At 40.2% G+C, this 72,089-nt stretch overlaps 2 protein-coding genes across 3 annotated transcripts; both read right to left on the reverse strand.

Moving 5' to 3' along the window:
* Window positions 1-3,587: 3,587 nt before the first annotated feature.
* On the reverse strand, window positions 3,588-5,443 carry LOC107822214 (elongation factor TuB, chloroplastic-like). Its single transcript, XM_016648731.2, has one exon. The coding sequence runs from the start codon at window positions 5,297-5,299 to the stop codon at window positions 3,842-3,844; it is 1,458 nt and encodes a 485-aa protein (XP_016504217.2). The 5' UTR covers window positions 5,300-5,443; the 3' UTR covers window positions 3,588-3,841.
* Window positions 5,444-6,087: 644 nt separating this feature from the next.
* On the reverse strand, window positions 6,088-20,337 carry LOC107817470 (putative serine/threonine-protein kinase WNK3). Of its 2 annotated transcripts, none has more exons than XM_075245057.1 (8): window positions 19,871-20,337; window positions 19,101-19,138; window positions 18,251-18,478; window positions 17,932-18,155; window positions 17,665-17,822; window positions 7,670-7,853; window positions 7,464-7,601; window positions 6,088-7,374 (listed from the first exon to the last, which is right to left on the reverse strand). In XM_075245057.1, exons 1-8 carry the CDS (start codon window positions 19,961-19,963, stop codon window positions 6,566-6,568), a joined length of 1,872 nt encoding a protein of 623 aa, XP_075101158.1. In that variant the 5' UTR covers window positions 19,964-20,337; the 3' UTR covers window positions 6,088-6,565. The 2 variants fall into 2 exon arrangements, with proteins under 2 accessions (XP_075101158.1, XP_075101159.1); XM_075245058.1 differs by having other exon boundaries at window positions 18,320-18,478; window positions 19,871-20,318.
* Between the last annotated feature and the right edge of the window lie 51,752 nt (window positions 20,338-72,089).

Below are 72,089 nucleotides of genomic sequence, written 5' to 3' on the forward strand. Positions count from 1 at the left end.
TCTGAAATTTTGCATCAAAGGAATCTCATTTGAATGAAACTTTCTTTATCGTATTCATTTTTGCATTTAAATTTTAATTTGCCTAGAAAAAAACTGAAATTATTAGCACTTTAAAGAAACCCTCCTCCATTTATTAGGATATTTAAAACATCCCTTAAATCATACAATAGAAAAATTTAAGGGATGGTTCAGTTGTAACATTGAAAGTGAATACATGCATGCTTAGATGACAAGAAATTTTTCAACTGCGCCAAAATAAGAATAAGTAGCACAATTTTCACTTCCTTTCCATTCACTTCCATCAGATATATTTCTGATACTGTAAATATATATAAAGTTTCATCAAATTTAATTTAACAAACAAGCACACATCTCTCATTCCCAGCAATGAACATTATAGGGTGAATTAATGATTTTATCGAACAAGTCATGTTGGATATCTTCATTTCAATTTGTTTGTCTGCCATAAATTTATTGGAGTAAGATTTAGTATTTGGAATGGTTATAAATGAGATTGAGAAATTTGTATGAAGAGAAAACAATTGGCGTATTCTATTCTTTCGGAACGAAAGAATAATGGAGAACAATGGAATGAAGATTCCATCAATTTAACATTGAACGTTAACATTAAATATTTTATACATTATAACATATAGTTCAATTTTACTTCTTTGGTTATCTTAGAATGTTTTACGACCACAAAAGATTCTAGTATCATATTTTCATTCTTTCACAAGAACTTGAATTTATTTTGTATTCTACTTATTGCAATAAGGAAATCATAAAATTCCCCTCTCAAGAATATTATAACATTCATATTTCCAATTCTTTTATTGATCATAGTTTCAATTTAGAGACAATAATGGGATAGTTGTACTACAAATTTATACTGCAACATCACTTTGAGAATAAACACTATTTTGCACCAACTTGAGATCATGATAGTAAACAATCGTTATATTTAGATATTGGTTAAGGGTTAATGTTCTTTGTGATTAGATATTTCATCCCACAATTTAAAAATGAACTTCACATGATTTTATGCATGCAAGTATGCAACATATATATTTTTGCCATCTAAATACTATTTGGCAACGAAATAACAATTATAAATATATCAAAAATGTAAATTTAGCATACATTTCAAGATCATCATTATAAGTATGTCATTTATCCTAATATTTGCAAAACATAAATTTCACAAAATCCACAAAAGGTAGAAACTTATAAGTAAATAATAAAGTAAAGTTAAGAAAACAGAACCTATTTTTTTTATCGAGTCTCACCCAAGAGATTTGCATATTGTCAAAGATTGTTGCCTTTCGTTTTTTTTCCTTTTGCATGCGGTCAACTCTTTAGACGATTTTCCATCTGCCTTATCAATGAATTTTTATCTTCTAAACGCGTTATGTAGACTCCTTTGTATGAGAAGAAGATCCACAAAGGCAACAGTCACCAATTAACACACCTTTTGACAGAAATATAACCCACATGGAAAGAGTTTGCCACTATATAATTTTTGTCACATACAGGAAAAAATATAAGTTAAACAATCGTGTCTTCCCTCCTTTGACACATTAATAACTGATACTACTATGAAAAGTTACACCTCTTCAAATAAATTTAGTATTTTTATTTAATATTTTTATAAGTAGAATATTTAAATTAATTAGAAAGGCAATTATATAATTTAACTTTTCAGTTAAAGTGTTCCTACTCTTAATATAATATAGATATAGATACTCGTTAAAGCACATTCTAAAGAATTTCTAATCACATTCATTAGTATCAATGAATCAGTAGGGATCCCATTTCACCCAGCCAGCTACAATGAATAGACAGATATACGCTTGAAAGAAAGCACAACTTACTAGTGAAAAGAAAGGCCGTTAGACTTGCTGCGCCTTTTCCTTTTGTTGATAACTGTTTGACCCAAAATCGGATTTTATATATTTTAAGGCATCTACCAATCGTTTCCATCCAAACTTGAAACAAGGAAATCAATGATAGTAACTAATGAATAAAATAAATAAAAGCAGGAATAATGAAAATCTTATCAGATGAGAGCCTCGTCGGGTTGAATAGGCAATATCATTAACAATCTTCAAGATAGTTGAACAAAGTTTGACAGCGAAATAAAGTAAACAAGATCACTGAAAAATGATTATAGTATGCTTTTTTTTTCTTTTTTTCTTTTTTTTTTTTACGATGCCCCTCTCTCGAAATGCAGAGGTGGTATTTATATGAGACACTGTCGTTCCGAGCTTCAAGCCAGGACGTCAGGGAGTTGGGTAGTGGAGAGCGAGATTCTCGATAATTGGAACAGCCTTAGCATAACATCCGATGGCCAAGATCTCAGGGTGCGGTTGACTGAGTCTGCTCTTTTCAGATACTCGACCCTTCGATAACCATAGCTTCCAATCGCTGAGCCCGGTAGCAGATCCCATCGTATATCTGCATTTCTGATTCTTACTTGCCACGTGGAATTTTCCTAGCACGCCACGTGAAAAAGGTAAATTTTACCGATGCAGAGTCTAGACCAGCTTTTGCGGACCTCGACTAATTCTACGGGGTACTTGCTATCTTCCACCAGCACATGAATCGGGTAACTCTGTTCACCAAGAGTTGGACAGCTGAAAAGAAATCACCTTTTTCAGAAGGCTCCTTGTCTAGGATAGTAAAAGCAGATTTAACGACACTTGCTAGCATCAGCTTTTTTAAGTAAACTTGCTCTATCACTAGTAGCAATGCATTTATCCTTTGCTTGAATCAACACAAGGGGATTATAAAGTATTCAGTGTAAAGCGAACTGATTGCACATGACTTGTACTTGTCAAAATAGTAACTTCTTTTCATTTTTCATGTGAAGATACAAGCAATTAAAACCACATTGGAGGATAAAACCAAGTACCAACAATTGGGAAGAAAGGTCATACCAGAGTATCAAATCCAGAAAGATCAAACACATTCTAAACAATGTTAGCTCTGGAACACATGCTTCTTAACCATAAAAGTCAGAATTGACCAGTTGGCTAAATATGCCACTCACCTAAGAAGAAATAAACCACTGGATTCAAAGAGTGCATCAGTAATGCATGATAAGAGGAACAAACTCGAAAGATGAGAAAATGGACCTTTTCATTCTGAAGATACAAAAGCAAAGTGTATGTGACAATCGTAATGTATCTAAGATGTTCGCGTTAGTCAATGAAGACCAACATTTCTCATCATGTCAACATCACACATGACATTATTCACTGCTTCTGTATTCAAGGTCAGTGAGTCCTCCAATCCAAGATGAACCAACTCTGAATGTTCTGCTCAAATATTGTAAACCAAGCAATACAGAACAACAATTTTAAGCAGTGCAGATAAATACATATCTGTTTCGAGTACCATAGTTTTTAGTTACATAGACATACAGAAATTCAGTCATTCGCCAGCTGACAAATTATTATCCATAGTTTACAAAAAAATTATTTATTCTTTTGTGCTTTTCTATCAGCATCATTTTGCTGAAACAAAAAGCCGAAGCAGTGAATCTCAAATTAGCAAATCTGCACTTAAGTTTCAAACAGAGTTGAACATTTGTTTTAAATTAAAAAAAGTGCATGAAATCAAATGTTCTCATTCCTTTCAAGCAAAGGAAAAGTGAAAGAGGAGACTGAGGAAAAATCCCAAAAGTTCAGTAGAATTTGGTGTTTAAAACAGGATACTTCTACTAAAGTAAGATTCTAAGACATAATAAAAGTAACCAAGAAGTTGCATATATGACAATGGATTAAGTAACTTCAATGGAAAGTGCCGATCATGCGAAAAGAGAAGCTCAGCTGCAAGTTCATCATTCTAAGATTTTCTGAATAACACCAGCTCCAACAGTCTTTCCTCCTTCCCTGATAGCAAACCGCATCCCTTGCTCACAGGCAACAGGCATAATAAGCTCAACCACCATGTTTACACGATCGCCAGGCATGACCATCTTAGATTCCTCTCCTTTGTCACTCATAATCGCGGTAACCTTTCCAGTCACATCAGTTGTCCTCATGTAAAACTGAGGCCTATAACCCGCGAAAAACGGAGAATGCCTGCCCCCCTCTTCCTTCTTCAACACATACACCAAAGCTTCAAACTTTGTGTGCGGAGTAATCGTTCCGGGTTTCGCCAACACCATCCCTCTCTGAATATCAATCTTCTGAATACCTCTCAACAACAACCCCACATTATCTCCTGCCATTGCTTCATCCAAAATCTTCTGAAACATCTCAACCCCTGTCACTGTAGTATTCCTAGTATCCTTCAATCCAACTATATCAACAATTTCCCCAACCTTAACAGTCCCTCTCTCTACTCTCCCCGTCGCCACAGTACCTCTACCGGTGATCGAGAAAACATCCTCAATAGCCATCAAGAAAGGCAATTCAGTTTGTCTTTGTGGGATAGGGATATATTCATCAACATTATCCATCAATTGATAAATCTTATCAACCCATTGATTTTCACCCCTTTTAATACTAGGATTAGCCATCAAAGCCTCTAAAGCTAAAAGTGCAGAACCAGAAATAATAGGAATTTCATCACCAGGGAACTCATAACTTGACAATAATTCTCTTACCTCCAACTCAACAAGCTCAAGTAACTCCTCATCATCAACTTGGTCTTGTTTGTTCAAGAAAACAACCATGTTAGGGACACCCACTTGCTTAGCTAACAAAATATGCTCTTTAGTCTGTGGCATTGGGCCATCAGCACCTGACACAACAAGAATTGCCCCATCCATTTGGGCAGCACCAGTAATCATGTTCTTGACATAATCAGCATGCCCCGGGCAGTCCACGTGGGCATAATGTCTGTTTTCCGTTTCATACTCCACCGTGGCAGTGTTGATAGTAATACCACGCGCCCTTTCTTCAGGGGCAGCATCAATTTCGTCATATTTCTTGGGGGCGGAGTTGCCCATAGAGGCAAGCGCCATGGTCAAAGCAGCTGTGAGTGTGGTCTTTCCATGGTCAACGTGGCCAATTGTACCAATGTTGACGTGGGGTTTTTTACGCTCGAATTTGCCACGTGCAGCGCGGACAGTGAACCGACGGGGGTGGGTGGTGGAAGGAGTAGTTGTTGGTGAGTGGAGGAAAAGGGTTGAAGGGGTGGGTGTAAAAGAAGAGGAAAGGACAAGCTTTGAGGAATTTGAAGGGAATACAGCAGCAGTGTTGCTGCTACTGCTTGAGAAAGAAGGGGAAAAAGGGTAAGCAAGCTTTGTAGAAGCTGTAGCTGTTGCAGAAGCTGCTGAAATTGAAGCCATGGCAGCTTTTTGCCTGAAAATGGGATTGAAGTTTTGGAGAAGAGGGTCGAAAGAGAATTGTGGTTGAAAAAAGGAAGAAGAGGAGAGGAAAGGAGAAGGATAATGATGTTATTTATCCTTGGTAGGAATAAAGAGGGCCTCTCATATATGTGGGGTTTTATCCAATCACTTACTTCTCAACTTGCAACTGTGGGGATTAGGGGGTATGGGATTTCTGTGAATTCTGTTCCCAAAATGTGACACGTAAGAAAATGGTCTAAATTTTTTACCCTGCCTTCTTCTTTTAACTTCACATAAAAAAATAAAAAAAAAATCTGTATGTTCCAAAGCCTTCTTTTTCTCCCTTTCAGCTTTCGGTAGTGTTTAATTTAATGATTGTACATGCCAAATCTACAACAATGGCTATATATTTGCTATAAAGATTGGTAGAAATTAACAGGGAGTGGGATGTATACAATAGAGTGCCAAGAAAAATCTGGTAACGTGTGCTTTAGAAAAAAGTTCCATATCAAATACTAGTATGTAATACTTAAGTACGAAGGATTGACTAAAAGTGCGAGAACAATAGGGTATATACAAAAGTTTAAACCGTGAGTTTACACCAATGATCTGTATCGAGGTTATAAAGAGCTTTAGGATAGGTAAAAGTAGTGTTTTAAAAGTAGCGGGGGTGCTGAGGGGGCGTTTATAAGCACATGAAAAAATATACTTTGTGAAGAAAAATCGGACAACAGTAGAATCATTCAGATAATATTACTTACTTTTTTCTAGTGAACACCAAGATAAAATTAAAGAAAACAGCAAACAGTAGAATCATTCACATAATATTACTTACTTGTTTACAGAAGTTATATATTAACTGGCATTATTTCAACCAATTAACATTTCCAATAGTTAAATACTCATGTAAATATGTACAAGTATACATGCCATGACTCATTTTTAGCAGCAACATGAACGCACAATATGCGTGTAATGAGAAACCTGTAGTACTGTAATTCCTGACCCTGAAATGATGGTAACTTTGACAGAAGTGAATCTGTATCTAACGATAGGTCCATGCTTTTCCCTCTAGCTTTTGATCTGCATGTGACCAATGTCAGCAACATTAATCTTTCAGCATTCTGGAATATCTTGAAACAGGGTAGTCGCATAATTGGTGCAATCCAAGAACTATCTGCAGTTGAGTGGCAAAAGGCCGCACAGTAACATCTTCACAGAGAAACTTCAGTCTTCAGGATCCATAGAATAGCAGCCTCATCCGCACTACAAATTATGGGAAGATATTTTGCAACCATAAATGCCACGGATCTCAGGAGGAAGCTTGCTTAGAATATCTGATATAGCCGAGTCATGTTTCTTCCTGAGATCATTTAGCTCCTTTTGCTGCTGACCTAGCAGCTCCTCGAGTTTATTGACAATTTGTCTGACATCAGCTGGGTAGTTGTTGCTGATCATGTTATTTCTTTCCTCGGATGAATTAGGCCCGCTTGCATAACTAAAATCCGCAGAATGATCATTATCATCAAGGTAAGAATCATGTAGAACACCGGCCTCATCATCCATGTAAGTCTCCGTTTCATAATCTTCGAGTAAGGCAGCAGCAAAATGTGAACTACCTCCGTCTCTCAGGACAACAGGTGATTGTTCATTTTCTTCGGTCCAGCTACCTTCACGAATTGGTGAATCGGTCTGTGACATGTTTGAAGGCCCCTGTCTGAGCGGAGAGCTTGCACTACTGGCTGTTTTCGGTGAATCAGACCAGTACTTCCGACCTGAAGGAAGTCTTTCCAACACAAGACTGCCCGAATGAGCAGAATCAATAGTTAAGGGGGGAACATCATCTCGGGCTCCAGAAGTACAGCTATCGGGAGCAACTTCATCAGTTATGTCATTGTTAGAGCATTCTCTCGGTGCCCAATCTGGGATATATGACCGAATTTCAGAATCAATCATTGCTGCTATTGCTGAAACATCCTGATCTGTCAGGTCCAGCTCTTCGACCATTTCACTAGCAACGGCATTTGCCGTATCAACTTGAATATCAAAGGGGAAGTGAATGTTCCTAATATGACCTGATACCACAGTTCAACTGTTATACAACCTAATTAAGGGAAGCATCTTAAGCTTGATAAAGAAACAATGAGCATGAGCAAATGGTAACCTGTTGAATCAGTTATTCGCAGTTTAAGAAATATTGTATTTAGGTCCTTCCTTTGGCCCTGCACCGTGAAATCTCTACCTCCCTCAGGTAATGGGTCCTTAGTACTTTTTCCATTATCAGACTGATCATCCCTCATTTCTGTAAAAATCTCACAGAAGTCAATAATATTAGCGGACATTTCAGGAAGTGTGCGATCCGATAATTACCTGCATGTCTGGAATTGGAGCTCAAAGATCGACCTACGTTTCCAGAATCCTCATCTGAAAGGAGAAAGGGGTCCATCAATAGTTCCTTAGCAGGCAACCGATCAGAAGCTTTCGCGATACATTTATCTATAAAGGCTTTAACTCCTGGATCCTTCACTTTTGCCAATGAGGCAGGCTTAATTCCCTTCATAGATGCAATTGGTAAAATCAGAATCTTAGCGATGTAGTATTGTAGGATGAAATTAAAAGTACCAAGAAATGCAGAGTCACCTATCTCATTATAATGATCTGCTAAAATAAAAATAGAGTTGCCGAAAAATTAAAATTACCAACCAAATTAACAAGCTCCCACTTCCCTCTTTCCGCTCAAAAGAACCCCCACCACCACCCCATAAAAAAAAAAGTTCACGCCTGTTTTGTAATTTCTAGCAATCAAACACTGAAAATTGATCATATAAACTCATGGATTTGTTGAGTAATGATCTAATATAGTAAAATAAGGTGCTCCCTAGATCCAGTCTAAACAGTTTCATCTTGCCCTGGCACAAAGTTAAAACAGGAGTTTAAATTAAACAGTACTTCAAATAATACTACGCCCCAGAATTAGAGATATAGGTTTGATAGTGATAAGCTTGAGATTTGACAAGGATCAAAGTGGATCTCATATTACTTTGATATAGTATAGTCTTCAATATGCAATAGGTACTCAGAAGGAAAGCCATTTCCCTTTATTAAAGCAAGTGACAACATTTAGTCATGATGCAAAAAGAACACAATCCTTTTGGGATGGAGGTAACTAGTGTGCTAAGTGCTAAGCACTTTTGAGGACCCCATGTTTGCCCGGAGGAGAAGACAACTGTACGTTACAAAAACCTAGCCATTTGATATGCTTCTTTTCTTTTCTTGTAAATTATTCTCCATCACTAGTATCCTTTAAATCCGAGCACAGATGTTGGAAGTTATTTTAACACCTTCAACACTAAAGAGCTCCTTTCCCTGTCACAGTAAAATCCTTACTACTCCCTCATAATCTTACTTGAGCATCTATGTTGCTATTCGTTCAGCCAAACCACTACTCTCATTACCACTTAACATACTGTGTATTATTGCAACTCATTTTAACACCTTCAACACCATGTCAGTTGCTGGATCCAGATCAAGATCTCCATTATATTGTTGGAGAAATTGATCCAGAAAAATTTAATCCAGAAAATTATCTTTCAGTTTAAGTTGTCTGTTCTGCTTCAACCTAAAGTGATGCTAGGCTGCTTCATAGAGGTTCGCTTGACCACATCATGAGCATATTTAAGTTAAGTGCAAGTCAAGCAATTAAGCCCCCATTTCTTTAACTATGAGTCATTCATATCTATTCCTTGTCAATGACACATAATTCCGATAAATGAAACAAACAATAGGCACCACGTACTTAATAACTAACAATGGATTTTTACACTAGTACACAGTATTAATTGAACTCAATAATCTTATTCATCTTCACTAAAATAACCTAACAATACAATGATTTATGTGATACATCAAGATACATACCACATTATTCAGAACAGAAGACCGGATTAGCTAATAGATACTGTTGAGTTAGCACTCATAGGAGAAAAAGATAACTCACTTATTAAACATGGAGAGAGAAAGAGAGAGTATGACAATGATTTCAGTTGGAGTAAGGTCTAAATGAAGTGGTTGATATTGCTAGCTGGAGCAATGCTAAAGAATAAAATTGACATCCAGATAGAAATTCCCAAGGTGAGGGTGGTATTTGGAGGTAAACTGATAACCAGGAAGTACTGAAAGTCCTTTTGAAAATTGTCCCCTGTGAAAAGGATCTTTACTTGAGCCGGGGGTCTATCGGAAACAACCTCTCTACCTTCAAGGTAGTAAGATCTGCGTGCACTACCCTCCCCAGAACCCACTTGTGGGATTATACTGGGTTTGGAGTTGTTGTTGTTGTCCCAGTTGAAAAGGAGGGGGCAGTGCTTCTTATTCAATGTTGACAAAACACTATTGACATATAAACCAAGTTGGGGATTGGCATTTATGTAATCTTCTGAATTTATATTGCTGAAATGGAATGTATTCCATCTAGGATAGAATCGTCCACTTATGCAAGCAGGTCATGACAATGTTGTTTAGGTAGTTTGCTAGATCAAACGAATATCAAAAAACAAACAAATGTAGGCAATTGGGCATCCAATAGGCCCCATAGCTTCAAGATATTAGCTATTAATAACACAGGTAGTTATTCAAGGAACGAATAAGTGCACAGGAGCCCTTTTGAGATAGAGCTTAATGAAATTATCTAAAATGAACTGCCAATCCAACATTTTCAGTAGGCTCATTTGAATAAGAAAATTTAAGACCAAAAGAATATTTTTCATCATCAAAAGCAGGTAGGAGTTGAACTAATGTGGATACAAGACTAAGAAATTAAAACCTGAAGTTCCTTCAATCAGCAGCTGATTCTGATTATGCATAGCCAAACTGCTTTTAAGTGGTCAACAAAATATCATTCCTATGGTAAAACCACCATTAGCTACTGAGCCCACCAAGTCAAGGACATTCATTCGACAGAGGGCTACTATCTTTCCTAAAAAGATCATGTTTGTTCACTACCTTTGCAAATTGAACATCCTGCTTTACAAAGAATGGTTATTGAAGTGAGATCGAACACCCTTTTTAACAAAAGAAAAGGTATCGGACTAAACTTACTTTTACATTCAAGGAGAGAGAGAGAGAGAGAATTTAGTTTTAAGAACTCTGGTACGGGGTATACCCTATCAATTCTTATTGTATTCAAAGACTCAAGAAAAATGAATACTAAGAACTCCAAGCACAAAAATGTTTATCTTTGACAAACTAAAATAGAAACAAGCGGAATCATTATGGTACAAATGGAGTATTCCTTTTTCTTTTGCGAACAGTAGATTCTTAGGTTGGTGAAATAAAGAGGAAAAAATGCTTCATGCAGTTTTCTTCCGAGAAACAGCTTCCAATTGCAGCATAATTGGTCCCTAAGAAATGCCTGTCAATATGCAGAAAATAGTAATGAATTCTCATTCTTTCCAATTCCAATGGGTAATATTATATCTGAGTCTTTTTGCACAACTTGCGGATTTGCCCTCTTCGTTTAAAGCTATAAGCATCCTTTGGAGATCTTCCAAGGAAGCCAATTCCAAGTAGATCCTCCCTTTCCCTCGCTCCACTTTGTTTCGCTCGACCTTGGAGTAGTGCCACTATCATCAGGTCGATGAACTTGATACTGCCATAAAACCACGAGTCCACGACAACGCACAGAAACCTGACTTCTTTGTATTTGTTCTGATAACCGGGTTAGTGTATTAAAATGTCTAAATGTAAACGCAGCATAAGTGTTTATTTTACTAATTTGCTATTATAATAATGCGCCTCTAAAGACACAGACTTAAGCCGGAGTTTCCATCCTCCCCACCCAAAGGGAAAAGGAGAAAGAGACAAAGGTCATCAACCCCCAGGAATGAACAACTTTTTTTTCTTTGATGACCGAGAAATCGGTCTGCATCGAAACTCAAGGATTCTGGGCCCGCCCTCTATCCTGCTCACTTGAATACCATGCTTAGTTCGCATGGCGCAGGGCTCGAACCCGTGACCTTAGTCACAAGTCCCTCAACCTTTGCCACTTGAACTAAGCCCTAGGGCCCAGAAAAGAACATACTTCGAAGCAATTGTGTGACTACCAACAGATAATTACCTAGAGCTTAGTAAACGAACAATCATGTAAAACTATAAATGTCATAGTTCCTTAAGAGGGGCACTAATTATAACTCTCTCTTACTGGTTCTCGTATTAGTTACATGTGTAACAAGCTCGGTACATATGATGTGTATGCACCGGCTTGAGGGGGAGTGTTAGTTTATAGATATGTATAGTGTAGTCTTGTCCCACATTGGAAGAGGAGTAATATCTCCTTGTAGTGTATAGCTATAAATAGGGACCTCTTGTATTGTATTTATCATCCAATATCAATAACATATTTTCTCCCGTGCCTTCTCACATGGTATCAGAGCATTAGTGAGAAAAGATCGTTGTGCGTCATTCCAGCGTTAACCGGGAAGAAAGAACTTAGTCATCATGTAATTTTTCCGGTGACCTAAGGCTTGTCTAAGTGAAAGTCACTTTCTGTCGGTGTTGTGCTAAAACCAACACCACCACGAGGTAGACCACCCTCCGACTACCTACCCCTGAAATTTTATCCGGCAGTAAAGCCGCCACGCTCCTCCACGCGCCGGCAACAACTTTTCCGGCGAGGGTTCCGGCCATTTTTTCGCGAAGCTTCTTCAGGACAGTGTGCTCTCCTCAAAATTCCGAGCCTACCCATCTAATTCAAATCAAATTGCGGCCACTTTTATATTTTTCCGGAGTGAACAGTGACCTTTCTGGCCATTTTTTGAAAATATTTCTTCAGGACAGCTTGCTCGCAAAGGAATTCCGAGTTTATCCATCCTGGTTACAACAAATTCCGACAACTTTGGAATTTTTCGGCGAGCTACAGTGTTTCCGGCACAGAACAGTGTTCTGTTTTCCTACTGTAAACAGTGTTTTTTAAGCTATTTCTTCAGTTTTCTCACAGGAGTTACTTATTTTCACTATTTCAAGTTAACCCTACTACTACAAATTGTAACGACATGGGAACCGATGCTTTGAATAGTCGGATGGTTTCTTTAGCAGAGTATATTGAGTTCCTTCAGTATAAAGCATGTAAGCAAACATCTTCTAAGATAGCTTCTGTTGTTCAAACAGGTAATAGCGTGACTTGTTTCTCCCAATCTTCATCCTCTGAGTCTTGGGTCATTGATTCAGGTGCATCAGATCACATTTCTGGTAACAAATCTCTTTTCACTACTATTTCGTATTCTCAATCTCTTCCAAAAGTCACAATGGCCAATGGGTCTCAAACCATGGCAACTGCAATAGGTCAAGCAAGCCCACTACCTTCCTTACCTTTAGATTCAGTCCTTTATGTTCCCAATAGTCCTTTTAATCTCATAACTGTTAGTCGCTTAGCCAAATCACTTAAATGCGCTGTTTTATTTCTTGATGACCATGTTTTTATACAGGAACGCAGTACGGGGCGGATCATTGGTACCGGGCGTGAATCAAACGGACTTTATTACCTTATCCTTGCTAAATCACATGGACTCACATCTTGTCTTCCTTCTACAACTTGTCCTGTTACTGATTCACCAGATTTATTACATAAACGGTTGGGACATCCCAGTTTGTCAAAACTTCAGAAAATGGTATCTGGTTTATCTCACTTGTCAGCTCTAGAGTGTGAGTCATGTCAGCTCGGTAAGCATACCCGCTCCCATTTCCCTCGGCGTCTTGATAATCGAGCAGAGTCACCTTTTACTTTAGTCCATTCAGATGTTTGGGGTCCTAGTCGGGTCAGTTCCACCTTAGGATTCCGCTACTTTGTCAGTTTCATTGATGATTATTCTAGGTGCACTTGGATATTTTTGATAAAAAATCGATCTGAGCTGTTTTCTATTTTCCAAACCTTCCACGCTGAAATTCAAAATCAATTTGGGGTTTCTATTCGCACATTTCGTAGTGATAATGCCCGAGAGTATTTGTCTTCCCCATTTCAACAGTTTATGAAATCTCAATTCATCAAACATCTTGTCCGTATACATCTCAACAAAATGGGGTAGCTGAAAGAAAGAATAGACATCTTATTGAAACTGCTCGTACCCTACTCATACAATCTCATGCTCTGTTGCGTTTTTGGGGGATGCCGTTCTTACATCTTGCTATCTTATTAATCGTATGCCATCTTCAGCTATCCAGAACTAAGTTCCATTCTCTGTCATGTTTCCCTACTTACCTTTGTTCTCTCTTCTACCCCGTATCTTTGGAAGCACTTATTTTGTCCATAACCTTACTCCAGGAACAGCTAAGTTAGCTCCTCGTGCTATTAAGTGCGTATTTCTGGGTTTCTCGAGAACACAAAAGGGGTATCGATACTACTCTCCTGACCTTCAGCGGTACCTTATGTCTGCTGATGTTACCTTCTTTGAAACCCAATCATACTTCACAGGTTCAGGTCATCACTTAGATATTTCTGAGGTACTACCAGTTTCATCTTTTGGAGATTCAGTCACTCCAGCTCCACCACCTACAGCTCCAGTTGTAGCTCCACCACCTATAGCTCCAGTTCCACCACCTACAGCTCCGGTTGTAGCTCCACCACCTATAGCTCCAGTTCCTCCACATAATCCAGTTCAACCTTTTGCAGCTCCACTACTCTTGACTTATCATCGTCGTCCACATCCAGCATCAAGCCCAGGTGATTCACGCCCCGCATCAGATTCTGCACCTACTGCGGACTTGTCTCCTCTTAGTCAACCAATTGCACTCTGCAAAGGTGTACAATCCACACTTAATCCTAATCCCCACTATGTCGGTTTAAGTTATCATCGTCTGTCGTCACCACATTATGCTTTTATATCTTCTTTGTCCACTGTTTCTATCCCTAAGTCTACAGGTGAGGCACTATCTCATCCAGGTTGGCGACATGCTATGATTGACGAGATGTCTGCTTTACATGCGAGTGACACTTGGGAGCTTGTTCCTCTTCCTGCAGGTAAGTCTACTGTTGGTTGTCGTTGGGTTTATGCAGTCAAAGTCGGCCCGGATGGCCAGGTTGATCGGCTTAAGGCTCGTCTTGTTGCAAAAGGATATACTCAGATTTTTGGGCTTGATTATAGTGATACTTTCTCTCCCGTGGCTAAAGTAGCATCTGTTCGTCTCTTTTTGTCCATGGCTGTTGTACGTCATTGGCCTCTTTATCAGTTAGACATTAAGAATGCTTTTCTCCACGGTGATCTTGAGGAAGAAGTTTATATGGAGCAACCACCTGGTTTTGTTGCTCAGTTTAATGGTTGTGTGTGCAGATTGCGCAAGTCATTATATGGTTTGAAACAGTCCCCTCGAGCTTGGTTTGGTAAGTTCAGCACAATTATTTAGGAGTTCGGCATGACTCGTAGTGAGGCTGATCACTCTGTGTTTTATCGGCATTCTGCTCCTAATCTGTGTATTTATCTAGTGGTTTATGTTGATGATATTGTTATTACTGGTAATGATCAGGATGGTATTACTAATCTGAAGGAACATCTCTTTCAGCACTTCCAGACTAAGGATCTGGGCAGATTGAAGTATTTTCTAGGTATTGAGGTCGCTCAGTCTAGCTCAGGTATTGTTATTTCACAGCGGAAGTATGCCTTAGACATTCTTGAGGAGACTGGAATGATGGGTTGCAGACCTATTGACTCTCCTATGGATCCGAATGCTAAGCTTCTGCCTGGACAGGGGAGCCTCTTAGAGACCCTACGAGATATAGGAGGTTGGTTGGCAAATTGAATTACTCACAGTGACTAGACCTGACATTTCTTTTCCGGTGAGTGTTGTAAGTCAGTTTATGGATTCTTCCTGTGATAGTCACTGGGATGCAGTTGTTCGCATTCTTCGGTATATAAAGTCAGCTCCAGGCAAAGGATTACTATTCGAGGATCGAGGCCACGAGCAGATTGTTGGGTACACAGATGCTGATTGGGCAGGATCACCTTTTGATAGACGTTCTACGTCTGGATATTGCGTTCTAGTAGGAGGTAATTTGGTCTCGTGGAAGAGCAAGAAACAGAATGTAGTTGCTCGATCTAGCACCGAAGCCGAATATCGGGCCATGGCTATGGCGACGTGTGAGTTAGTTTGGGTCAAGCAGTTGCTCAAGGAGTTAAAGTTCGGAGAAATCAGCAAGATGGAACTAGTGTGTGATAACCAAGCTGCTCTTCATATTGCGTCAAATCCGGTGTTCCATGAGAGGACTAAACACATTGAGATCGACTGTCACTTTGTCAGAGAAAAAATACTTTCAGGAGATATTGTTACAAAGTTTGTAAAGTCGAATGATCAACTAGCAGATATTTTCACTAAGTCTCTTACTGGTTCTCGTATTAGTTACATGTGTAACAAGCTCGGTACATATGATGTGTATGCACCGGCTTGAGGGGGAGTGTTAGTTTATAGATATGTATAGTGTAGTCTTGTCCCACATTAAAAGAGGAGTAATATTTCCTTGTAGTGTATAGCTATAAATAGGAACCTCTTGTATTGTATTTATCATCCAATATCAATAATATATTTTCTTCCGTGCCTTCTCACAAACACAAAATAACATGTACGAAGCTTGATGAACAAGAAACAACAACAACAACAACAACAACAACAACAACCCAGTGTAATCCCACAAGTGGGGTCTGGGGAGGGTAATATGTACGCAGACCTTACCTCTACCCCGAGGGGCAGAGAGGCTGTTTCCAGGAGACCCTCGGCTCAAAGAGGCAACAAGAGACACTATATTAGTACTATCAATAGACTCATAATAAAACAACATAAAGTACCATAAAATCCATAACATAACATAAATACCATAAAAACAAAGTAACAACAATATAAGAGATATAGGAAATACGAGAAAGATGTAAGGTATTAATACACAGGAGATAAAGCCCATCATCAGTAGTTGATCAATAGCATCCTAAGACTACTTCCTAACTGGCTAGTCTCACTCTAGTGCGCTGTAACAAAGACATCACAATTTCCCTAACCTACCACCTTAATGCTCGATCTCCACAATTCCCTGTTTAGGGCCGTGTCCTCAGTAACCCTAAGTCGCGTCATATCCTGCCTGATCACCTCTCCCCAATACTTCTTAGGTCTCCCCCTACCTCTCCTCGTACCCACCACTGCCAGTCGTTCACACCTTCTCACCGGTGCATCAGTGTTCCTCCTCTGAATGTGCCCGAACCATCTGAGTCTTGCTTCCCGCATCTTGTCCTCCATGGGGGCCACACCCACCTTCTCTCGAATATCTTCATTTCTAATCTTATCCTTCCTTGTATGCCCGCACATCCACCTCAACATCCTCATCTCTGCAACTTTCATCCTCTGGATGTGTGAGATCTTCACCGGCCAACACTCGGTCCCATACAACATAGCAGGCCTAACCACTGCCCTATAAAATTTACCTTTCAGTAACAGTGGCACTTTCTTGTCACACAGGACTCCCGTCGCTAACCTCCATTTCATCCACCCCACCCCTATACGGTGTGTGACATCCTCGTCGATCTCCCCGGACCCCTGAATAAACGACCCCAGGTACTTGAAACTACCCCTCTTAGGGATGACTTGAGAATCAAGCCTCACTTCCACTCCCGCTTCCGTCGGCTCTGCCCCAAATTTGCACTCAAGGTATTCCGTCTTCGTCCTGCTCAACCTGAAACCTTTGGACTCAAGGGTGTGTCTCCAAACCTCTAACCTCTCGCTGACGCCGCGTCGTGTCTCGTCGATTAGAACTATGTCATCAGCAAATAGCATGCACCATGGCACCTCCCCCTGAATATGATGTGTTATAGCATCCATCACCAGGGCAAATAGGAAAGGGCTGAACGCAGACCCTTGATGCAATCCTGTAATAATCGGAAAATAATCTGAATCGCCTCCTGCTGTCCTAACCCGAGTCTTAGCTCCATCATACATGTCCTTAATCGCCCTAATGTAGGCAATCGGGACCCCTTTAGCCTCTAAGCATCTCCATAAGACCTCCCTAGGAACCTTGTCGTACGCTTTCTCTAGATCGATAAACACCATGTGGAGATCCTTCTTCTTATCCCTGTATTGTTCCATCGTCCTCCTAATAAGGTGGATAGCTTCTGTGGTAGATCGCCCCGGCATGAACCCGAACTGGTTGTCTGAAATAGACACCGTCCTTCGCACTCTCATTTCTACCACTCTCTCCCAGACTTTCATGGTATGACTTAGTAATTTAATACCCCTATAGTTGTTACAGATCTGGATATCGCCTTTGTTCTTATACAACGGGACTTGATGAACAAGAAAGAAAGATAGAAAGAGAGCATGGGAAGAAAGATGCAAATTCTTACTGCTGTCACTTTCTTATATATTTGAGCAGCATTGGAACACTCAACATAAGGATACTCAAAAGTCACGAGCTCCAGCAGGCACATACCAAAGGCATAGATATCTACTAGCTCATTGTATTCCTCCTCATAAAGTTCTGGTGCCATGAATTCTGGTGTACCTGAGATCAAATATAGAATTGCATTTTTCAGCAACCATCTAAACCACCAATGAACAGCCAATTGAAACCTAGAGGACAGTTGCAAAATTAGAAAAACTGAGGACCTCACCAATGACACTATGAGCAGCGCGAGCCTTACAAAGAATTGCAGCAAGTCCCAAGTCACCAATCTTAACCTCCCCTTGGTTACCATTGATAAAAATGTTATCACACTTAAGGTCACGATGAATAATTGGAGGGTCATGACCATGTAGATATGAGAGACCCTCCAATATCTGCCTAGACCAATTCTTGAGTGCTCTAACATCAACCTTCTTATGTTTCTTACGGTACCTACACGAGCATACAAAAAGACCAGTCCACAATTCAATGTTTCAAAAAATATGGGTATTGGGTTGAGAAAAGGAAGAAAAACCACATAGCCATACTGTCTTAAAGTCCCGGAAGTGAAAATTTCAGTAATGATATTGATATTCTCATTTTTTGAGTCAACCCACGAGTTATAGAATTTGATGATATTCTTGTGCTTGAGGGTTTTAAGCAAATGAACTTCAGAATATAGACGCTCCAAGTCCACAGAATTCCTCAAGAGATCAGCCACTTTAACTTGATTCCAAGCAACTTCAATCCCCTCTAATTCATCAAATGCTCGATAACTAGATTTCCAATAGTAAGTCAAGAATGGACAAAAAATCGCACTTGACAAAATTCATTAATGGGGAAAAAAGCAGTAAAACAATACTCCCTTCATCTCAATTTATATGACAAAATTTCCAGAATATCTGTAACAATATTATTATACAATTTTCACAAATATTAAGAATTCAAAGTCATTTAACTATTCAAAGTCAATACCTTTATGTAATGTTTTCTCTATCAATCTAACTTTTAAACTATTACTTTATTTTTCTTCCGTTATTACTAGTATAATATACTCCCTCTGTTCCATTTTATGTGGCACTATTTCCTTATTAGTTTGTTCCAAAAAGAATAACATCTTCCTATATTTTCGAAACAATTTAACTTTAACCTTCTTATTTCACCCTTAATGACATGCTTTTATGGCCACAAAACTCCATGGCATGTTTAAGACCACAAGTTCCAAAAGTCTTTTTTTTTCTTCTTAAACTCCATGCTCAATCAAACGCTACCACATAAATTGAAACGGAGGGAGTACTAGTCAAATTAACATCTTATATTCCTTATCTTGCCAAACACCATCAATCAAAATGAAACAGCGGCAGAGCATCACACACGTAAAGACGTTATAAAGGATACACTTTCTTGAAAGCTCCTTTTCCCAAAACCTCTTTGTACTGCAAATAACAAGACAATCAACTTCAAAGTCACAATGTGGCAACAGTAATAGCAAAGCAACAATAACAACTCAGTATAATTCCACTAGTAGGATCTGGGGAGGGTGGTTTGTATGCAGACCTTACCCCCTACCCTGGGGTAGAGAGGCTGTTTCCGATAGACCCTCGGCTCCCTCCCTCCAAGAACTCCCCACCTTGCTCTTGGGGTGACTTGAACTCACAGACTCTTGGTTGGAAGTGGAGGGTGTTCACCACTAGAGCAACCCACTCTTGTCAACAGCAATAGCAAAGCAGTAACAAAGAATAGAACAGCGGGAAATACAAAAAGAAATACTCCCCGTCCCAATTTATTTGATTCTCTTTCCATTTGGGACGTTAAAAGAAACGTTCCACGCTATTCTATTTATGTACAATTTTAACTAACTTCAAGCTTTCTAATTTATTAAATTTTATCTATAATATGATAAATTCTTTCCTTATCAAACAAACATTTTTTTTTATAACGGTTTGTATCTGGACCAGCTTGTCACTAGCTCAACTATTTCCTTACCAAACTAACTTTTCGATCATTATGTTATATTTTTCACACTATCACTCGTATATTATTTCAGTCAAATCATATAAGATGAGCAGAATATGGTCACTGAGCAGTTTGAAAAATGTACTCCAAACACAGCATAATGTACAATGAAGCCAAGAGTTAATAAATTAATGTAAAAATGAGAAACTGACCCGGCCGTAACGAGCAGAAGGATCGAGCTCGACAAACTCCGGTTCAGATTCAGAATCGTCCGGTTCCTGTTCGGACGCAGAATCCTGCTGCATTCTCTTCGTTCAATGAATTCAATTATGAGAAGAAAAAATAATTCAAAAACCTAGCTCTTCGCGAACAACAACAATTGGATTCAGATCAAGATCAATTTGAAATTGCGAAATAACAATCTAATCGTACACTTTTGTCTCAGAATTGAGATATAAGCAGCTTAAGGGGATGTGTAAATTGACAGAAGACTCTGTTACACCAAACTAGTAGTTACATAATACATCATATGTAAACAGCAGAAACGTATAAAAGAAATGAAGCGTGCCAACTGCCAAGGGAAAAAAGCAGAGTTCGAGTTGAAGGCGTCTGGGTGGGGTCATGGGCAGATAGATGTGTGTATTCTTTACTTTACGCTGTGCATGCGAACGAACCAGACTCAAACCCGGACGCATCTTATCTTGGATCCTAGGACCCGAATACGAGAGATCACTTCATTTTAATTATAAATTATAAATTCTTTTAACTTTTTTTTTAAAAAAATCAATAAAATTTGTATATTTAAGAGTTATATAAAAAGCCATATCTTATCTAATCGTTTAGTATCTAAGTATCTAACAAAAGTTTGAAAAATACAAAGTTGTCAACTAAAAAATATTGGCTTTCTACATATATAACATAATGCCGCATAAAATAGAGTTAGGAAACGTATTATTTCAAGAGATGAAACGTACTTTGTGTAGGGATTTAAATATTTTTTTTTTAAAATTGGGATAACATTACATATTTGTGTAAGATTACATAATATAGAAAATGTATAAACAATTGACATATTAAATGGATGCTTTGCGTAATTGATCCTTTAATTTAGTGGGATTGAATAGTCAACTCTAGAGAAAATCGAAAGTCAACGGTTTTGGCACATGGCGACACCTAGTTAGCTGGGAATCCTTTTTATTGTTCCTTTTGTTTTATAGTTCCGCTCAACTATATCTCTTTTTTCTTTTTTATTATCAGTTTGCTTCTAACCTACGTGGCAATCCTAGATATATAACTATAATATACAAGGCTAACTAGTTAAAAAATTTCTTATTAGCTTTTCTTTTTGCCTTTTCCTTCTATTTTGAGTGAAGAAGATGATGAGAATAGAAACAAACATGCCCCGAGAACACCTTTTGGAAACAAAGTAAATTCAAAGGTAGAGTTAGAAATCTTTTTCCTTTTTCTTTCTCTATTCACTTAAAACATGCACCAATGATGGTGTGTCTGATAATTCACACATAAAAGGCCGAGCTTGAACACACTTCGTCCAAGAATTATATATGTAATGTGTAATGACCCGGCCAGTCGTTTTGAGAGTTGTAGTCTCATTCCCCCATTCACTGTTCAATTTATGCTTCACAGTTTGTTATGTGACTTGCCCGGGTGATTAGTTTGGGTCAGGTGAGGTTTTAGGAATGAATTGGAATACTTAGTTCCAAGGTTTAAAGTTTAAGTTGAAATAGTGATCGGATGTCGACTTATATGTAAACGACCCCGGAATAGAGTTTTGATGATTCCAATAGCTCTATATGGTGATTTTGGACTTAGGAGCGTGTCTGAAATTTTTTTTTTTGAAGTCCGTAGTAGAATTTGGCTTGAAATGACGAAAGTTGAATTTTTGGGAAGTTTAACCGGGGAGTTGACTTTTTGATATCGAAGTCGGAATCCAGTTCTGAAAATTTTTATAGCTTCGTTATATCATTTATGACTTGTGTGCAATATTTGAGGTTAATCGGACTTGATTTGATAGGTTTCGTCATCGAATGTAGAAGTTAGAAATTCTTAAGTTCCTTAAGCTTGAATTGGGGTATGATTCGTGATTTTTAGCGTTGTTTTATGTGATTTGAGGTTTCAACTAAGTTTGTATGATGTTTTAGGACTTGTTGGTGTATTTGGTTGAGGTCCCGAGGGCCTCGGGTGAGTTTCAGATGGTTAAAGGATCAAAATTTAGACTTAAACAGCTGCTGGAATTTTTCTGCTGGAAAAATCGAGGCTGAAAAAAATCGAGGTTGGAAATCGAAGGCTGGAAATCAAAGTCAGGAAATCAAGGTTAGGAAATCGAGGGAAGAAAATTGAGGACAGAAAATGGAGGTCTGGAAATCGAGGGCAGGAAATCGAGGGTAGGAACTGGACAGAAACTTTAAGTTATAAAACAGGAGCTTCGTCCCATTTTTTATTTTTAACAAATTGGAGCTTTGGGAGAGGCGATATTTGAGAGATTTTCAAGGAAAAATATTGGGGTAAGTGATTCTAAATCGGATTTGGTCAATATACACGAATATATCATTGTTTTCATCATTTAATAAGTGTTTTGAGATGGAAACTTGGGGAAGATTGTAGAAATTTCATAAAACAAATTTTTGACATTTCGACGTCGATTCGGAGTTGGATTTGAGTGAAACTAGTATGGTTGGACTCGTAACTGAATGGGTTTTCGAATTTTGTGAGTTTATCGGATTCCGAGACGTGGGCCCCATGGACGATTTGTTTTGGGTTAAATTTTGGATTTTTGTTAGTAAATTTGTATTTTCTTATGGAATATATTGCTATAATTTGTATTGATTGAATCAAATTAATTATGATTAAATTCGAACCGATCGGAGTCAGAAAATCGAGGAAAAGACATACTACTTGACTGATTGAGCATGGTTTGAAGTAAGTAACTTATCTAACCTTGTGTGGGGAAATTCTCCTTAGGATTAGTATTGATATGAAAATGTTGAGGTCTTGAAAGTCGTGTACACGAGGTACCGAGTGTGTACACTGGCTAAATATGGAAGATTATGTCTTTAAATTGTGTAGAGCATTGTTGCATATTAATTAAATTATTTTATTGTGTTATATTCATCATCATTAATATATTTTCGTATTTTAAATTTGTCTGACATGTTCTTCCTAAGTGTTTTATTTGTTTAGTTGAAACTCTGTTTCTTTTGTTCCATGCATTACTTGAAGGTTGGATTTCTTAATTTAAATATTATTAAAAATGAATTGTTTTACATTACAAAAATTTGATGTTAAGCCAAGATGTTAAATTTATGAAATATTATTTTTGCTGAATATTTTGTGAGACTTTGCACTCATTGTGATTGAGCCGTGAGTTCCTTATTGTGGAAATTATTCTTGTTCTTGATTTATTTTGGCAAGTTGAAATATTTGGGCACTGAAGGTGCAAATTATGATATATTGTGATATTGATATGCATGCGGTGGTATAAGGTCTAGGTGTTGAAATGCATGCGGTGAGATAAGGGTGGCTTGATACGCGTGGCTAGCAGGGAAACTACTAGAAGTCATGCGGTGTGAAAAGGGTGGCTAAAACGCGAGATGCTATTTCGGAAAAAATATTTTCTTTAAAATTTAACGTGAAGGCTCCCGTGGTGATATAAGGAAATGAGATATTGTGAATTTATTTATGATTTGAGACTACGAGACGGTACCTCGGGAGTGCCCTTGTTGATATTTCTTTATGGCTGCATTGCCTTTTGTTATTTTGGTGAATTTCCTTAAAGTTGTAAATTTATATTTTTCCTTCTGCGAGATATTGTTTGCCCTTATTCTGTGCAGTTAAATTGTGACATACTACTTACTTATTATTATTATTTTTATTATTATTATTATTATTATTATTATTATTATTATTATTATTATTATTATTATTATTATTATTATTATTATTATTATTATATTGTTAAACTTTTCACCTTGTCTTTTATTATTCCAGTAGGGCCCTGACCTGATCTCGTCACTACTCTACAGAGGTTAGGTTTGGCACTTACTGGGTACCGCCATATTGTACTCATACTACACTTCTGCACATCTTTTGTGCAAATCCAGGTACTTCTTATCAGACCACGTATCAGTGAATTAGACTGTACACTGAGACTTCAAGGTACATCTGCCAGTGTCCGCAGACCCCGGAGTCCCCTTCTACCCTTATTATGTTGTTTTCCTTATTTTCTTTAGACTCTGATGTATAGAGACACTGAGGATAAATTCTTAGAAGCTTGTGACTTATTCCTACCGGGTTTTGGGAGTTGAAATTGTTAAATTGCAGTTCTTATTTATTCGGTTGTTAAGGATTAAATTTTAGTTTATATTTAGTTATATTCCACATTGATAGGTTTACCTAGTCTTAGAGACTAGGTGCCATCACGACATACTACAGAGGGAATTTGGGGTCGTGACAAGTTGGTATCAGAGCTCTAGGGTCATAGGTGTTATGAGTCACAAGCAGGTTTAGTAGAGTCTCGCGAATCGGTACGGAGACGTCTGTACTTATCTTCGGAAGGTTATGTAACTGTTAGGAAAATGTTCACTTCTTTGATTCCTTATCATGCGCATTTGTTGACTTCAAAGTTTTAAACCATTGTCTTTCTATTCTCTTATAGATGGTGAGGACACGCACAACTGGATCCGATGATCAGACACCCGCGCCCTGTTGGAGCCGCAAGAGGCCGGGGCCGGGGCAGAGGCTGAGGAAAACCACGTGGTGCAGCCAGAGCACCTACATGAGCTGCTGCAGCAGAACCACCAGTAGCTCCAGTTAGGGAACAGGCACCTGAGACGCCTATTACTACCCCTGCACTTCAGGAGACTCTTGCCCAGTTCTTGAGCATGTTTGGCACTCTAGTTCAGGCAGGGTTGATTCTACTTGCTCCTGCCACATCTTAGGTCGGGGGAGGAGCACAGACTCCCGCCGCCCGTACCCCAGAGCCACGGGCCCAAGTTGACCATACTACAGAAGTTATACCAGTGTAGTCAGTTGTCCCAGTTCGGCCCGAGGCTAGGGCAGCAGTTTCAGAGGGGGAGCAACTAAAGCTCGAGAGGTACAAAAAGTGACAACGGTTTAGCTTCAGAAGATGCTCAAGATTTTCTTGAAGAATGTCACTGTATCCTCCGTACTATGGGTATTGTGGATTCCAGTGGGGTTTCTTTCATGATATTCCAGCGTAGAGGAGCGGCCTACTAATGGTGGTAGGCATATGAGTTGGAAGTCCTGCTGAGGCAGCTTCACTCACTTGGACTCAATTCTCAGATATGTTCTTGAGGGAGTATGTTCCTCAGAGTCTTAGAGATGCATGGCGCGCAAAGTTTAAGCAGTTGTGCCAGGGTTCTATGACCGTGTCAGAGTATGCGGTCCGATTCAGTGATTTGGCTAGGCATGCACCAGCCTTGGTTGCTACTGTTCGAGAGCGGGTTCACCGATTTATTGAGGGGCTCCACCCTAGTATCAGATACAGTATGGTCCGAGAACTAGAGATGGACATCACATACCAATAAGTGGTGTCAATTGCTAGGAGATTGGAGGGTATGCGGACTCGGGAGAGAGAAGAGAGGGAAGCTAAGAGACCTTGAGATTCTGGCACATATAACAGTTTTCCTGCCCCAGCTGCAGCCCGTCATGGTAGAGGCTATGTGAGCCATCCTATTCATTTAGCACTTCCAGCTTCCAGTGGTATTCCGGGTACTCCCATACCTCAGGTTCCATATTATGCACCGCCAGTGTCTACTGTAGCTCATGTACGAGGTGCTTTCAGCGGGCACTCCAGTCGATCAGGCCCGAGTCAGTCTCAGCAGCCACATCCTTCGAGGGCTTGTTTTGAGTGTGGTGACACTCGTCATATAATGAGGCTTAGGAGAGGTGCACCTCCACAGATTTCTCAGGCCCCACCCATTGGACCTCAGGCTTCTCAGGCTATGATCACTGCACCAGTTGCTACTCCACCTGCACAACCAGCTAGAGGTGGAGGTCGGACAGGTAGAGGTCGCCCTAGAGAGGGAGACCAGGCCAGATATTATGCCCTTCCTGCTAGAACGGAGGCAGTTGCATCCGATTCTATTATCACGGGTATTGTTCCGGTCTTTCATAAAGATGTATTAGTCTTATTTGATCCAGGTTCCACTTATTCTTACGTGTCATCTTATTTTGCCCCGTATTTGGGCGTATACCGTGATTTTTTGAGTTCTTCTGTTTATGTATCTACACCCATGGGTGAATCTATTATTGTTGACCGCGTGTATAAGTCGTGTTTGATTGTTATCAGTGGTTTTGAGACCAAAGCTGATTTATTATTGCTCAGTATGGTGGATTTTGATATTATTTTGGGCATGGACTGGTTGTCGCCTTATCACGCTATCTTTGATTGTCACGCCAAGACGGTGACGTTGGCTATGCCAGGTCTACTGCGGCTAGAGTGGAAAGGTACCTTGGGTCATGTTCCTAGCAGGGTTGTTTCATTTCTTAAGGCTCAATTAATGGTTGATAAGGGGTGCGATGCGTATCTAGCCTATGTGAGAGATGTTAGTGTTGATACTCCTACCGTGGAGTCAATTCCTGTAGTAAGGGATTTGCCTGATGTATTTCCAGCCAATTTTCCTGGTATGTCATCCGACAGGGATATTGACTTTGGCATTGATTTGTTACCGGGCACTCAGCCCATTTCTATTCTACCATATCAATTGGCCGCAGCAGAATTGAAGGAATTAAAAGAGCAATAACAGGAGCTGCTTGATAAGGGTTTTGTTCGGCCCAGTGTATCGCCTTGGGGTGCTCCTGTCTTATTTGTGAAGAAGAAGGATGGCTCTATGCGGATGTATATTGATTACCGCCAGCTGAACGAGGTTACAGTGAAGAATAAGTTTTGCCACGTATTGATGACCTATTTGATTAGCTTCAGGGTGCTAGAGTGTTCTCTAAAATCTACTTACGTTCAGGCTATAATCAGTTGAAGATTCGGGAACTAGATATCCTGAAGACTGCTTTTAGGACTGGGTATGGTCATTACAAGTTCCTCGTGATGTCTTTTGGGCTGACCAACGCCCCAGCAGCATTTATGCACTTAATGAAGTGTATTTCAGCCCTATCTTGATTCTTTCGTCATTGTGTTTATTGACATCATTCTGGTGTATTCTCAAAATCGGGATGAGGACTGTGCTTCAGACTTTGAGAGAAAAGAGGTTGTATGCAAAATTTTCAAAGTGTGAAATCTGGCTGTGTTCAGTAGGATTTTGGGTCATGTGGTAACGAACAAGGGGATCCAAGTAGATCCAAAGAAAATTGAAGTAGTGCAGAGTTGGCCCAAACCATCATCAGCTACTGAGATCCGGAGTTTTCTTGGCTTAGCGGGGTACTATCGCCGATTTGTAGAGGGTTTCTCTTCTATTGCTGCACCTATGACCAAATTGACCACAAAGGGTGCTCCGTTTAGGTGGACCAAGGAATGTGAGGAGAGCTTTCAAAAGCTCAATACAACTTTGACTACAGCCCCAGTATTGGTATTGCGTACATGTTTAGGGTCTTATACTGTGTATTGTGATGCATCGCGCATTGGTCTCGGCGCAGTGTTGATGCAAGACGGTAGGGTGATTGTCTATGTGTCCAGACAGTTAAAGGTACATGAGAAGAATTATCCGGTCTACGACCTTGAGTTAGCAGCTATTGTTCATGCCTTGAAGATTTGGCGACATTATTTGTACAGTGTCCATTGTGAGGTTTATACCGATCACCGGAGTCTACGACATCTATTTTAACAGAAGGATCTTAATTTACCGCAGCAGAGGTGGTTGGAGTTGCTTAAGGATTATGATATCACCATTCTCTATCATCCCGGAAAGGCCAATGTGGTGGACGATGCCTTGAGTCGTAAGGCGGAGAGTTTGGGCAGCTTAGCATACTTACCAATAATAGAGAGGCCTTTAGCCTAGGATGTTCAGGCCTTGGCCAACCAGTTTGTTAGATTGGATGTTTCCTGGCCGAGCTGAGTTTTGGCTTGTGTGGTTTCTCAGTCTTCTTTGTATGATCGTATCAGGGAGTGTCAGTATGATGACCCCCATCTGCTTGTCCTTAAGGACACAATTCAGCACGGTGATGCCAAGGAAGTCACTATTGGAGATGACGGTGTATTACTGATGTAGGGCATGCTATATGTGCCTAATATAGATGGTTTGCGTGAGTTGATTCTCCAGGAGGCTCACTATTGGTGGAGGCGAATGAAGAAAGACATAGTGGAATATGTAGCTCGGTGCCTAAATTGTCAGCAGGTGAAATATGAGCATCAACGACCGGGTGGATTGCTTCAGAAGTTAGAGATTCCAGAGTGAAAATATGAGCGAATCACTATGGATTTCGTTGTTGGGCTCCCATGGACTTAGAGGAAGTTCGATGCAGTTTGGGTGATTATGGATAGATTGACCAAGTTAGCTCAATTTATTCCTGTAGTTACTACTTACTCTTCGGAGAAGCTGTCTCAAGTTTACATTCGCGAGATTGTTAGGCTTTATGGCGTACATCTATCATCTCTGACCGGGGTACACAGTTTATATCACGGTTTTGGAGAGCCATACAACGAGAGTTGGGTACTCGGGTAGAGATGAGTACAACATTTCACTCTCAGACGGACGGGCAGTCCGAGCGTACTATTCAGATACCGGAGGATATGCTTCGTGCTTGTGTGATAGATTTTGGGGGTGCTTGGGATCAATTCTTACCACTTGCGGAGTTTGCTTACAACAACACTACCAGTCGAGCATTTAGATGGCTCCGTATGAGGCCTTGTATGGTAGGCGGTGCCGGTCTCCAGTGGGTTGGTTCAAGCCGGGTGAAGCTAGACTATTGGGTACGGACTTGGTTCAAGATGTTTTGGAAAAGGTTAAATTGATTTAGGATTGGCTTCGTACAGCCCAATTTAGACAAAAGAGTTATTGGGATTGGAAGGTTCGTGATGTTGCATTCATGGTTGGTGAGTGGGTCTTGCTCCGGGTTTCGCCTATGAAGGGTATTATGAGATTCAAAAATAAGGGTAAGTTGAGCCCGATGTATATCAGACCTTTTGAGATTCTTGAGAGAGTTGGAGAGGTAGCTTACAGACTTGCACTACTACCTAGTCTCTCTGCAGTTCATCCAATGTTCCAAGTTTCCATGCTCCGGAAGTATCACAGCGATCCGTCTCATGTGTTAGACTTCAGCTCAGTCCAGTTGGACAAGGATCTATCTTATGTCGAGGAACCAATGACCATTTTGGACAGACATGTTAGAAAGCTAAGATCGAAGAGCATTGCTTCGGTAAAAGTACAATTGTGGGGTCATCCGGTTGAGGAGGCGACTTGGGAGACCGAGCATGATATGCGTAGTTGCTATCCTTATCTTTTCACCACTCCAAGTATAATTCTAAACCCGTTCGAGGATGAACATTTTTTTAAGAGGGGGAGGATGTAACGACCCGACCAGTCATTTTGAGAGTTGTAGCCCCATTCCCCCATTCACTGCTCAATTTATGCTTCACAGTTGTTATGTGACTTGCCGGGGTGATTAGTTTGGGTCCGGTGAGGTTTTAGGAATAAATTGGAACACTTAGTTTCAAGGTTTAAAGCTTAAGTTGAAATAGTGATCGGATGTCGACTTATATGTAAACAACCCCGGAATAGAGTTTTGATGATTCCAATAGCTTCGTATGGTGATTTTGGACTTAGGAGCATATACGAATTTATTTTTTGAAGCCCGTAGTGGAATTTGGCTTGAAATGGCGAAAGTTGAATTTTTATGAAGTTTGACCGAGGAGTTGACTTTTTGATATCGGGGTCGGAATCCAGTTCTGAAAATTTTCATAGCTCCGTTATGTCATTTATGACTTGTGTGTAAAATTTGAGGTCAATCGGACTTGATTTGATAGGTTTCGACATCGAATATAGAAGTTGGAAATTCTTAAGTTCCTTAAGCTTGAATTGGGGTATGATTCGTGGTTTTAGCATTGTTTTATGTGATTTGAGGTTTCAACTAAGTTCGTATGATGGTTTAGGACTTGTTGGTATATTTGGTTGAAGTCCCGAGGGCCTCAGGTGAGTTTTGGATGGTTAATGGATCAAAATTTGGACTTAAATAGCTGCTGGAATTTTTCTGCTGGAAATTTCTGCTCGAAAAATCGAAGCTGGAAAAATTGAGGCTAAAAACAATCGAGGCTGGAAATCGGTCAGGAAATCGAGGGCAGGAAATCCAAGGCTGAAAATCGAGGGTAGGAAATCGAGTCGATTTTGCATTTTTGACAAATAGGAGCTTGGGGAGATGCGATTTTTGAGAGATTTTCAAGGAAAAATATTGGGATAAGTGATTCTAACTCGGATTTGGTCAATATACACGAATATATCATTATTTTCATTATTTAATCAGTGTTTTGAGATGGAAACTTGGGGAATATTGTAGAAATTTTATAAAAATGAATTTTTGAGATTTCGATGTCGATTCGAAGTCAGATTTGAGTGAAACTAGTATGGTTGGACTCGTAATTGAACGGTTTTGTCGGATTTTGTGAGTTTGTCGGATTCCGAGACGTGGGCCCCACAGGCGATTTTCTTTTGGGTTAAATTTTAAATTTTTGGTAGTAAATTTGTATTTTCTTATGGAATTTATTCCTTTAATTTGTTTTGATTGAATCGAATTAATTATGATTAGATTCGAGCCGATCAGAGTAGGAAAATCAAGGAAAAGGCATACTACTTGACTGATTGAGCATGGTTTGAGGTAAGTGACTTGTTTAACCTTGTGTGGGGGAAATTCCCCTTAGGATAGGTATTGATATGAAAATGTTGAGGTGTTGAAAGTTGTGTACACGAGGTGACGAGTGTGTACACTGGGTAAATATGGAAGATTATATTTTTAGATTGTGTAGAGCACTGTTGCATATTAATTAAATTATTTTATATTGTTATATTTATCATCATTAATATATTTTTGTATTTTAAATTTGCCTGACCTGTTCCTGCTAAGTATTTTATTTGTTTAGTTGAAACTCTATTTCTTTTGTTCCGTGCATTACTTGAAGGTTGAATTTCTTAATTTAAATATTATTAAAATTAAAGTATTTTACATTAAAAACATTTGATGTTAAGTCAAGATGTTAAATTTGTGAAATATTATTTTTGCTTAATACTTTGTAAGACTTTGCACTCATTGTGATTGAGGCGTGAGCTCCTTATTGTGAAAATTATTCTTGTTCTTGATTTATTTTTGCAAGTTGAAATATTTGGGTACTGGAGGTGCAAATTATAATATATTGTGATATTGATATGCATGCGGTGGTATAAGGTCTGGGTGTTGAAACGCATGCGGTGAGATAAGGGTGGCTTGATACGCGTGGCTAGCAAGGGAACTACTAGAAGCCATGCGGTGTGATAAGGGTGGCTAAAACGCGAGATGCTATTTCGGGAAAAATATTTTCTTTAAAATTTAATGTGAAGGCTCCTGCAGTGATATAAGAAAATGAGATATTGTGAATTTATTTATGATTTGGGACTACGAGGAGGTACCTCGGGAGTGCCCTTGTTGATATTTTTTTATGGATGCATTGCCTTTGTTTATTTTGGTAAATTTCCTTATAGTTGTAAATTTCTGTTTTTCCTTCCGCGAGGTATTCTTTGCCCTTATTCTGTGTAGTTAAATTGTGACATACTACTTACTTGATTCATCCCCATTTTCATTATTATTATTATTATTATTATTATTATTATTATTATTATTATTATTATTATTATTATTATTATTATTATTATTATTATTATTATTATTATTATTATTATTATTATTATTATTATTATTATTATTATATTGTTAAACTTTTCGCCCTGTCTTTTATTATTTCCAGTAGGGCCCTGACCTGACCTCGTCACTACTCTACAGAGGTTAGACTTGGCACTTACTGGGTACCGCTGTGGTGTACTCATACTACACTTCTGCACATCTTTTGTGCAGATCCAGATACTTCCTATCAGACCAGATATCAGTGAATTAGACTGTACACAGAGACTTCAAGGTACATCTGCCAACATCCGCAGACCCTGGAGTCCCCCTCTATCCTTATTATGTTGTTTTTCTTATTTTCTTTAGATTTTGATGTATAGAGACACTGAGGATAAATTGTTAGAAGCTTGTGACTTATTCCTACCGGGTTTTAGGAGTTGAAATTGTTATATTGGAGTTCTTATTTATTTGACTGTTAAGGATTAAATTTTAGTTTATATTCAGTTATAATGAATAGTGTATTTCAGCCCTATCTTGCTTATTTCGTCATTGTGTTTATTGACGGCATTCTGGTGTATTCTCAAAATTGGGAGGATCATGAACAACACCTGAGGACTGTGCTTCAGAGTTTGAGAGAAAAGAGGTTGTATGCAAAATTTTCAAAGTGTGAATTCTGGCTTGGTTTAGTAAGATTTTTGGGTCATGTGGTAATGAACAAGGGGATCCAAGTAGATCTGAAGAAAACTGAAGCAGTGCAGAGTTAGCCCAGACCGTCATCCGCTACTGAGATCCGGAGTTTTCTTGGCTTGGCGGGGTACTATTGCCGATTTGTAGAGGGTTTCTCTTCTATTGTTGCACCTATGACCAAATTGACCACGAAGGGTTCTCCGTTCAGGTGGACCGAGGAATGTGAGGAGAGCTTTCAAAAGCTCAAGACAACTTTGACTACTGCCCCAGTATTGGTATTGCCTACATGTTTAGGGTCTTATATTGTGTATTGTGATACGTCACGCATTGGTCTCGGCTCAGTGTTGATGCAAGATGGTAGGGTGATTGCCTATGCGTCCAGACAGTTGAAGATACATGAGAAAAATTATCTGGTCCACGACCTTGAGTTAGCAGCTATTGTTCATGCCTTGAAGATTTGACGGCGTTATTTGTACGGTGTCCATTGTGATTTTTATACCGATCACCGGAGTCTACAACATCTGTTTAAACAGAAGGATCTTAATTTGCGGCAGCAGAGGTGGTTGGAGCTACTTAAGGATTATGATATCACCATTCTCTCATCCCGGAAAGGTCAATATAGTGGCCGATGCCTTGAGTCGTAAGGCGGAGAGTTTGGGCAGCTTAGCATACTTACCAATAGTAGAGAAGCCTTTAGCCTGATGTCCGTATGATAAAGGAGGAGGACTAGGAAAAAGATTTGTATTGTTCTCCCAATAGCTAACTCTCGTTAAGCCTAGTCAAATTTAATTAAATAACCTCTTAAGCTTGATAGTAGATTTGGAGTCGCATGTTTAAATATTTACTAGTCTTTAGGTACGCGCGTGCTGATGGTAGGCTAGGAACACGTGTTTTAGCCGCATTCTGCAATCTAATTACTGCACTTTGAGCGCGTTTGAGCTTAAATGATGGTGATTTGCACTTATTATGTGTTTTATACTTTGTAGGATATAATTCCAAGTTAAGAAGATGTTCTAGAGCTAAATAGACTAATTGGAGCTTTGAAGTCTGAGTACAAGCCAAGGAATTAAACCAGGATCGCATCCGGGGCTCGTGGACCGGTGTTGCATATGAAAGTTGGAAGAAAACGCAAGGGTTATGAAATTTGTACTAATGCTTCGCACCATGCGTATCACAGTGCGACGCATCAGTGCAAATATACGTCAAACATTTGAGAAGTTCAGTGACTTGTAGTTTTTGGGTCTGACAGAAAAATACACTAATGCTACGCATAGTGCGTGGCATAGTGCGTCGCATCAGTATAAAATTTTGCCAGACAAGCTAAGTTCAGAGAGTTGACAACAGATCAAATTACACTAATGCTACGCACCGTGCATGGCATAGTGCGACACATAACGTGTAAAAAGTTTGTAGGTTTTTCCACTTCGACTCAAAGAGGGTAGTTTCGTCCTGGTTCGTTCCTACTTGGTATAAATACACTGGAAATACGTTTTTAAGGGACTTTTGACCTTAGAAGTTTTGGGAGAGCATTGGAGGCTACAAGACTCAGGATTTCATCATCTTTCCATCAATTCAATATGGGAGTTTGGATTGTAACGTTAGATTGATGCTTCCTTATTCTTTAATTATATTTGTGATGACTTCCTCCATGATTATGGAGTAATTTCCCTTAGGGTTTGACGGATATGGTATTTTGATAAATATTTGTGGATGTTAACTCTAGTTCTTGCTTGAATTCGTTTATGGAGTTTTGAATTATTGCAACTTTATTCACCGGTCTATTTAATCGAAAGAGGAATATTTTGGTGATTATCTTTGCATTATTTAGTTTGATTTAATTTATTGATTCTCTTAAGTAATTTAAAGAGCTTGTTGAATTGTTGATTAAATCAAGTTAGGAGAATATTCGAGAGACGTTTTCCTAAAGACTAATCCATTAACGAATGCTTGCATATTTTCACAGTGCTTATATTAGTTCACCTCGTAGAGTTAAGATTTAATCGAGAGAGTAGTCTTGACTACACGTTTGAACTAATCATCGAGTGAATTCGTGAGAATTATTAGAACATTAGAGTGAATTAAACTAGAGTTAGATCCTAAATAGCTATCTTGCACCTATCCTGTCAAAACTCTTATTCCTCACATTGATAAGAAACCAACTCTACGAATCTCCAATTTCATGCTGCCAATTGTCAATTACTTTATTTTAGTAGTTAAATGTAGTTCATAATTATTTAACTCAAGTGTTGATCCTCCTGAATAGCAATTAACCCAGAAATTACTCGAACACTGTTTAAATCCAATCTTTGTAGAGACGATATTTTACGATACTATCTTTGACTAGCGAGCATTAATTTTGTGTTGTGTTTTGCGCTCGTCAAATTTTAGCGCCATTGCCGGGGATTGGCAATCAATAGTGTTCAAATTAATTTTTGGTGCTAATTCAGGAATGTTTTATATTTATTTTATTCTTCATGGGTTTCCTCTTCCGTATGCAGGCAACAAATTGACTTCTCTCGTATATGACTTGATCATTTTCAAAGGAATTGGTTCAATACTATCCAGAGGTGGAAAAGAGTCTGCGACAGTTGAGGAATGAAAAAGCACTCACCAGAAAATATTTGGGGCACCCATCAACCCGAGAACACATGGCTAAAAACGGTGAGGACAAAGTAGATTTAGCTGCAAGAGAGGCAGCACAACAGAGACAAGAAGCTGCGTGGATAGCTGCTGAGGCAGCCCGTAGAGCTGCTGATGAGATCGTCAACGATGATGGGGGTCAAAGATTCAATCTAATTCGACCCTTGACTGAAGACCAGCTCGAGAATGCGGTACCCAGGCCTGATAGAGCATTGGGTGATTATGCCAGACCAGTCTATAATCAGCGATTGTCTAGTGTCAGACCTCCACCAGTAGCAGCAAACAATTTTGAGTTGAAGCAAGGCTTGCTTCAAACTATCCAGAACAACTGTCTTCAGAGGGATGGTGAATGAGGATCCTAACACTCACTTGATGGATTTTGAGAAAATCATGAACACCTTCCGATACAATAGAGTGTCGAAAGATGCAGCCTACTTAAGGTCATTCCCCTTTTTACTGAAGGATGACGCGAAGCACTGGCTTTGTAGCTTACCAACGGGGTCGATCAGGACATGGGAAGATATGACTAGAAAGTTTCTTGACAAATACTTCTCAGCTGCAAAAATAGTGAAGTTCAAAAGTGAAATTCACAACTTCTACCAGACGGACACTGAAACAGTTTTTGAGGCTTGGAAAAGATTCAAGGAGATAGTGAGGAAGTGTCAGCATAATCGGATTGAATTATGGATGCAACTCCAGGACTTTTGGGATGGACTGACACCACCCTCACGACGAACTCTGAACATTACAGTCGGAGGTCCTTTAATGAAGAAGACTCCTGAGGAGATTGTGGCAATTCTTGATGAGCTATCTGAAGATGCCAATCAGTGGCCAGCTGAGAGTAATGATAGAAAAAGATTAGTTGGGGTTCATTAAGTAGATTCTAACATAACAGTGCAAGCCCAGTTAGAGGCCATGGCCAAAGAGATAAGAAAGTTGACCTTAGCCAAGGTCTAGAGCCAACCATCACCAATTTTTGATTTATGTGGAATGGGTCATCCAACACACGGGTGTCAGGCCTTAGCTACAGATGAAGTGGTAAATGTTGTGGAAAGCTTTGATAGAGGCAACTACCAAAGTGGTAATACTTTCAATTCTATGGGACAGAGGCACCCAGGATTTTCTTGGAATTCACCAAGTGGTAGCCTGAACTCATGGCAGCAAAATAACTCTAGACCTCAGGGACAAGGAGCTCCAGGCTTTCAAAATCAGCAGAGGCATCGCTTCTGCGAGGGCTTTGTCTTTTCTGCGACCACCGCACCTGTGCAAATTCAACCGCAGGTACAGTCACTCCAGAACCAGCAGCAACCAGCAATAACAACATGAAGAAAAATGATCCGAAATCAATCCGAAACATGACCGAGCCCCTCGGGATCCCGTCCGAACATACCAACAAGTCCCATAACATAACACGGACCTACTCGAGGCCTCAAATCACACCTATCAACATGGAAATAACGAATCACACCTCAATTTAAAATCAATGAACTTCCATAACTGATGTCGAAACTTATCAAAGCGAGTCTGATTGACCTCAAATTTTGCACACAAGTCACATTTCACATTATGGACCTATTCCAATTTTCAGAATCGGATTCCGACCCCAATATCAAAAAGTCAACCCCTCGGTCAAACGTTCCAAAAATTCATCTTTCGCTATTTCAAGCCTAATTCCACTACGGACCTCCAAATAATTTTCTGGACACGCTGCTAAGTCCAAAATCACCATACAGAGCTATTGGAATCATCAGAATTCAAATCCGAGGTCGTTTACTCATAAGTCAACATCCGGTTAACTTTTCCAACTTAAGTTTTTAATTATGATACTAAGTGTCTCATTTCACCCCGAAATCCTTCCGGACCCGAACCAATTAATCCGATAAGTCATAAAACAGATGTAAAGCTTAAATTGAGTAGTAAATGGGGAAACATGATTGTAATACTCAAAACGACCGGCCGGGTCGTTATATTCTCCCCCACTTAAATATAGGTTCATCCCTGAACGTGCCAAAAGTTGTTTCCAAGCCATCAAATCACTATTCCATCTTACCACGCACGTACTCGGGGGTGATCCCACGCCACCCTATTCCATATAAGCCTGAAAATACCATGTAATTGAAGATCATTACTTAAACCTTAGCCCATAAACCTTGGAATTCAATTTTCAACATTCAGAATTTCTTTTTCAAGACCCGGATCTCATATCTCTATACTGTATAAGTATGAACAAACAGTATCAAGCCATAACTATAACCACGAATATAATCGCCTAACATATTACACAACTCGCATGCTCGTAACACCATTCCTGATCACAGTAACTACTCCAAAACCAACCAAGTACTAGTATTAAATCCCATATCGAACCAAACCTCATCCCAAAACCTTCGTACACTGTTGATAATAAAAGAAACACGCAGAATCTCATAACCCCTTATCAGATCAACAAGTTACAAAGCTTTCCCTTGTTCAACAAGTACCATAGCCAATTATTTAAGCTGAATTCTAAGTTATTCTTCCAACACGCTGTAATCAAACCTGATAGTATCCATTCTAGGTCTAATGACCTTATATTATTAAATACAACTATCCCACAGACAATCCATACCAATATAACTCAAGCCACAACGGCGCAATCCGCGTACCCAAAAATGGAAAAAAATGTCTCAAAGTAGAGAACCGTCTTGCAAGTTCAACGAGCACCACCACAACTGCAATGCTATAAGCTTATCATACATGGTAAAACTAAGACTCACGAATCTAATAACGGTAATCAGCTCTCCTAGAGCTCACATTAACTTCACCCGCATGGAAAACTCACGTGCTATAGTATTAATATCTGGACCCACACGGACAACTCACGTGCCAATAATATCAATATCTGGACCTGTACGGACAACTCACGTGCCAATAATATCAATATCTGGACCCACACGGATAATTCACGTGCCAATAATATTAGTATATGGATCCGCACGGACAACTCACGTGCCAATAACATAATCCACTTGGCATGGTCACAGCCCTCCCGTCCAAGCATATCATACAAGAGCAATCAAACAAGTACACATGTATATGATAAATGAAGTAAAATTCACATGCTCATGGACTAGTATAAATAACACGCCATAGAGTAGGCATGTGCAAAGTGCACTATCACAACTCAAATCGGCAGTTAACGCATAAATAGTAACTACCCAGTAAATTCGGGGAATTAGCCTCTTTGTAACCTCAAGTATAACCCAGATAGTTCTCAACAAAGGTACGAATAAGAGAAGCGTCATAACTTTACGCTTAACCGTCAACTCTAGGCATATCATATCCTAAATATTTTTCCGAATCTGAATACTTGCCCCGATGCCTGCACATGGGCTCAAACCTCACACACACACTCGCACACGGGCTCAAACCTAACATATATATACGCACTCGTAGCGCGTAGTCATCACAAATAATTAACGCAACTAGTGCCTCCACTGAGTTTAAATAAAATACTTACCTCAAACAGGCTGTAACTCTAAAACAATATGCTTTTGAGAACTCACAGTTCCCCAAATTCATAGAAACTTGAACCATCGTAACTGATCACAACTCCAGCACTCGAATGACAATCACATCCTTTATGCACGATCATCCCACTAGGAATATTTTCATAATTCTTCCGTGCCACATATCAATAATTTGAATATCAGCAGTCTATCAACTAGGTGAGTATCGCAATACCGATGACATCCGAAAGTCAAAACACAATGCGCCTTTTGAAATGCGTACCCTTCTCAGGGATTACCGAGCAGTTATAACATTCATTTAAATATCTGAAGCTGACCATGTTGTCCAAAATTCAGGACCTTCCCTTCAAGACTGAACTGTCACCTCGTATATGTAGATTTTAATCCCGCACAACACACCGCATCTATCATGCCATCATGTGACAAGCACAATAATCTTATTATCATCTTTGAGTCACCAACAATTTACATACCCTATTAGTTAGAAACATTTCTCTTGCTTCTTTCCAGGAGGAAGTCACAATACACAACACGTTCCCCACACTGGTAGGAAATATCTAGCTCAAACCATGGTAGAAACGATCAAGAACATTTTGAAATCCATTTGCACATAACCAAGCTATCAGAACTGAATTCCTCTAACTCGACCAAGCCACACATGTTGCCTAATCCAAAAGTATTGCCACAAAACACCCGTAAAGCCCCACCTCATCATAAGAACCAAAAGAACCGAGCATACCATTACCATACTGATCCAGCATGTTACCCATTTGTCCTATTTTCTCCGAGTTTCTTCTGAATTACCCCCATGTTGACATTTCTCCTTATCAGAACACTACTATCCTTACCCAAAGCTCACTACAAGACATCCTAACATAAAACCACATCGCCCTAAGGCCCATGAGCCACTGTATTCTTCTTAAGCACCTCCATAAATACCACAATCGTAACACCCACTCTAAAAATACCTTATGTGAATTTAAATTTTTTCTTCTTACCTTTCTTATACAAAAATGTAGAATCCATAATCATATAGAATTACCGCAAATCCCGGCACCACTAAACGTAAATCTCAGATTCTATCCATACACAAATCTTCTCGATTGCTATATATAATTCTCAAACCCATTAGAACCTTCTCGGGAGTCACCCATTTTGCTTAAATCTAAATTGCATCACCCAAATAGGCTGAAAGACACGTGCCTCATTAGCACAACAACACTTAAAGAGGTAACCCTGCCTTAACATGACCAATCAAATTCATACTTCGTGCGCACTATATTATTCACAAATAACAACTCACTCATCCCATGATTTTGATATACTCATAAAGCGCAATATAACCCGTATTTAGAAATTTCAGTACTCGAGTCATCCTCTATCTCAACCTCAGCAAGTCATAACTTATCCACAAGTATGCCTCAGACCCAAAACTAAAATTTAACATATAACCATGAATTGAATTGTCAATAGCAGGCTCCCCTACTTGGCTCAAAGCCATAAATTAAAACACTCGATAATTCGCAATACCCATACTCTATTACTGTCATAACACCGCGGTCAGTTCAACGAAAATTCTTGTCAAGCTCATACCACGCCAACCATAAAAATACCTCAATCGTCCGATAAGCTCGCATTCATTCTCTTAACACTCAAGTCAACTTTCTCAACCATATTCAAATTCAAGTCTCAACACATACGCCCCGCTAGCAGAAAAGAACTCTCTCTATTCACATTATAATGAACACACCTACGTAGATTACTCTGCAGGGGATAACCCACTTGCTTAGCCTAAAATTTGTATCTTGTTATACCCTTTCGCAGCCACAATTACTATGCAATCACTTAATCTTTCTGAGTCCAAACTCATTAACAAGACATGAGACTTTAATCTGTCCCACAATTTAACAGCATGAAAGATCCTTCAAAATATTGATACTCGAGATTGTACGTCACATTAAAACAAAAATAAAGCACCCAATGGCCCTTCCTTTATATTTCAAGGAAACAATTCTCATCATATTTAAATCGTCTTAACATATCCCGCAGTCACATCATACTTATCACAAAGCCATTCTACCGCTCATCGAGCTACAAGTTCTACTCGTAGAGACATTACCGGACATATGAGTCCAAATGTACATGTTACAACTAAAGGTACCGAGCCTAAGTTACGGTCTAAACCTAGCCTCAAGTCCTCCAAACTGGCCCATCACCAAAACACAGAATACTCAACTCGAATCTCGTTCATGGAATTATAAGCCGGCGATGCACAACTGATACCGAGCGCTCATGTGCACATACGAATGCATGGAAGAAATTCAAAGAGTTACATTTTAAGCTGAATCAATTTCGCACGATAAGGAAAGAAAGATGGAAAATTATCCTAAATGCCCTGTAGCCTCTCAAAGATAAGTATAGACGTTATCATACCGATCCGCAAGACTCTACTAGACACTTGCTCATGACTCGTGAGACCTATGTAACATAGGCTCTGATACCAACTTGTCACGTCCCAAAATCTCACCCGTCATGATGGCGCCTATCTCAATACTAGGCAAGCCGACAATCTTAATAAACCACCATATCTTTTAAATTTGAAAACATAATAATTAAATTCAGTGGAAGAAATCTCATAATTACAAATATAACACTCCCAAAACCCGGTGTCACTGAGTACATGAGCATCTAATATGAATACAATGTCTGACTAATTAAAAAAACCACTGTCTAAAAGTATAGAACAGTACAATAACTGAAGGAAAGAGAGACAAGGTCAGTGGACGCCAGGCGACTACCTTGATAGTCTCCAACTGGTAACACACTGAGGTCTAACAGCCGCCATGTCCAGAAGCACCTGGATCTGCACACGAGGTGCAGAGTGTAGTATGAGTACAACCAACTCAATAAGTAGCAAGACTAACCTCTTGGCTAAAAGTAATGACGAGCTCCGCAGGTACAGTCCAGTATAAGTAATGATACAGAAATGTAGGCATGCTTTCAAGTTCAACAGTTAAACTCAGTATAAGTGAAATAAATCATTAGTGCATGATATGAGGAATATGAAATCTCAGTGGAAAGACCTTCTGTAATACTGGTCACAAATCATTCGGTCACTCGGTACTGTTTATGGCCAATCTGGCCCAGGGATATTCCATTCAGTATATATATATTCGACTAACAATCAGTTTCTCAGTACCGTATAAAGCTAATCCAGCCTTGGGAAATTTATCCCCAAATGTAAATGATAAGGACAAGATCCATGTCTAGGTAAATTCATCACAATATAAATAAGTAAGGCAAGTCCATGCCCTGAGAAATCCATCCCGAATATATATAATCATCTACGCTCACTGCGGGTTGTACAGACTCTGGAGGGGCTCCTTCAGCCCAAGCATGATATAAAGCCTATATGGCCTACTACAGGCGGTTAGTCCTGATCCGTATAATAATAAAGCCTATAAGGCCTGCTGCAGGCGGGCATCCCCGATCCATAAAATAGTAAAGCCTATAAGGCCTGCTGCAGGAGGGAAGCCCTGATCCATCTAATAATAATGTATAAAGCCATTAAGCCATTATGGCCTGCTGCGTTACGCAAAACCCCGTTCCATATAGTAATCATATATGTAAAGCCAATATGGTCTGTTGCGGCGCGCAACTCGATCCCTTAAATATCCTCACAATGGACAAATATGACTGAGTGTGAAATGTATATTTTTGAAACAATTAATTCAATAGCAACACGACCCATGGGTCCCAAAATATTGGCACGTAGCCTAAACATGATCTTTAATAAAGGACTCAGCTCAATTTCCCTAACACGTAGAAAATGTTCAGATAATAACATGATTATTTAATTTTTACAACTTCACAAAATTTATTCAGGCCACAATTTCAATGGTGCATGTCCACACGCTCGTCAACTATCGTGTGCGTCACCTCCAACAATTTATATATAACACCAATTTAGGGATTCATACCCTCAGAACCAAGTTTAGAAGTGTTACTTACCTCGAACAAGACAAATCCAATGTCGAGCAAGCTAAACGATGCTCCAGAAATTCCATTATGCGCGTATCAACTTCTGAACGCCTTCATATCTCCTCAATTCCATGCTAAATAATTCGAAACTAGTCACAATTAGTTCGATTAATTCAATACAAATCATTGGAATTAATTCCATATGAAAATACTATTTTTTCCAACAAAAATCTGAATTGTAACTCAAAAATTGCCCGTGGGGCCCACATCTCAGAATCTGATGAAACTCACAAAATTAACAACTCATCCAATTATAAGTCCAACCATACTAATTTCACTTAAATCCGACTCCGAATCGATGTTTAAATCTTGAAAATTCATTTTATAAAATTGTAGAAAATTCCTCCGATTTCCATTGAAAAATCAATAATCTAACGCCGAAAACAAAGATTAATCCATGGAATATAATCACAAGGGAGTCAAGAACACTTACCCCAAGTTGTGTGGAAAATTTCCTCTCTAAAATCGCCCAAACCGAACTCCAAAATCCGAAAATGACTAAAAATAGCGAAACCCCGAATTTTAGCTTCTGTCCAGTTGTTCCGCTTATGCGGACAAGGGGTCGCATCTGCGACCTTCGCTTCTGCGGGAAAAAGGCTCGCATTTGCGTGCAAGGCCGCTTCTACGATGGCCATGGTCGCATCTGCGATCGCGTTTCTGCGCCTGAGGATTCGCTTATGCGACTGCTATGTCGCTTCTACGAGGGCGTTGTCACTTCTTTGACCATTGCACCTTCACAAATTCAACCGCAGGTGCGGTCAATCCAGAACCAGCAGCAACCAACAATAACAACATGAAGAAAAATGATCCGAAACATTCCAAAACATGCCCGAGCCCCTCGGGACCCCGTCCGAACATACAAACAAGTCCCGTAACATAACACGGACCTACTAGAGGCCTCAAATCACACCTAATAATATCGAAACGACGAATCACACCTCAATTCAAAATTAATGAACTTCGAAACTTCAAACTTCCACAACCGATGTCGAAACCTATCAAATCACGTCCGATTGACCTCAAATTTTACACACAAGTCACATTTCACATTACGGACTTATTCCAATTTATAGAATCGGATTCCGAACCCGATATAAAAAAGTCAACCCCCGGTCAAACTTCTCAAAAATTCATCTTTTGCCATTTCAAGCCTAATTCCACTATGGACCTCCAAATAATTATTCGAACACGCTTCTAAGTCCAAAATCACCATACGGAGCTATTGGAATCATCAGAATTTAAATTTGAGGTCGTTTATATATAAGTCAATATCTGGTCAATTTTTTCAACTTAAGTTTTCAATTGTGAGACTAAGTGTCTTATTTTACTCCAAAATCCTTTCGGACCCGAACCAATTAATCTGATAAGTCATAAAACAGATGTAAAGCTTAAATTGAGTAGTAAATGAGGGAACAAAGTTATACTACTCAAAACGACCGATCGGGTCGTTACAACACCCATGGTGCAACTATAAAAGAATTGGGCACATCTTTTCGAAACCTGGAAAGACAGGTTGGGCAACTAGCTACTCTATTGTCTGAGAGGGTTCGAGGAATGCTCCCTGCTGATATAGAAAGAAATACAAAAGAGACAATCAATGCAGTGTCTTTGAGGAGTGGGCACGAGTTGGAGGATCCCATAGCAAAGCGAAAGGATGAGCCGGTTGAAAGACAGGTGGAGATTGTGGAGGAACAGAAAATCAGCAACATTCAAGAAGGTGAAGTGAGGGTAGATAAGGATTTGAAGAAGAAGGGGAAGATTAAAGCTCAGAAAAAGAAGAAAAATGATAATTTAACAAATAATGAGACTGAAGAGCACAAATACATTCCAGCTCTACCTTTCCCCAGAAGCAAAGAGGAATGAGTTATGTGCCAACGTGTGTGTGAGGCTGTTGTTGATATGTTGTGCATGAATGTTTAGAACTTACCCTGTGTGTTTGCAAAGTGAAATAGTAGTCTTGTTCAGTCTAGGAAGTGATATGAGCATTTCTTTATTGAGCCAGCTATATGTTTTACCCACCTAATGTTTTGTATCTTAGTTAACCCCTTTGAGCCTGTAATCCTATTTATTTGGATACCACACCACAAGCTTGATCCCTTTATTTGAATTGTCTATCTATTTGAACCTTTTACCTCTCTTGAGCACTTGGAGTTGTATGAGCTTGTAAAAGCTAAGTGAGGTATGGTCGGTTTTTTAGTAGAACTATAGAAAAAGGAGAAAGGTGCACTGTTTGAAAAATTGTGAGAGCCACTTGGAGAGAATTAGAAAAAAAAGAGTTTGATTGAAAAGAATAAAAAAAATTAGAACTTAGAAAAGGAAAAAAATGGATTCCATGCTAGTGGTAGTCTTATCTTGTTTGTGGTTAAAAATATTGGGAGCTTGATGCTATTATAATGAAGGTTGGGGTTTGGTTTAACATAATTGCGGGGTTTGAATTGTTAATATATATGTATTAAAGTACTTAGGGAGGTGTAGTCACTATATCCAAATCTATCCTACCCGTCCCGCAACCTATATTACAACCAAATTAAGTCCTACTTGATCCTTGACTGAATGAGCTCAATTAGTAGATTATTACACTACGGGCAAGCCTATGGTACGTCTTCTGTGGCATATGAATCTTAATTCTAAGAGTGATCGAATTCTTTCTATCTTTAGTTCCTAATTTTTCTTGAATTTTATCGTGTGTGGAACTACTCTCTATTGTTTGCGTGAGGGCACATGACTTACGAAGGTAAGGTGAATTCTTTGACCTCGATGTTAGAGTAAGTGGGCATGTTGTGAAAAATAGGTGGTGCTCGTGAGTCGAATCTTGAGGTTAGGATGTTATGATATGGTGCTTAGTCTATTTTAAATATTCTTGGCATGATGCGTTAGGGAAGTTGTCTGATGAGAAGGTCATTTCTATGTGAAGTGTAGTTTGATTGCTCGAGGACGAGCAATAGTTTAAGTGTGGAGTATTGATGGTAGGCTAGGAACACGTGTTTTAGCCGCATTCTGCACTCTAATTACTGCACTTTGAGCTTAAATGATGGTGATTTTCACTTATTACGTGTTTTATGCTTTGTAGGAGATGATTCCGAGTTAAGATGATGTTCTGGAGCTAAATCGACTAATTAGAGATTTGAAGTCTGAGTACAAGATAAGAAATTAAACCGAGATCACATACGTGGCTCGTGGACCGGCGTTGCAAACGAAAGTTGGAAGAAAGCACAAGGGTTATGACATTTGTACTAATGCTTCGCACCATGCGTAGCACAGTGCGGTACATAAGTGCAAATGTGCGTCAAATATTTGAGAAGTTCAAAGACTTGTAGTTTTTGGGTCTGACCGAAAAATACACTAATGCTACGCATAATGCGTATCATCAGTACAAAATTTTATTAGACAATCTAAGTTCATAGAGTTGACAACCTATCAAATTACACTAATGCTACGCACCCTGTGTGGCATAGTGTGATGCTGTGATGACCCAAAAATTTATCTTTAAATTTAATAATTATTTCTGTGTTTTGAAACCTCAAATAACACTATTCATCATTCCTCGACTTGCGCGCGTAGTCCGTATAATTTTTCGGAAAGTTTTTATATAAAAAATTAATTAAAATGTGAAATGGAGCTTTAAAACTCAATTAAGTTGACTCTAGTCAACACTTTGAGAAAATGACCCCGGATTAGTGTTTTAATAGTTCCGGTAGGTCCGTATCATGATTTGGGACTTGGGTGTATGCCCGGAATTTAATTTGGAGGTCACTAGCTCAAGTTATGGCCATTTAACGGAAACTAGGAATTTAAAGGCTAAAGATTTCCAAAGTTTGACCACGGATCTGACTTTTTGATATCGGGGTTGGAATCCGATTCTGGAAATTTGAATAGGCCCGTTATGTCATTTATGACTTGTGTGCAAAATTTGAGGTCAATCGGACTTGATTTGATAGGTTTCGGCATCGAATGTAGAAGTTGAAAATTTTTAAGTTCCTTAAGCTTGAATTGGGGTAGAATTCGCAGTTTTAAAGTTGTTTTATGCGATTTGAGGTCTCGACTAAGTTCGTATGATATTTTAGGACTTGTTGGTGTATTTGGTTGAGGTCCCGGGGGCCTCAGGTGGATTCCGAATGGTTAACGGATAAAAATTTGGATAGTCCGCAGAAGCACGACTGCAGAAGCGGTCCATGCGTCGCAGAAGCGGGACCACAAATGCGGACAAGTGTCCGCAGATGCGAAAATGCTGGACATAACCCATAAAATCGGAAGTTAGCCATTTTTACTCATTTTTGAGTTTTGGGTCTCGGATTTAGGCGATTCCAAAGGGAATTTTCACGACTTTGAATTGGGTAAGTGTTCTATAACCAAAAGTGATTATATTTCATAAATCCATGTCTATATTCATCATTTACTTCGGTATTAGAAGGAAGAAATTGAAATTTTTATAAAAACTTTCCAAAAATGAAAATTTAAGATTTGAAAGTCCATTTGACATCGGAATTTGGTAATTTTGTATGGTTGGACTCGTCTCGGAACGGATGTTCGGATTTTGTAAGTTTTTCCGAGATTCGAGACATGGGCCCCACTGTCAAATTTTGAGATGAATTTCGGATTTTAATCTAAAAAATTAGTAAATTCATATGGAATTAATTCTTATGATTTGTGTTTAGTATATTGAATTGTTTATGAGTAGATTTGAGGATTTTGGACACGAATTTGCGAGGCAATAACGATGTATAGGCAAGGTGACGAGTGCCTATACTTTATCAAATTAATTGTTTGCATAATTATTTAAAAATCATAAATTATTTTAAGACCCGAATTAATTGTTATAATAATTATTTCTCTCATATTCCTTGTCAATTATTAATTCTTGAATTCATGCAATAATTGTTACATGCTTATTTGATTTATGTGTCTTAGTTTCTACTTGACATTTAGCATATTAAATATAAAATTGCCTATTTTCTCTCTCATTTTCAACAATTAATTGCTACTTGTCATTACTTGTTTCCTGAATAAATTATAATCATTGTATGCTTTGTTGTCTAATAACTTCTTATTGAATGTGGTATTTATTGGAGTATTTTTATTACAATCAAGAGTTGTTAATTTTATATTGCTGGAGCGGGTTGCACGCCGCAACGGAAATAAAAATGAATATATTGGGGGATCGGGTTGCACGCCATAACGGATTTTATTTTAAGTTTATATTGTTGGAGCGGGTTGCACGCCGCAACGAAAATTTATTGAAGAATTATATTGTTGGAGCGGGTTGTACGCCGCAACAGAAATTGATTGAAATAGTAATTGATTATGACTGTCGAGTTGGTTTCAACTGTTGAAATGAGTTACATGTTTTATTTCTATTATTGTTGTTATTACCATTATTGCGTACAGGTTAATGTAAGTGACCTGCCTTAGCCTCGTCACTTGTTCGTCGAGGTTAGGCTCGACACTTATAGAGTACATGGGGTCGGTTGTACTCATACTACACTCTACACTTCTTGTGCAGATTTCGGAGTTGGTCCCAGCAGCGTACTGTAGATTTGCTCGGATTCAGCTACTAGTGGAGACTTGAGGTATAGCTGCACGACGTTCGCAGCTCTGAAATCCCCTTCTACTTTATTTTAGCTGTGTGCTTTTTTTCCAGACAACTTTATTTAAATCAGACCCTTGTCTGTATTATTCTAGAAGCTCTTGCACTTGTGACACCAGTTTTGGGATGGTATTAAGAGATCGCTAGTATTATGGAGTATTCACTTTATTTCAGACTTTATATCCGCATTTGTTTCTTTGTTATTAATTAATTTAAAATTGTGTTAAAATGGCTAATTATATTCTAACGTTGGCTTGCCTTGCAAGTGAAATGTTAGACGCCATCACGGTCCTGAAGGTGGGAATTTTGGGTCGTGACAGTTGGTATCAGAGCACTAGGTTACTTAGGTCTCACGAGTCACGAGCAAGCTTAGTAGAGTCTGAAGGATCGGTACGGAGACGTTTGTACTTATCTTTCAGAGGCTATAAAGTTTAGGAACAATATCACTTCTTTCTTATTCTATCGTGCGATTTTATTCTATCATTGATGATTGAACCATTCTATTCTTATTTTCTAGCAGATGGCGAGAACACGTAATACATCTACCGACGGATAGGGACCAGAGCCCCCGGTGGAAACTCTGACTAGGGGTAGAGGCTGAGGTAGAGGCAGAGACAGAGCTCAAGCTAGAGCTCGAGCAGCAACACCCGTAGTAGAACCTCAGGTGGATCTTCAGGATGAGGATCCAATTCAGACTGTACCGGTTGGACCAGTTCAGGTCCCGGAAGGATTCATAGCTACTCCGGTGCTTCAGGACGCTTTAGTTCATTTGGTGAGTCTTATGGAGGGAGTGGCCCAGAATGGTACATTTCCAGTCTCACAGGCTGGGGGAGGAGCACAAACTCCCACTACTCCCTCTCCGGAGCAGATGGCTCCCCAGTATCAGGCTCTAGCAGCCTCGCCAGTTGGGGTAGTTCAGCCAGTTGTTGCGGCACAGGCCGGTGATAGGCCCGCCATGTCTTCCGAGGCCTTATTAAGACTGGATAAGTTTACTAAGATCTTTCCAGTTCACTTTAGTGGTACACCTTCTAAGGACCCACAGGATTATCTTGACTGCTGCCATGAGGTGTTGCGGAACATGGGTATAGTTGAGACCAATGGGGTCGATTTTGCTGTATTTCAGATGACGGGTTTCGCCAAGAGATGGTGGAGAGATTTTATGTTGACCAGACAACTTGGATCGCCTACACTGACTTGGGAGCAGTTCTCACGGCTATTTCTAGAGAAGTTCCTCCCTATCACATTGAGAGAGGATTACCTCAGGCAATCTGAGCGTCTCCAGCAGGTCAGTATGACTGTTACTCAGTACGAGACCAGTTTTGTGGATCTAGCCCATCATGCTCTCCTTTTACTTCCTACTGAGGGAGAAAGAGTGAGGAGGTTTATTGATGGACTCACTCACCCTATCAGGCTTCACATGGCCAAGGAGGCCCGAAGTGAGATTTCCTTTCAGGCGGCTACTAATGTTGCTAGGAGGATCGAGATGGTTATTGCAAAGGAGAGAGGGCAGGGGTCTGATAATAGGCCTCGTCAGTTTGGTGGGTTCAGTGGTGCCTCGTCTGGAGGCAGGGGTAATTTTGTTAGGGTTCATCCTCCCAGGCCATTTCATTCAGCACTTCAGGCATCTCATGGTGCTTCAGGGAGTCACGATCCTATTATGCCTTACTCTGGGCAGCCAACATTTATTGCACATTCAGCTCCTATCAGTGCACCACCACTCCAGAGTCACTACAATGGTTATTCGGCTCGTTTGGGTCAGCTTCAGCTTCAGTAGCCACGGCAACAGGATGTGTGTTATGAGTGTGGGAACATTGGTCATATTAGGAGGTATTGCCCTAGGTTGTCGAGTAACAGATCTCGGCAGGATTCTCGTGCCATCATACCGGCACTGGTTGCTTCACTGCCTACTTAGGCAGCTAGAGGTAGGGGTCAGGCAGCTAGAGGTGGAGGTCAGGCCATTAGAGATGGAGGTCAGTTCATTAGAGGTGGATGCCAGACAGTTAGAGGCCGTCCTAGAGATGCGGTTTAGAGTGGTGGGGCCCAGCCCCGATTTCATGCTTTTTCGGCTAGGCCTGAGGCCGAATCATCCAATGCTGTGATTACAGGTATTATTCCAGTTTGCCATAGAGATGCTTCAGTTCTATTTTATCTAGGATCTACTTATTCCCATGCGTCCTCTTATTTTGCTTCATTTTTGGTGATGCCTTGTGATTCTCTGAATGCTCTGGTGTGTGTGTCCACTCTGGTGGGAGATTCTCTCATAGTAGATCATGGCTATCGTTCGTGTGTGGTTACTATTGGGAGTCTTTAGACTAGTGTGGATCTTCTACTTCTTGATATGGTAGATTTTGATGTGATCTTGGGTATGGATTGGCTGTCACCTTATCATGATATATTGTATTTTCATGCCAAGATAGTGAACCTAGCCATGCCGGAGTTACCTCGATTAGAGCGGAAAGGAACTCCTGGTCATTCTACCACCAGGGTTATTTCTTATATGAAGGCTCGACGTATGGTCGATAAGGGGTGTCTAGCCTATTTGGCTTATATGCGCGATCCCAGTGCGGGTGTTCCTTCTATGGACTCAGTACCAGTTGTTCGTGAATTTCCAGAAGTATTTCTTGCAGATTTGTCGGGGATACCACCCGACAGAGATATAGACTTATGTATTGATTTGGCTCGGAGCACTCAACCTATTTCTATTCCACCATACCGTATGGCCCTGCTGGAATTGAAAGAACTGAAGCAGCAGTTACAAGACTTGCTTGATCAGGGATTTATTAGACCTAGTGTCTCGCCCTGGGGTGTACTAGTGTTGTTTGTGAAGAAGAAAGATGGTTCAATGCGGATGTGTATAGATTATCGACAGTTGAACAAGGCTACTATCAAGAACAAGTATCCACTGCCAAGAATTGATGACTTATTCGATCAGCTTCAGGGTGCCAAGGTGTTTTCAAAGACCGACCTGAGGTCTGGTTACCATCAGTTGAAGATTAGGGCATCTAATGTCCCTAAGACGGCTTTTCGGACTCGATATGGGCATTACGAATTCCTAGTGATGTCATTTGGGTTGACAAATGCCCCATCATCATTTATAGATTTGATGAATTGGGTGTTCAAGACCTATCTGGATTCATTTGTAGTTGTATTAATTGATGACATCTTGATTTACTCCAGCAGCCGAGAGGAGCATGAGCAACACCTTCGGATTGTGCTTCAGACTTTGAAGAATAATCAGTTATATACCAAATTTTCAAAATGTGAATTTTGATTAGACTCAGTTGCCTTTTTGGGGCATGTTGTATCGGCAGAAGGCATAAAAGTGGATCCTAAGAATATTGAGGCTGTTCAGAATTGGCCTAGACCTACTTCAGTTACAAAGATACGGAGTTTTCTAGGTTTGGCGGGTTATTATCGCCGGTTCGTGGAAGGGTTTTCATCTATAGCAAGCCTATTGACTAGGTTGACCCATAAAGGTGTTCCTTTCGGATGGTCAGACGAGTATGAGTTGAGCTTTAAGAAGCTCAAGACCGCTTTGACTACGGCGCCAGTGTTGGTATTACCCACAGGTTCAGGATCTTATACGGTGTATTGTAATGCATCTCGCATTGGACTGGGTGCAGTATTGATGCAAGATGGCAGGGTGATTGCATATGCATCGCGGCAGTTGAAGGTTCACGAGAAGAATTATCCTGTCCATGACTTAGAATTGGCAGTCATTGTCCATACACTGAAGATTTGGAGGCATTACCTTTACGGTGTCTCGTGTGAGGTATTCACTGATCATCGTAGCCTACAATATTTGTTTAGGCAAAAAGATCTCTATTTGAGGCAGAGAAAATGGTTGGAGTTGTTGAAAGATTATGATATCACCATTTTGTATTACCCCAGAAAGGCCAATGTGGTGGCCGATGCTTTGAGTAGAAAAGTTGTGAGTATGGGCAGCCTTGCTTATATTCCGGTTGGTGAGAGATCGTTAGCTACAGATGTTCAGACTTTGGCTAACCAATTCGTGAGGTTAGATGTTTCAGAACCCAGTTGGGTTCTAGCTTGCACAGTCGCTCGGTCTTCTTTATATGAGCGTATCTGAGAGCGATAATATAATGATCCTCATTTTCTTGTCCTTAAGGACACGGTGCGACACGGTGATGCCAAACAAGTTGCTGTGGGGGAAGATGGATTTCTACGGATGCAGGGTCGTATTTGTGTGCCTAATGTGGATGGGCTTCGTGAATTAATTCTGGAACAGGCCCACAGTTCCCGATATTCTATTCATCCAGGTGCCGCCAAAATGTATCAAGATTTGTGGCAACATTATTGGTGGAGGAGAATGAAGAAGGATATAGTTGCATATGTAGCTCGATGTCTAAATTGTCAACAAGTCATGTACGAGCATCAGAGACCTGGTGGTTTGCTTCAGAAGTTAGAAATTCCTGAGTGGAAGTGGGAGCATATCACTATGGATTTTGTTGTTGGGCTCCTACGGACTCTGAGAAAATTTGACGCAATTTGGGTCATTATGGACAGGTTGACCAAGTCAGCACATTTCATTCCAGTAGTAGTTACCTATTCTTCAGAACGGTTAGCAGAGATTTACATCCGCGAGATTGTCCGCCTTCATGGTGTGCCCGTGTCTATTATTTCAGATCGAGGTACGCAATTTACCTTGCACTTATGGAGGGCTGTACAACGTGAGTTAGGCATGCAGGTTGAGTTGAGTACAATATTTCATCCACAGACAGACAGACAGTCAGAGCACACTATTCAGATATTGAAAGATATGCTTCGTGCTTGTGTTATAGACTTTGGAGGTTCTTGGGATCAATTCTTGCCAATTGCGGAGTTTGCCTATAATAATAGCTACCAGTCGAGCATTCAGATGGCTCCATATGAAGCATTGTACGGGAGGCAATGTCGTTCGCCAGTTGGCTGGTTTGTACCGGGAGAGGCTCGGTTGTTGGGTACTGATTTGGTACAAGATGCCTTGGATAAGGTCAAAGTTATTCAGGATCGACTTCGCACAACTCAGTCTAGGCAAAAGAGTTATGCCGACCGTAAAGTTCGTGATATTGCATTCATGGTTGGAGAAAGAGTATTGCTCCGGGTTTCACCTATGAAAGGTGTAATGAGGTTCGGAAAGAAGGACAAGTTGAGCCCTAGGTATATAGGACCTTTCGAAATTCTTGAAAGGGTGGGAGAAATAGCCTACAAGCTTGTATTACCACCTATCTTATCAACGGTCCATCCAGTGTTCCATGTGTCTATGCTCCGGAAATATCATGGTGATCCGTCCCATGTATTAGATTTCAGCTCGGTCCAATTGGACAAAGATTTGACTTATGAAGTGGAGCCAGTAGCTATTCTAGCCCGGCAGGTCCGACAGTTGAGGTCTAAGAGTTATCCTTCAGTTCGAGTGCAATGGAGGGGTCAGCCGGTAGAAGCATATACCTGGGAGTCCGAGTCGGACATGCGGAGTAGATATCCACATCTTTTCACCAGCTCAGGTATTTTTCTAATTCCGTTCGAGGACGAACATTTATTTTAGAGGTGGAGAATGTGATGACCCCAAAGGTCATCTTTAAATTTAATAATTATTTATTTGTTCTGAGACATCAAATAGCACTATTCATCATTCCTCGACTTGTGTGCACAGTCCGTATAATTTTCCGGAAAGTTTTTATATGAAAAATTGATTAAAATGTGAAATGGAGCTTTATAACTCAATTAAGTTGACTTTGGTCAACATTTTGTGCAAATGGACCCGGATCAATGTTTTGACAGTTCCGATAGGTCCGTACTGTGTTTTGGGACTTGGGCGTATGCCGAAATTTAATTTGGAGGTCCCTAGCTCAAGTTATGACCATTTAACAGAAACTAGGAATTTAAAGGCTAAAGATTTTCAAAGTTTGACCACGGATCTGACTTTTTGATATTGGGGTCGGAATCTGATTTTGTAAATTTGAATAGGTCCGTTATGTCATTTATGACTTGTGTGCAAAATTTGAGGTCAATCGGACTTGATTTGATAGGTTTCGACATCAAATATAGAAGTTGAAAATTTTTAAGTTCCTTAAGCTTGAATTGGGGTAGGATTCGCGGCTTTAAAGTTGTTTGATGTGATTTGATGTCTCGACTAAGTTCGTATGATATTTTAGGACTTGTTGGTGTATTTGATTGAGGTCCCGGGGGCCTCGAGTGAATTCCGGATGGTTAACGGATAAAAATTTGGACTTAAGGAAAATCTGAAATTTTGGCCTTCTAGTGTAATCGCATTTGCGGATTTTAGACCGCAGATGCGAGCTCGCAGAAGTGAGCCATTCCTCACAGAAGCGGACAGGCTGTCGTAGAAGCACGACCGCAGAAGCGGGACCGCAGATGCGGACAAGTGTCCGCAGAAGCGAAAATGCTAGACAGAACCCATAAAATCGAAAGTTAGCCATTTTTACTCATTTTTGAGTTTTGGGTCTTGGATTTAGGCGATTCCAAAGGGATTTTTCACGACTTTGAATTGGATAAGTGTTCTATAACTAAAATTTATTATATTTCATAAATCCATGTCTAAATTCATCATTTATTTCGGATTTAGATGGAAGAAATTGAAATTTTGTAAAACTTTCCAAAAACAAAAATTTAAGATTTGAAGGTCCATTTGACATCGGAATTTGGTAATTTTTGTATGGTTGGACTCGTCTCAGAACGAGTGTTCGAATTTCATAAAGTTTTTTGAGATTCGAGACGTGGTCCCCACTGTCGACTTTTGAGATGAATTTTGGATTTTAATTCCAAAAATTAGTACATTCATATGGAATTAAATCCTACGATTTGTATTGAGTATATTGAATTGTTTATGACTACATTTGAGGATTTCTGACACAAATTCGTGAGGCAAAGGTTTATTGGAATCTTGAGTTGGTTGGAAAGCGAGGTAAGTGTCGTGGTTAACCTTGACTTGAGGAAATAGAACCCTTGAATTATTTGTTACGTTTTTTTCACAATTAATTGCTACTTGTCATTACTTGTTTCCTGAATAAATTATAATCATTGTATGCTTTGTTGTTTAATAATTTCTTATTGAATGTGGTATTTATTGGAGCATTTTTATTACAATCAAGAGTTGTTAATTTTATATTACTGGAGCGGGTTGCACGCCGCAACGGAAATAAAAATAAATATATTGGGGGATCGGATTTCACGCCGTAACAGATTATATTTTAAGTTTATATTGTTGGAGCGCAACAGAAATTGATTGAAATAATAATTGATTATGACTGCTGAGTTGGTTTCAACTGTTGAAATGAGTTACGTGTTTTATTTCTATTATTGTTGTTATTACCATTATTGCGTACATGTTAATGTAAGTGACCTGCCTTAGCCTCGTCACTAGTTCGTCGAGGTTAGGCTCGACACTTATAGAGTACATGGGGTCGGTTGTACTCATACTACACTCTGCACTTCTTGTGCAGATTTCGGAGTTGGTCCCAGTGGCGTATTGTAGATTTACTCGGATTCAACTACTAGTGGAGACTTGAGGTATAGCTGCACGGTGAAATCCCCTTCTACTTTATTTTAGCTGTGTGCTTTCTTTCAGACCACTTTATTTTGTTCAGACCCATGTTTGTATTATTATAAAAGCTCGTGCACTTGTTACACTAGTTCTGGGATGGTATTAAGACATCGCTAGTATTATGGAGTATTCACTTTATTTCAGACTTTATTTCCGTATTTTTTTCTTTGTTATTAATTTATTTAAAATTATTTTAAAATGACTAATTATATTCTAAAGTTGGCTTGCCTGGCAAGTGAAATGTTAGGTGCTATCACGGCCCCAAAGGTGGGAATTTCGGGTCGTGACAGACACATGAAGTGTAAAACGTTTGTAGGTTTTCCCACTTCGGCTCAAAGAGGTAGTTTCGTCCGGGTTCGCTCCTACTTGGTATAAATACACTGGAAATACGTTTTTGAAGGGACTTTTGACCTTAGAAGCTTTGGGAGAGCATTGGAGGCTACAAGACTCAGGATTTTATCATCTTTCCATCAATTCAATACGGGAGTTTGGATTTTAACGTTAGATTGATGCTTCCTTATTCTTTAATTATATTTGTGATGACTTTCTCCATGATTATGGTGTAATTTCCCTTAGGGTTTGACGGATATGGTATTTTGATAAATATTTGTGGATGTTAACTCTAGTTCTTGCTTGAATTCGTTTATGGAGTTTTGAATTGTTGCAACTTTATTCACCAGTCTATTTAATCGAAAGAGGAATATTTTTGTGATTATCTTTGCATTATTTTATTTGATTTAATTCATTGATTCTCTTAAGTAATCGAAAGAGCTTGTTGAATTGTTGATTAAAACAAATTAGGAGAATATTCGTGAGACGTTTTCCTAAAGACTAATCCATTAAGGAATGCTTGCATATTTTCATAGTGCTTATATTAGTTCACCTTGTAGAGTTAAGATTTAATCGAAGAGTCTTGACTACACGTTTTAACTAATCATCGAATAAATTCGTGAGAATCATTAGAATATTAGAGTGAATTAAACTAGAGTTAGATCCCAAATAACTATCTTGTCCCTATCTTGTCAAAACCCTTATTCATCATATTAATAAGAAACCAACTTTGTGAATCTCCAATTCCTTGCTGTCAATTGTCAATTGTGTTATTTTAGTAGTTAAACGTAATTCATAATCATTTAACTCAAGTGTTGATCCTCCTAAATAGCAATTAACCCAGAAATTACTCGAACACTGTTTAAATCTAATTTATGTGGAGATGATATTTTACTATACTATCTTTGACTAGCGAGCATTAATTTTGTGTTGTGATTTGCGCTCGTCATGTGCGCATGTACCCCGTCTTAATGAGCACAATCTTTTTAAAGAAATATAACATAAATATTAGTATATAAAATATTTATTTAAAGCTAATGAATTTAATTTTAAAACTCTAAATTTAGTAAAATGCATCCTGACAAACAAATTAGAGTTACCTTTTAAGTCTAAAATTTATTGCATTCAAAAATCTTTTATTTTGGCCTAAGTCTGAATCCCACTGAATTCTAATTTCTTTTAACATTCAAAAGTTAGGTTTTCTTTTTTTTTTTCTTTTCTAGATTCTTGTTTTTGAAAATTAGAACTCTAAAGTTAGGTTTTTTCTTTTTCAAAAGTTAGGTTAAAAAGAAAATTATATTTGTTTTTTCCCTAAATATAGGAGAATAATAAAATCATGATTTTGTCCGATGTGAAATTTATTTTTAAAGGATAAAAAAAATGAACCACATTTCGCTAAAGACTTCATGCTTTTAATATAGTATAGTATAGATAGATAGATAGATAGATAGATAGAGATTGACCACATTGTTTACCCTTGAAACGGATAATAATTAAATTTATATGCGATTTTAAAGATATGTGGATTGATTCAATATAAATAATTAAGGATGTTAGATCAACGAATTAAGGACAAAAACAAATAATCAAACCAGTTGTGACGTTGAGCCTGGGCTCGGATTTAAGCTTAACGATAGTTCTACCTTCAGTCGAATTCTCGGTTTGAAGCCAGATATGTAAGAAGAACTATGATTAAAATAAGAACTGTTCAATAGCTAGAAAGTGGAGAAATAAGTTTGTATTGCTTCGATATGTGTGTTACAATGTGTCCATTAAATAAAAACTACTCCCTTTATATAGTAGGAGAGTTTCACCCCTAGTACAATTCTAAGAAAGGTAAAAAATCTTATTTTTCGTTAATCACTGATCTTCTGCCGATACAGGCCGAGATCTGCGCCGTGATATCCGATGGGGTGCAGATATCGTGGCCCTTTGTTGGTCGTGTATAACCGTTATCGTGTTTTCCGAGGTCTCGGGGTCGTTCCGGGATCAGAGAAGTAATGTCTTATCAAGCCTAGTGGCGACCACTTTGTTCGGACCTTAATACGATGCGTTTCGGCTTCAATTCCGACCCCATATAATCATGCCTTTGCTTCGTTTGACCCACTGGAAAATCAAGGTATAGGTTACCCCCGGTTTTACCCGTATACAGATAGTCCCCTCATTTCAGAGAGTAGGTTTGCCGAAATGATAGGAAACGATAGATGTTCCCCGGTTCCTTCCTTCGTACGTTACAACCAAAATGACAAAGAAGCCGAAACGTTCTATCAGTCTTGTCGTTCTGACCCCGGACACATGTCAACCATCGGCAGTCGCCCCCGAATGCGAAACATCATGTACTTCCCCTATAAAAGCTTCTACCCTTTGCCCATTTTCCATTTTCCGATCCAAGCTTCCACCTTCGAATTTTCTAGCTATTACCAACTCTTTCAAAACTTCATATCTTCATGTCACGACCAGAAATTTCCACCGTCGGGACCGTGATGGCGCCTAACATTTTACTTGCTAGGCTAGCCAATGTTAGACTAATTTACCCTTCTTAACAATTTAAATTTAATTAATGAAGAAGAACTGATTTAATTGCAATAATCCAAATATAAATGCGGAAGCTAAAACCGTAAAACATCTGCTACAAATCCCTAAACCCGGTGTCACAAGTACCCAAGCTGCTAGAGCAATACACACAAGGGTCTGAAATAAATACAAAGCTGTCTGAATGAAAATACACAGCTAAATAAAAAATAAAGACGGGGACTTCAGGAGTTGCGGGTGCTGAGCAGCTGTACCTCAAGTCTCCGCAGGCTGTCCAATCCGAGCTCTCTAGTAGCCGCCGCTAGGACCGTCTCCAAAATCTGCACAGTATGCAGAGTGTAGTATCAGTACAACCGACCCCATATACTTGTAAGTGCCGAGCCTAACCTCGACGAAGTAGTGACGAGGCTAAGGCGGGTCACCTATACTACAACCTGAATGCAATATATAATAATGACAGAAAATGGGAATACTGGACTGAATTAAACAGCCAACAGAAAATAATAACCATAGCCTCAAGAATAAACCAATGTCATCCAGAATCACCAATCTTTAATCATTCAGATACAAATACCAAAAGAAAACCAACACAGCTCAAGAAATGGAAACATATATGTTGTTGCGGCGCGCAACCCGATCCCACCAGACAACACAAATTCCTCCCTTATTTCACTGTAACGATATCAACAACAGTAAATAATATATATATATATATATATATATATATATATATATATATATATATATTGCGACGCGCAACCCGATCCCACCATATGTCAATATCAGAATCATAATTCACCCTTATTTCACCATGTCAATCCACCCTTATTCCACCTATTTCGGCGTGCAGCCCGATCCCACCGTATAGTACAAATTCACCCTTATTCCACCTCAACATATCACCCTTATTTCACCTGTTGCGGCGTGCAACCCGATCCCACCATATGTTAATATCAAGTACTCAATAAGCACAGTAAAACTCACAATTCAAATCATAGAAAAACCTTTTACAATTCCAAGACACCAAACTGAACAAATAAGAAACCTTGTACAATATGATAATCCGAATAAGCAATACTACACAGCGAGACCAATCTAGAATTTACAACTATAAGGTACAGATAAACCAACTTGAGCAAACAGTAGGAGATTATGAAACTATAGAAAGAATTAATATCATAAACAGGAGGGAACACTGATTACAAGTGGAAATTAGGCATGGAAACACATTTAGAGGATATAACAACTAAGACAGGGAAATCGATAACATAAGAAGAATGGGAAAACAGGGAAAAACAGATAATTCGGCGGCGCATAAGCACTCGTCACCTCACATATACGCCGCTCACATGAAATTCACATAGCAAATAGTCTGAGGGTTCCTAATTCCCTCAAGACAAGGTTCGACACAACACTTACCTTGCTCCAAAGACCATTCAAAGCTCAACCACAACTTTACCTTTCAAACCAGCCTCCGAACCAACAATAACTAGCAAATTACAAACCAAATGATTCAAAATAAGCCTTAGGGATCACCCACGATTGCAAAATATTCAATTTCGGTCATTAATCAAAAGTCAACAAAAGTCAACTCCCAGGTTTGCTCGGTCCAAACCCGAAATTTGGACCAAAACCCGATTACCCATTCACCCCCGAGCCCGGTTATGTAATTTATTTTGTAATCCGACCTCAATTTGAGGTCTAAATCCCAATTCCTTAAAAATCCCTAACTCTACCCAAACCCCCATATTTCCACCATGAAAACACTAGATTTTAGGTTAAAAACTTGTGAAATTTAATGAAAGATTGAAAGAAACTAGTTTAGAATCACTTACCAATGATTTCGGGAAGAAAAAGTCTTGGAAAAATTGCCTCTAATGTTTTAGGTTTTGAAAATTTGAGAAAAGAACCAAAAATCCCGTCTAAGTCGTATTTGTTTAGTTGCAGATGTCGCATTTGCGACCTCGCAAATGCGAAGGTTTCATCGCAAATGCGATAAATATCACACCTCTGCAATCTTCGCAAATGCGAAGAATAGTTCACAAATGCGAGCTCAGGCTTAATCGCAAATGCGACCTAGTGATCACAAACGCGAAGAATGGCTATGTCTGATGCCTTCGCAAATGCGAACTAGTGTTCGCAAATGCGGACAACCAGAGGATCACAAATGTGATCAAAAATTCGCATTTGCGAAGGTCTTCCCCCCATCCCACTGCTCACAAATGCGAGGCTCGCATTTGCGAGACAGACCTCGCAATTGCGAAGTCTGCAGATCAGTTTCGGCTGCTGCTATATTTTCTAAGTTCAAAACACTCTGTAACCTATCCGAAACTCACCCGAGCCCTCAGGGCTCCAAACCAAACATGCACACAAGTCCTAAAATATCATACGAACTTGATCGTGCGATCAAATCGCCAAAATAACACCTAGAACTACGAATTGAACACCAAATCAAAGGAAATTTTCAAGAAGACTTTAAAACTTCTATTTTCACAATCGAACGTTCGAATCACGTCAAACCAACTCCGTTTCTCACCAAATTTCACAGACAAGTCATAAATATTATAGTGGACTTGTACCGGGCTCCGAAACCAAAATACAGACCCGGTATCAATAAATCCAAACATCAGTCGATTCTTAAATATCATAAATCTTTCAAACTTTCAATTTTCAACAAAAATCAATAACTCGGGCTAGGGACCTCCGAATTCAATTCCGGGCATACGCCCAGGTCCCAAATTACAATACGGAGCCACCGGGATCATCAAAACACGAATCTGGGTCCATTTGCTCAAAATATTGACCGAAGTCAACTCAAATAAAGTTGTTTCGCAAATATTCTTATTTTTTACAGTTTTTAACATAAAAGCTTTTCAGAAACACGCCCGGACTGCGCACGCAAATCGAGGAGGGTAAAATGAGATTTTTAAGGCTTCGGATTAAAGAATTAGGTTTTCAAACATAAGATGACCTTTCAGGTCATCACGTTTTCCACCTCTAAAGCAACCGTTCGTCCTCGAACGGATATAGAAAAGTACCTGAAATGGTGAAAAGGTGGAGATATTTACTCCGCATGTACGACTCAAACTCCCAAGTTGTTTCCTTGATGGGCTGACCTCTCCACTGCACTCGGACTGAAGGATAACTCTTCGACCTCAACTAACGAACCTGCCGGGCTAGAATAGCCACCGGCTCCTTCTCAAAAGTCAAATCCTTGTCCAACTGGACAGAGCTGAAATCTAACACATGGGACGGATCGCCGTGATACTTTCAAAGCATGGACACATGGAACACTAGATGAACTGAAGATAACACCATTGGCGAAGCAAGCCTGTAAGCCACCTCTCCCACTCTCTCCAGAATCTCAACGGGCCCGATATACCTAGGGCTCAACTTGCCCTTCTTCTCGAAGCTCATCACACCCTTCATGGGTGATACCCGGAGCAACACTCTCTCCCCGACCATGAATGCAACATCACGAACTATACGGTTGGCATAACTCTTCTGCCTGGACTGAGTTGTGCGAACTATCCTGAATAATCTTGACCTTATCCAAGACATCCTGTACCAAATCTGTACCCAATAACTGAGCCTCCCCTGGCTCAAACCATCCAACCGGTGATCGACACCATCTACCATATAATGCCTCATAAGGAGCCATCTGAATGCTCGACTTGTAGCTGTTGTTGTAGACAAACTCTGCAAGGGGCAAGAACTGATCCCACGATCCTCCAAAGTCTATAACATATGCGCAGAGCATATCCTCCAATATCTGAATAATGCGCTCGGACTGTCCGTCTGTCTGAGGATGAAATGTTGTGCTCAACTTAACTCACGTGCCTAACTCACGCTGTACTGCCCTCCAGAAATGTGAGGTGAACTCCGTACCTCGATCAGAAATGATATACACTGGCACACCGTGAAGACAGATGATCTCGCGAATATAAATCTCTGCCAACCGCATTGAAGAATAGGTAACTACCACAGGAATGAAATGCACTGACTTCGTCAGCTTGTCCACAATGACCAAAACTGCGTCGAACTTCCTCTGAGTCCGTGGGAGTCCAACAACGAAATCCATAGTGATACGCTCCCACTTCCACTCAGGAATCTCTATCTTTTGAAGCAAACCACCAGGTCTCTGATGCTCATACTTTACTTTCTAACAATTTAGACACCGAGCTACATAAGGGACTATATCCTTCTTCATCCTCCTCCACCAATTATGCTGCTGCAAGTCCTAATACATCTTGGCGGCGCTCGGATGAATAGAATACCGGGAACTGTGGGCCTCCTCAAAAATCAACTCACGAAGTCCATCCACATTAGGCACACAAACAATAACCTGCTTAGCACCACCGTTCCGCACTGTGTCCCTAAGGACCAATAAAAGAGGGTCATCATACTACCGATCTCTGATGTGCTCAAACAAAGAAGACCGAGCGACTGTACAAGCTAGAACACGGCTGGGCTCTAAAATATCCAACCTTACAAAATAGTTGGCTAAAGTCCGAACATCTGATGCAAGCTGCCTCTCACCGTCTGGAATGAATGCAAGGCTGCCATACTCACTGCCTTTCTACTCAAGGCGTCGGCCACCACATTGGCCTTTCCGGGATGATACAAGATGGTGATATCATAGTCTTTCAATACCTCCAACAACCTCCTCTGCCTCAAATTGAGATCCTTTTGCTTGAACAAATGTTGTAGACTCTGATAATTCGTGAATAGCTCGCATGATACGCCGTAAAGATAATGCCTCCAAATCATCAGCGCATGAACAATGGCTGCCAACTCTAAGTCATGAATAGGGTAATTCTTCTCATGAACCTTCAACTGCCGCGACGCATATCAAAGTGGTCTTGAGCTTCTGAACGGGGCTGCTATAGATGAAAACTCCTCCACAAACCGACAGTAATAGCCCGCCAAACCCAAGAAACTCCTGATCTCCGTGGCTGAAGCGGGTCTAGGCCAGTTCTAAACTGCCTCAATCTTCTTAGGATCTACCTGAATGCCCTCTGCTGATACAACGTGGCTTAAGAAAGCGACTGAATCCAACCAAAACTCGCACCTTGAAAATTTAGCATATAACTGGTTGTCTCTCAGAGTCTGAAGCACAATCCTAAGATGCTGCTCATGCTCCTCTCAACTGCGGGAGTAGATCAAGATATCATTAATAAACACAATCACAAAGGAGTCCAAATAAGGCTTGAACACTCGGTTCATCAAATCCATGAATGTTGCTGGGGCATTTGTCAACCCAAAGGATATCACTAGAAACTCATAATGCCCGTACCGAGTCCGAAAAGCTATCTTAGGGACATCAGATTTCCTAATCCTCAACTGATGGTAGCCAGATCTCAAATTAATCTTCAAAAATACCTTGGCACCCTGAAGCTGATCAAATAAGTCATCAATCCTCGGCAATGGATACTTGTTCTTGATGGTGACTTTGTTCAACTGCCGATAATCTATGCACATCCTCATCGATCCATCATTCTTCTTCACGAACAACACAGGCGCACCCCAGGGCGAGACACTAGGTCTAATGATGCCCTTATTAAGCAAATCTTGCAACTGTTCCTTCAATTCTTTCAACTCTGGCAGGGCCATATAGTATGGCGGGATAAAGATGGGCTGAGTGCCCGGAGCCAAGTCAATACAGAAATAAATATCCCTGTCGGGTGGCATCCCCGACAAGTCTGCAGGAAACACCTCTGGAAACTCACGAACAACTGGCACTGAATCTATGGAAGGAACCTCCGAACTAGAATCGCGTACATAAGCCAATAAGCTAGATACCCCTTCTCGTCCATATGACGAGCCTTAACATAAGAGATAACCCTACTGGTAGAATAGCTAGGAGTACCCCTCCACTCTAATCGAGGCAACCTCGGCAAGGCTAAGGTCACCGTCTTGTCGTGACAATCCAATATGTCATGATAAGGTGACAGCCAATCCATACCCAAGATAACATCAGAATCAACCATATCGAGAAATAGAAGATCTACACTAGTTTCAAGACTCCCAATGGTGACCACACATGAATGATAAACACGATCTACAACAATAGCATCCCCCACAGGTGTGGACACATACACAGGAGCACTCTAAGAATCACGATGCATAACCAAATATGAAGCAAAATAGGATGACACATAGGAGTAAGTAGAACCTGGATCAAATAGAACTGAAGCATCTCTACTGCAAATGGAAACAGTACATGTGCTAACATCATCAGATGACTCAGCCTCAGGCCTGGCTGGAAAACTATAACATTAGGGCTGGGCCCTACCACCCTGAACTACGTCCCTGGGATAACCTCTAACTGGCTGGCCTCCACCTCTAACGGCCTGACCTCCACCTCTAACAATTTGGCCTCTACCTATGGCTCCTTGATCCCTGCCTCTGGCTGGCTGAGCAGGTGGTGCAGCCATTGGTGCCGGAACCATGGTACGAGAACCCTGATGCTGTGGCATGACTCCCAATAAGCTCGGACATGTCCTCCTGATATGCCCATAACTACCACACTCGAAACATCCATCCTGGTACTGTGGCGATAGAAACTGAGATTGACCCGATCCGAATAGCCGTTATAGTAACTCTAAAGTAGGGGTGCACTGATAGGAGCTGAATGTACATTGAATGTTTACTGCTTAGGACAAGACCCATAAGAACCACGACCGCCCAAAGCACTGTGTGATGCCTGAAGCGCTGAATGAAACGGCCTGGCAGGATGGCCTCTACCAAAAGTACCCCTGCCTCCAGATGAGGTACCTCTGAACCCACCCGAATCACGAGGTCACTTGTCAGACCCCTGACCTCCCTGAGCAAGAACCATATCGACTCACCTGGCGACATTGGTAGCCGCCAGAAAAGAAATCTCACTCCCAGTCTCTTTATCCATCTGCAATCTGATAGGCTGAGCAAGTCCGTCAATAAACCTTCTCACCCTCTATCTCTCTCTCGGTAGGAAGCAGAAGAAGAGCTGAGAGAACTGGTCCCATGTAAGAGTAGGCGATCCAGCTGGTCTGGTCAACAAATAATCTCTCCACCATTTTTTGGCGGAACCTGACATCTGAAATGTAGCAAAATCGACCCCGTTGGTCTCCACTATACCCAAGTTCCGTAACACCTCATGACAACTGTCAAGATACTCCTGGGGATCCTTGAAGGAGCACCAGTAAAGTGAACTGGGAAGAGCTTGGTAAACCTGTCCAATCTTCATTAATCCTCAGAAGACATAGCTGACCCATCATCGGCATGTGCGGCAATAACCGGCTAAACTATTCCAACTGGATGAGCTGCTGGAGTCTAATACTGGGGAGCCATCTACTCCGGAGTGTGAGTAGTAGGTGTCTGTACTCCTCCTCCAGCCTGAGAGATGGCTGGTGCCATGGGGAATGCGCCAGTTTGGGCCACACTCTCCATAAGGCCCACCAAACGGACCAAAGCATCCTGAAGCACTGGGGTGGCAATGAACTCCTCCGGGACCTGAGCTGGTCCGACAGGCACAGCCTGGACTGGAACCTCCTTATCAAATTCTACCTGAGGCTCCACCGCTGGTGCTGCTGCTCGAGCTCTAGGCTGAGCTCTGCCCCTGCCTCGGCCTCTGGCACGACCTCGGCCTTGACCTCTGCCCCTCGTAAAAGCTGCCACTAGGGGCTCTGGTTACTGTTCAGCTGAAGCTGCGGTACGCGTTTTTGCCATCTGCAAGAGAACTGAATAAAAGGGTCCAATCAGCAATGATAGAATAAAATCGCCTGACAGAGAAGAATAGAAGTGAAACTGTTCCTAATTCCAAAGCCTCCGGAAGATAAGTATAGACGTTTCTGTACCGATCCTCCAGACTCTACTAAGTTTGCTCGTGACTCGTAAGACCTATGTAACCTAGTGCTCTGATACCAACTGTCACGACCCAAAATTTCCACCGTCGGGACTGTGATGGCACCTAAATTTCACTTGCTAGGCAAGCCAACGTCAGAATAATTTACCCTTCTTAACAATTTAAATTTAATTAATGAAGAAGAACTGATTTAAAATCAATAATCCAAATATAAATACGGAAGCTAAAACCGTAAAAACATCTGCTACAAATCCCTGAACCGGTGTCACAAGTGCACGAGCTGCTAGAGTAATACATACAAGGGTCTGAAATAAATACAAAGTTGTCTGAATGAAAATACACAGCTAAATAAAAAATAAAGACAGGGACTTCAGGAGCTGCGGGCGCTGAGCAGCTGTACCTCAAGTCTCCGCAGGCTGTCCAATCCGAGCTCTCTAGTAGCAGCCGACGGGACCGTCTCCATAATTTGCACAGTGTGCAGAGTGTAGTATCAGTACAATCGACCCCATGTACTGGTAAGTGCCGAGCCTAACCTCGACGAAGTAGTGACGAGGCTAAGGTGGGTCACCTAGCCTACAACCTGAATGCAGTATATAATAATGACAGAAAATGGGAATACTGGACTGAATTAAACAGCCAACAGAAAATAATAACCATAGCCTCAAGAATAAACCAATGTCATCCAGAATCACCAATCTTTAATCATTCAGATACAAATACCAAAAGAAAACCAACACAGCTCAAGAAATGGAAACATATATGTTGTTGCGGCGCGCAACCCGATCCCACCAGACAACACAAATTCCTCCCTTATTTCACTGTAACGATATCAACAACAGTAAATAATATATATATATATATATATATATATATATATATATATATATATATATATATATATATATATATATATATATATATTGCGACGCGCAACCCGATCCCACCATATGTCAATATCAGAATCATAATTCACCCTTATTTCACCATGTCAATCCACCCTTATTCCACCTATTTCGGCGTGCAGCCCGATCCCACCGTATAGTACAAATTCACCCTTATTCCACCTCAACATATCACCCTTATTCCACCTGTTGCGGCGTGGAACCCGATCCCATCATATGTTAGTATCTAGTACTCAATAAGCAAAGTAAAACTCACAATTCAAATCATAGAAAAACCCTTTACAATTCCAAGACACCAAACTGAACAAATAGGAAACCTTGTACAATATGATAATCCGAATAAGTAATACTACACAGCGAGACCAATCCAGAATTTATAGCTACAAGGTACAGATAAACCAACTTGAGCAAACAGTAGGAGATTATGAAACTATGGAAAGAAGTAATATCATAAACAAGAGGGAACAATGACTACAAGTGGCAATTAGGCATGGAAACACATTTAGAGCATATAACAACTAAGACAAGGAAAGAGATAATATAAGAAGAATGGGAAAACAGGGAAAAACAGATAATTCGGCAGCGCATAAGCACTCGTCACCTCACATATACTCCGCTTATATGAAATTCACCTAGCAAATAGTCCGAGGGTTCCTAATTCCCTCAAGTCAAGGTTAGACACAATACTTACCTCGCTCCAAAGACCACTCAAAGCTCAACCATAGCTTTACCTTTCAAACCAGCCTCCGAACAAATAATATCTAGCAAATTACCAACCAAATGATTCAAAATAAGCCTTAGGGATCACCTACGATTGCAAAAGATTCAATTTAGGTCATTATTGAAAAGTCAACAAAAGTCAACTTCCGGGTTCGCTTGGTCCAAACCCGAAATTCGGACCAAAACCCGATTACGCATTCACCCCCGAGACCGGTTATGTAATTTATTTTGTAATCCGACCTCAATTTGAGGTCTAACTCCCAATTCCTTAAAAATCCCTAACTCTACCCAAACCCCTAAATTTCCACCATGAAAACACTAGATTTTAGGTTAAAAACTTGTGAAATGTAATGAAATATTGAAAGAAACTAGTTTAAAATCACTTACTAATGATTTGGGGAAGAAGAAGTCTTGGAAAAATCACCTCTAATGTTTTAGGTTTTGAAAATTTGAGAAATGAACCAAAAATCCCGTCTAAGTCATATTTGTTCAGTTGCAGATGTCGCATTTGCGACCTGGGCTTCGTAATTGCGAAGCCCGCAAATGCGAAGGTTTCATTGCAAATGTGAGAAATATCACACCGCTGCAATCTTCGCAAATGCGAAGAAAAGTTTGCAAATGCGAACTCAGGCTTGATCGCAAATGCAACCTAGTGATCGCAAATGCGAAGAATGGCTATGTGTGCTGCCTTCGCAAATGCGAACTAGTGTTCGCAAATGCGGACAGCCAAGATCGCAAATGCGATCAAAACTTCACAATTGCGAAGGTCTTCTCCCCAGCCCACTGCTCGCAAATGCGAGGCTCGCATTTGCGAGCCAGACCTCGCAATAGCGAAGTCTGCAGATCAGTTGCACCAGCTGCTATGTTTTCTAAGATCAAAACACTCTGTAGCCTATCCGAAACTCATCCGAGCCCTCGGGGCTACAAGCCAAATATGTACACAAGTCCTAAAACATCATACAAACTTGTTCGCGCAATCAAATTGAAAAAATAACACCTAGAACTACGAATTGAACACCAAATCAAAGAAAATTTTCAAAACGACTTTAAAACTTCTATTTTCACAACTGAACGTCCGAATCACGTCAAACCAACTCTGTTTCTCACCAAATTTCACAGACAAGTCATAAATATTATAGTGGACCTATACAGGGTTCCGGAACCAAAATACAGACCCGGTATCAATAAAATCCAACCATCGGTCGATTCTTAAATATCATAAATCTTTCAAACTTTCAATTTTCAACAAAAATCAATAACTCGGGCTAGGGACCTCCGAATTCAATTCCGGGCATACGCCCAGGTTCCAAATTACAATACGGACCCACTGGTACTGTCAAAATCCGAATCCAGATCCGTTTGCTCAAAATATTGACCGAAGTCAACTCAAATGAAGTTTTTTGGCAAAAAAATCTTATTTTTCACAGTTTATTATATAAAAGCTTTCCGGAAACAAGCCCGGACTGAGCACGCACATCGAGGATGGTAAAATGAGATTTTTAAGGCTTCGGATCATAGAATTAAGTTTTAAAACATAAGATGACCTATCGGGTCATCACACTTCATCTTTGATCTTCAAATATTCATAATTGTTCTTAGGTTCTTACCCAGATCTTTATCCTACCTTCAAATCTTCATAATCTTCTCTTCAGGCGTCAAACTTGATCCTTCAAATCTTCATACTTTTTCTTTAAAATTTTAAAATTTCTTAGATAGTAATCGCTATAACTTCCAAATCAATTCCTCAACAGGCTGCCTCTTCATCTTCTCACCCGACCACAAGTACCGAGGAGGCCATTCCTGAAGTGGTTGTTCTCGAGATAGCTTCTCCCGAGGAGGTTGCTTCGGAAGCAACTGCCACCGAATCGCCCCCAGATCCCCTATGAAGAGCTTTATTCTCGGGGGCGGCTTAATCTTAGACGACTTCAAAGTCAAGAAGGCCTCATCCAAACAAGATCGAGGTGAAGGGGCATCGAGGTATATATGCTCTATCACCGAAGATACCCTTCCCATTGTCCTAAAGGACTGTAACTGGGGAGGTAAGGACATGGTAGTCCCCGGGAATGAGGACGATATCACCATTCATATGAAGTGATATTTAAGTGTTTACACTTATCCCTTCATACTAGGCCCGGTGGACCGAGCTGTTTTGAACTTTTGCAAGAGATACGAGGTGTGCCTTGGGTAAATCCACCCGTCTATTTGGATGATCATGATACTCCTTCGTTACTTTGCGAATAACACCAAGTCTCGTAGTTTCACCCATGGACCACCTGCTCCATCTATACAGTCCCTGAATTTTCTGAGGGGGACTACTCAAACTCACTTGCTAGGACAGCAAGTCCCCCTTTTTGAGCATTGACGAGGATCGAGATTGAGGCTGGCAGGGGTGCTTCGTTCGGGTATAGACTGAAGATTTGATCCCTCCTGAGTTTCTGCCACTCCCTGAGAAGTGGAATGCATTCCGTAAGTGTAATCTTTCTTTAAGTGTTGAGTCTTCTTTGTTCCCTCTCCCACCATCAATGTTTGTGATCATGCAGTTGTTGCTCGGGTTCCCAATACGGTCCCCCGGCTCAAGGAGTAGATCGAGGGCATTTGCAACCAAATATCGTATTTTGAGCGCTCGTGGCGCAAGCTTTCGAAAGGCCGATAGGAGGCCCGTTCTCATGGTAAGGCTTTTCTCAGAACAGTTACTATTACACTCTGAACTTACTTAATGTTGACCCTTTCTATTTCCTTCACAGGTTTTCCTAAGACCACCGAACTTAGGCCGCTGAAAGTGGATGGGGACGCATCCTTACCCATTGATCCTTCCGTTACGGGACAGCCCGGGTCTGCCGTGGGGGAAAAGAAGAAGAGAAAAAGAAAGTCTTCGGGCTCACTGGGTCCCGAGTTGAAGCCAAATAAGAGGGCGGCTTCCCGGGCTCGTATGCCTAAGAACAACACCAACTTCCGAGTGTCGAATTCTGACTCGCTACTCCGGCTCAGAACGAGTCTGAAGAAATGATATTTTTGTTGCCCACGGATCGACCCTTGCCACGGATCGAGCAGCAGTCGAGGGGGAGAGTCGTGAGGCCGACCGTCCTCCGACTGAAGAGGCCGAGACGGAGACGGGGGCTAAGACCCCCCGAGAAGCCGGTTCTGCTCCGAAGAAAGTGACCGGTGTAATATACATCATGGAGACACCCTCCTACACCAAGTCCATGGTTGAGGAGGCCCAAGCAGGAAAAGAGAAGTAAAGTGAAGGAGTTCACTGTACGGACGACCCCCTTCATTCCTTCTTTGATGGCGTGGACTCATCCACTTTGGCAAATATTTTCGGGCTGGGCGACCTGGGAGTCTCGAAGAAAGACATATCTTCGGAAGCTAGCGGGCCGCGTTCGAGCCCAAAATTAGTTAATCAGTTCCCCGCTCCGAGTGTGGACCCCGATCATAAGAGAGTGATTATTCTTACTGTCCCAGAGGATACTCGGGTTCTATCCGCTCCCGTGGGCATAGCCAACTACCTTAGATGCCTGGTGACCAAGGAGGACCAGGCAAAGATAAATGAGGTGGGCGCGCCGTGTCTCTTCAATGAGGCACAACAGGCGCTGAACTGGGTAAGGCATCATTACTCCCTCGTGAATTTCACTTTAAGTTTTGATATCCCTCACTATTTTTGTTGTTTTGCAGGCCTCGATACTTCACCACGAGAGCTTTCTATGGTATCGCTCCGAGATCAACCAACTCAAGTTCAAGTTCAAGGAGCATGCTCGAAAGAAGGATATGTGCAAGCTCCCCAGTGAGCAACAAGACGGGGCCATCAAGGACCTTCAGGCCAAGCTGGATAGGGCTTAGAAGGAAGCTTCTACCTTGAGGTGGGAACATGCTGACCTAGTCAAAAAGGTAAAGGTCTTTGAAGTTAAAAACGAGGAGCTAGTTGTGGCGACTAACGAAAAAACCTGCAGGTCTAACAGAAGATCGACCAGACCGACCAACTCTGAATCTAGATGAACGAGGTCCAAGCCATGGCTGATGGGTAGAAAAGCAAACTGGACCTGTTGGCTTCGGAGAAGGAAACTGCCAAGGCGAAGCTGGTGTTGGTGGAGGTCCAACTCCGAGTGGCGAAGGAGAAAGCTAACAAGTGGTCTCAGCTGAATGACGGTCTCCGAACACAGCTGAGCTCGGTTGTCATAGAGCGGGATGCCCTTGGTAGAGAATACGAGGCAGTAAAGTCTAAGTTAGATACAAACTCCACCGATGCCGATGAAATGGTGGCCCAATACAAGATGGATGTGGAGGCA

Source organism: Nicotiana tabacum, chromosome 22 (genome assembly GCF_000715075.1).
Source record: "Nicotiana tabacum cultivar K326 chromosome 22, ASM71507v2, whole genome shotgun sequence".
Taxonomy (NCBI): Eukaryota; Viridiplantae; Streptophyta; class Magnoliopsida; order Solanales; family Solanaceae; genus Nicotiana; species Nicotiana tabacum.

Bases quoted from the DNA above. Each gene is read 5' to 3' on its own strand.
- LOC107822214 (XM_016648731.2), bottom strand. From the start codon at position 5,299: ATGGCTTCAATTTCAGCAGCTTCTGCAACAGCTACAGCTTCTACAAAG.
- LOC107817470 (XM_075245057.1), bottom strand. From the start codon at position 19,963: ATGCAGCAGGATTCTGCGTCCGAACAGGAACCGGACGATTCTGAATCT. The intron at 7,854-17,664 runs GTAAGAATTTGC...GCATCTATGAAG, and splicing joins TATATAAGAAAGTGACAGCA to GGAATTAAGCCTGCCTCATT. The intron at 7,375-7,463 runs GTTACCATTTGC...CTGTGGTATCAG, and splicing joins GCGAATAACTGATTCAACAG to GTCATATTAGGAACATTCAC.